Source organism: Vicia villosa, unplaced genomic scaffold, assembly GCF_029867415.1.
Source record: "Vicia villosa cultivar HV-30 ecotype Madison, WI unplaced genomic scaffold, Vvil1.0 ctg.000113F_1_1, whole genome shotgun sequence".
Taxonomy (NCBI): Eukaryota; Viridiplantae; Streptophyta; class Magnoliopsida; order Fabales; family Fabaceae; genus Vicia; species Vicia villosa.
Window position 1 is genome coordinate 29513 of NW_026705021.1, and position 72089 is coordinate 101601.

Consider the following 72089-nt stretch of genomic DNA (forward strand, 5'->3'; position numbering starts at 1 on the left):
CAAATTAATTAAACATAATTTATACACAGTTTTTGAAGTAACATTTTTTTACTCTATTTTTTATTAACTTCTAAAAAGAAATTTAAGTGAATTTGAAATGAGACAGTGAGTTGGAACATAAAAGTGAGGTGGCTTTATTATCAAAAAAAAGTTATTTTTGGATGTTAAAAAATATTAACGATTTTTTTTTTCATTCATAATTTGTATGTTAAAAAAATATTACTAATGAACTTTTTTTCATTCCTAATTTGTAAAAATAAAGACAAAAATCATGTAATAGTCAAACATAATAGTCAAACATAAATATGATAAAATTTCATCCGACATCAAATTTACATTGTCCATCCCACTCCACTAATAAGAGAAAAAAAATCATGTAATAGTCAAACATAAATATGATAAAATAGTATTATTAAATAGAAAAAATATAACATTACTAAAATAATAATGTTACTTTTCTCCTTTATCTATCATATGTTTCGCCAAGTAATGGATTAAATGGTTTGCAAATTCTTCATTCTCTTGAAGCATAGGCAGATACAGTAAAAGCAGTGAAGTAGAGAATTTTCATTTGTTTAAAAGATAGGGAAGAACACACTAATATGATATTATTGAAAGGGTTAACAGGTGTAAAAAAACAATAAAAATCATGAAACATTTTTCTTATATCATATTGAAGCGCTAATATTTTCCTTAATATGGCAGAACAATATAAATCTGTCAGCCAAATCCAGAGTTACCCATTTTCCCCATTCATATGCTTGCTCCAACAGATATGAATACTCCATTTCTTCAAAATACTTTTGCAGGGAGGAGAGAGCCTCACTAAAGTAAACAGACAGGCAAATTTTTGTTAGATATTTCCCTATATTATCCTTGATCATTTACAAAGACTGACACCTTTCTTGACAGGGTCCGACAATTTCTTTGTCCTCGTAGATCACTATGGTCTCTGGATCAACCGTGTTCTTTATAACGTCGAGAATTGTAATCCCTAATCATATCAAGAATTTTCACAAGAATAAGAAGGGTAGATGATAACTATGAGTTATGTTTAAAATTAAATATTTTTAATGATCTAACGAATATGTCTGATTGACATTGTAAAACGTTTTTAGAGTGATCGTACATATCAATCAAAATGAATCATACCTTCAAGAATATCGTTGCCACCGACTCCTTGCCATTCAATGGTCCAACCACCACACTGATATCCTAGATTATTTGCATGGCTTCCGGCCACGGAGTATTTTTGGAACCTTTGTAGTAAGAAGTAGCAAAGGGTTTTTATCAGATTTGCCATTTTTGAGAAGGACCATGGATTTCCTCACAGCTTCTCTAGCAAGTTCTTTATGTTCCTGTTTAGAATTTATAAAACCATAGAAGAGATGATTGTAGGGTGGTCTTTATAAAATTATAAGTTATATCTAATAGTTAACATAATGTAGTTAAAGGAAAACAGCTAACCTTAGCCCCAAGATGATTAACCAAACTATAATCAGAAGGGTTCTCAAAAATTCCCATCATGAATATAACACGCAAAATTCTTCTCACAACATCATCAATTCGACACATAGGAATGACTTCATTTTTCACTGATTTTGTTAGATCGTCAATGAATTCCTTGTAAAAATATCAACAATAACATAATCGTCGGTTGGTGGACAAATTAAATTCCATGGAAAAAACAGGGACGTGTTTTATGAGAGCCTCTTATTCAGTATCCCAGATGTAGTCTTGCACTGACATCTCGACTATCAACTACTAAATTCACTCTGGTCCAGCAGCTAGATTCCAAACTTTTTTGAACCCGACATCCCTGGGTAGGTCACTCACGCGGTCAGTAAAACATTAGAGTCAATAAATTTAAATCCTGATTTTATCAACAGTTTCAATATGTTCATGGTGAGAAATTGCCAATTGTTTAGACAACTTTTGTGACCAAATAAATTGATATATGTGATTCAAGAATTACATGGGTGCTCTAATGCAGAATATAACACTTTCTTAGCCAATCAATAACCAATTAAACTTAACAATTCAATAACAGAAGCTCCACACAAAATAGTTATAAGTACAAATCTATCTTAACTACAACCCTACTAAACCCCATCAAATTACAATTTAATTTACTACTACGACTGATCATTGATGATGAGCTTACCTCATTGTGGGCCAGCACTTGTCCATTGCTTTTCTTGACCTTCTTCAACTTCCTCAAAAAATACCTATAATTATTAACATTATTAAACAAAACAAATAACCCCATTTAACACTAAATCATTATAAAAACAATAAAAAAAACACTCCAATTTGTTAGTGAATTAGATACGTACCAGAATTTGGATTTGGCACGAACCTCATTGGTAGGCCAAAGCTTCATGCAGTAAACCTTCGGGTGCTCATCGGTTTCGGTGGAGACACCCCTTCCGACGACTTGCTATTGGTGAAACTGTTAAACAACAATCAAAACTGAATTAGATTTCAAACAAAAATCACTTCAAAATAGAAGGAATTTAACAATTGATAGTACTATTTTCTATAACCTACCTTTGTATTAACCATTTTTCGGACGAGCACCGATTTCGTTTGTTACTCGCCGCTGATTCAAGTCGTGCTGATTTGTAAAGGATGGACTAATTTATAATAAAAAGTATAAAAAGTAATTGTTCAAATTTATAAAATAAATATAAGTAAATTAAACTAAGATTTTGTCAATTCAAATAATCAAGATTATACCTTCTTTTCCATCTCAGTCCCATCCTCCTCAGATTCTTCATCATTATATTCGTCCCCATTGTTGTCATCTTCATCCATATCATAGTCATCATCGTTATCGTGCCTGTTTGGTTTGGCATTTCAGCCACCAAACACACGTCTAAAGCCCTTCCAAACGCGATTTTGAAGTTTTTACAGTGATTTTATGAAACTCCCGCCAAACCAAACATAGCTATCGTCAGTGTCATCATCAGTTTATTATTCAGAGCATTGAAATCGCTTGAATACTCAAACTCGTTTCCGCCGAAATTGTTAAAATCGCTTGAATACTCAAATTTTTTCATCATTGTTCTCTTACAACATATTCTAGTGTTAGGGTTTTTTAAGAAGAGGTAGAAGGCAGAAGAGAAGAAAGGGAAAGGAATCAGTTGCATAAAAAGATGTGGGAGAGAGAGAAAGAGATACGATTGTGAGAGGGACGATTTTTGAGATGGAAGAGAAATAGTTTTTGAAAAACCGTGGAAATGTTGTGGAATGAAAGAACAGAAGGAGTTGGGATATGAGAAATGGAATGAAAGAATGTGGGTGATGAGTGAGAGGCGGTTGTTGAAGTTTGAAGAGAAACTGCACAAAGGATAATGTGTTACAAGGATTTTGGCAACAATTAAAATTGATTTTTTTTATAATAAAACATGATTAATTGTTAACCTAGCCACGTGGCTTACTTATGGACTAATAAGGGCAATTAGGGGTTTTAATCAACATGTTTTTTTCTTATATGATAGATTGAGAATCTAAAAAGAGTTCTTTGATAAAAGCGTAAAACAATTAAAAATTCATCTTGATCCTTATCTCATTTTTAAAATTTTCTCTCCAAATCATTCTTCAAACCAACTATATAACAACCTTCATTTACTCTTCATTGCATACCAAAAATCACCACCAAAATACCTAAACCTCTGCCACACCTTCACCCTTTAGCCCTAAAAGCTTATGTGCGTAAACTCTCATAGTAGCACACTCGACCAATACAAAACAACAGCAACAACATTTACTCATCTCAGATCGCTGCAGAAAAGAAGAAGAAATAAAAGTTCAGATCCGCAGCCAAAGTCACACTAAGAAGATTCAAAGAAGAAAAAAGAGCACACATACCTTTTACTTTTGTCAGTATTTTTTTTTTGTTTAAGCTTTTGAATTTCTGCATTTCTGCATAATCTTGCATTTGTAACCTTAAACATTTGAGATCTAAATTGGGGCTCAAATGATTGTTTAGGGGTTTGGGTAACTTTTTTGTGTTTGATGTTTGAACATGTGAGTGAGATGAAGAGAGATTGAGAGACATGGTAGAATAGAATAAGAGAGAAAAAGTTTTGGTTCAATCTCCCTTTTTTATTTTATTTAAGTTTTAATCGAGAATATAAGTAATTAATTAAAGGACAAATGACAAAGTTGCTTTATTATATTTAATGATTTTCAAATTACTCAATTATTTTATATATAATAATGTTTTTCTTTATAATATAGATTATATAATTATTGTTATTAAATAGTTAAATTATTTATATGTCTATTAATAATTTATTCACTTATTTTTGTATTATTATTGCTTTAACTATTAATCGTAAGTAATTATAAAATAATTTTTTTATCACATTTATATTTATTTAAATATAATTATTTATTCCCGCTATTTTTGTAAACTTCTATATTTACTTTCTAATAATAATATAACTTTCAAATATTATATATATATATATATATATATATATATATATATATATATATATATATATATATATATATGTATATTATTTTATTTTATAAAGAATATGAAAAATATATATCTCTCTCTCCAAAATATTTGTATTTAATTTAGAATTTATACAAATCTTTTAAAATTTTGTATAATTAATGTCACAAAATTTGAATATATTTTATTTTTTTTGGTGTCACAAATATTACAAAAATCACTTAAATAATATAATTTGTTAAGATTTTATGTTTTTAATGATTTTTTTAGAAATTAATGCTTTTACACCATTTTTATAAACTTCTATATTTACTTCATAATAATAATAATAATAATAATAATAGTAACAATAATAATAATAATAATAATAATAATAATAATAATAATAATAATAATAATAATAATAATAATAATAATAATAATATAACTTTGAAATATTTTTTCATATATTTCTCTAATTTTATGTAATAAGAATGAATTACAGATTTTACAAAGAATTTAAAAACTTTCTCTCTCTTCATTTCAATTTCAAAATATTTAAATTTAATTTAGATTTTTTTTTTAATTTTGTATAATTAATCTCAAATTTATTTGATATATTTTGTTTATTTGGTGTCACAAACATTACACAAATCACTTAAATAATAGAATTTTTAAAGATTTTATGCTTTTAGCTTTTATAACGTGATTAAAATTAACAATATTTTTACAAACTTCTATACTTATTTCATAATGATAAGAATGTAACTTCTAAATACTTTTTCATATAATTAGATGTCTTATTATTTTAAAATTATTAGTAATAGTAATATTACTATAATTATTTAACTAATTATTTTGTGTTTTTCTAACTACTACTTTTTATTGTTTAATATTTATTATTTATTATTCATTAATAATAATTAATTAACTTAGTCTATGAAAACAAACAAAACCTAATCGATTCACATCTAATTTGATTTTCTAATACATAGGCGAATATTTTGGTTCAAGAAAACAAACAAGTCCTTTTTTTTTTTGGTTTTGTTATAGGGTCATAATGTAATGATATTTATGTAAAGTTGAGATAAATATTTGTGTTTACTAGCAGGTAATCTATCGAGCTCTTAGAGACATAAGTTGTTTCAACTTGCTAATAAAGTGTGTATGTAACTACTAATGTTATAATAAATATTATAAAAAAAGAGTATTTTTTTCTTATAAAAGTCTTCATTAAATTAGTTGTGCAACCAACTTTCTTCCTATCTATTTAAGTTTGCTAATAGATTAGGCATTTTAGATTTTTATTTGTCCTCATTTTATTTGCTACTCTTTTTATTTGTCCTCATTTTATTTGCTACTCATTTTTTTGTTATGTGATGAAGTATGTCTTTGGTACGAATTCTCATTTTATTATTATTATTATAATTATTTTGTTGCTAATTATTTTTTATTGAATTTTTTTTAAATATGAAAAAATAATTTTAAGAAATGAATTATAAAGTATTTTTTTTTACATTGAAAATATTATTCCGTGCCACGCACGGGTAGACACACTAGTTCTATTTATGATACCTGAAATTTAATATTATTGGAAAAAAATTGATTACAAGGATCGAACCACCATCCGATTGTTATAAATGTAGGCTTTTATTCGCTACACTACTGATTAAAGTTGGATATATCTTTCATATATAAACCTATATGTTTTTGATTTATAAAAAAAAATGCTTTATAGACGCATGGGGAAAAACCCTGCTGAAAACTCCAAAATACTCTTCGGAGACGCATCTCCGAAAACATAAAAAATTTAGTGTGAGATATTGGATCGAGCTCTAGTATGGTCGAATGGTAGCTTCTTGGTTCGACAGGATTAAGCATGAAGTCGAAGGTTACTCACATGCTTGTGTCGAAGATGTTAGGGTTGTTAGCATGTTAAATTAGGTTTTAGTGTTTAAACCCTAATTTATTAAGTTAGCTTGTTTATTAAGTTGGCTTGTGTAATGGGCCTTGGGGAAAAAGCCCATTAGTTAGTATGTTAGGTTTTATTATAAATAGCATACTAGTCTCTCATCATTGCTAAGCTGCAAATCCTAATTTAGGGTGAGAGAGGTTATTTGTTATTCTTGTAAACTTGTAATCTTGTTTTAAGAGAAAGTAAAAGAATAGCAGTTATAACCAATTCTTGTGTTCTTCTTATCTTCCCTAATTCCTATTATATTTTGTTCTTGACATCCTTTTTCACAACAAATTGGTGCGATGAGCGTGGAACAGATGCCTTCAACAAAGTATGAGATTGAAAAGTTCACCGGAGTGAATGATTTCGGTCTGTGGCGCTTGAAGATGAAAGCCCTACTGGTCCAGCAGGGTTGCTTGGAAGCGTTGAAGGGAGAGGCAACCATGAATGCAGAATTGATGGCAGTGGAGAAGACGAATATGATCGAGAAAGCACACAACGCAATATTGTTGAGCCTTGGTGATAAGGTTCTCCGGCAGGTATCAAAGGAGACGACAACATTAGGGTTATGGGTGAAACTTGAAAGTTTGTACATGACCAAATCGCTGGTAAATCGACTCTTCCTGAAGTAAACTTTGTACTCATTCAAGATGATTGAAGATAAAGTGTTGGCTGAGCAGTTGGATATGTTCAACAAGCTGATTCTTGATCTTGAAAATATTGATGTGGAGATCGATGATAAAGATCAAGCGCTGTTACTATTGTGTTCTTTGCCTCGATCACATGCTCACTTCAAAGAAACTCTCCTGTATGGAAGGGAGTCCCTGACCTTTGAAGAAGTTCAATCAGCCTTGTATTCTAAGGACTTGAACGAACGAAAAGAGCATAAACCTTCGACTATTGGTGAAGGTTTGGCCGTTAAAGGAAAATTCTTGCGAAAGGATGGTAAGTTCGACAAGAAGAAAGACAAAAGCAAGTCGAAGTCTTACAGTGGCAAAGCATCTGACATTCGATGCTATCATTGTAAGAAGGAGGGTCACACAAGAAAGGTGTGCCCTGAACGCCTGAAAGATCATGGAAGTAAGGATAATGGCAATGCAGCCATTGTTCAAGATGATTTTGAATCATCTGATGTTCTTGTGGTTTCAAGCAGTGACTCGAGAAGAGAGTGGATTATGGATTCAGGTTGCACTTGGCACATGACTCTAAACAAAGACTTGTTCGAGGAATTATGTGATCAAGACGGTGGATCAGTATTGCTGGGAAATAACAAAGCTTGCAAGATTGCAGATGTTGGATCTATGAGATTCAAGCTCCATGATGAGTCAATAAGGTTGTTGACTGAAGTCAGGTATGTTCCTGATTTGAAGAGAAATCTACTTTCTCTTGGTGAATTCGACAAGAAAGGATATGTTTTCCAAGGAGAGAAAAGTATCCTAAGAGTCATGAAGGGGTCGAAGGAAGTCTTGAGAGGCGTGAAGAAACAAGGCTTGTATACCCTTGAGGCTGAAGTTGTAAGTGGTTCGACAAATGTTGCATCCACGAAATCTTTATCGAAGACAGAAATCTGGCACATGAGATTAGGCCATGTCAGTAAAGGGGTCTGGTCCAATTAGGGAAACAAAATCTGCTTGGTGGAGACAAAGTCGAAAAGCTGAAGTTTTGTGAACCCTGTGTACTTGGAAAATCTTGCAGAGTGAAGTTCAACAAAGGCAAACAAAGAACACATGGATCCCTTGATTACATCCATGCTGATCTTTGGGGGCCTGCAAGGTGTCCATCACATTCAGGAGCAAGGTATTTTCTATCCATAGTTGATGATTATTCCAGGAAGTTATGGGTATTTATCCAGAAGACTAAGGATGAAAATTTTGAGAATTTCAAAAGTTGGAAGACTCTGGTCGAAAATCAGACTGGCAGGAAGGTCAAGAGGTTGAGAACCGATAATGGCCTTGAATTTTGCAATGAGGCGTTCGACAGTTTTTGTGCTGTCTCTGGTATTTCAAGACATAGAACTACTGCAGGTACTCCACATCAAAATGGTTTGGCTGAAAGGTTTAATCGAACTATTTTGGAGAGAGTCAGATGCATGTTGACTAGTGCTGGATTAAAGAAGGTGTTTTGGGCTGAGGCCGTTTCAACAGCAACATATATGATAAACAGATGTCATTCGACAGCGTTAGATATGAAAACACCTGAAGAAGTTTGGTCGGGACATCCACCAGATCTCGACAAACTGAGAGTATTTGGCTGCGTAGCATATGCTCACATTAGGCAAGACAAGGTCGAACCTAGAGCTCTAAAATGCATGTTCATGGGATACCCCGAAGGAGTCAAAGCTTATAGGCTATGGTGCCTAGAGCCAGGTCACAAGAGGTGTATCACTAGTCGAGATGTAGTTTTCAATGAAACTGAGATGTCTTTCAAGAAAATTGATGATGATGGTGGTCGAAGTGCAGAAGAGCTGGAACAGGTAGAGATTCCTGTTGAGGTGGAGCAAGTTGATGCTGAATTGCATATTCCAGATGAAGTCGAAGAAGAAGCAGAAGATACTGAGGAAGTTGAGGAAACTGCCGATGACTACCTATTGTCGAGAGATAGGTCAAGAAGAGTCATCAAGCCACCTCAGAGACTTGGGTATGCAGATCTTATAGCTTATGCATTAATCTCTGCCAGTGAGGTTCTTGATGATGAACCTAGAGATTATAAGGAAGTTATGAGGAGTCGAAATAAGACTGAATGGCTGAAGGCCATGGATGATGAGATGAAATCTCTTCATGATAACCACACTTGGGAACTGATCAAGAAACCTGCTGGAGCCAGGTTAGTCAGCTGTAAATGGATTTTCAAAGTTAAGGAAGGAATCGAAGGAGTGACGTCGAAAAGATACAGGGCAAGGTTAGTTGCAAGGGGTTTCACTCAGAAAGAAGGTGTGGACTTCAATGATATGTTTTCTCCTGTTGTGAAGCATGGGTCCATTCAAATGTTGCTTGCCATGGTGGCATGGTTCGACCTTGAACTGGAACAAATGGATGTGAAAACTGCGTTCTTGTATGGTGATCTAGAAGAAACAATCCTGATGAGACAACCTGAAGGGTATGTCGAAAAGGGGAAGGAAGAATATGTGTGCAAGCTGAAGAGATCCTTATATGGGCTGAAACAATCTCCTCGGCAGTGGAATAGGAGATTCGACAAATTCATGACACGCGTAAGTTTCATTAGAAGTCAGTTCGACCACTGTGTTTACTTCAGATTTCGACCCGGTAATTCATTTGTTATTTTGTTGCTCTATGTGGATGATATTCTCATAGCAAGCAACAATGTTGAATATGTGATGAGGGTGAAGGCTGAACTCAATAAGGAGTTCGATATGAAGGATCTGGGAGCTGCTTTCAGGATTCTTGGAATTGACATTCAAAGAGATAGAAAGAAGTCGAAGTTATGCTTATCTCAAGAGGCATATCTACGAAAGATTCTCGAAAAGTTTGGTATGTCGAATTCGAAGCCAGTTGTGACTCCAACAAACCCTCAGTTCAAGCTGAGTATAGATCAGTGTCCCAATACTGATGTTGAAAGAGCTTATATGAATAGCATCCCATATGCTAATATAGTTGGTTCTTTGATGTATGTTATGGTCTATACTAGACCTGACATAGCATATGCAGTAAGTCTTGTAAGCAGGTACATGGCGAATCTTGGAAAGGCTCACTGACAAGCATTGAAGTGGATTTTAAGGTACATAAATGGGTCTCTGAACAGAGTCCTAATTTATGGTGGAGCCTTGGGTGAAGATAGTAAAGCAGCAATTGAAGGATATGTCGACTCTGATTATGCAGGTTGTATGGATTCTAGAAAATCTATTTTTGGATATATTTTCACTATGTTTGGCACTGCAATTAGTTGGAAAGCAACACTTCAGAAGGTTGTTTCTCTATCAACCACTGAAGCGGAGTATATTGCCCTAACTGAAGCTGTGAAGGAAGCATTGTGGCTTGAAGGTTTTGCGAAGGAGCTGAAACTTCAAGGTCGAGGTATCACTGTTAAATGTGATAGTGAAAGTGCAATACACCTGTCGAAGAACTCATCATATCATGAGCGATCTAAGCACATCGATGTGAGGTTGCATTTCGTCAGAGGAATAATCGAGCGTGGAGAAGTCCAAGTGCTGAAGGTTTCGACAGATCACAATGCTACTAATATGATTACCAAATCATTGCCAAGTTGCAAGTTTTTCCACTGTATGCAGTTGAAAAAACTGCATGAAGAAAGCTAGTTGTTCCCTTGATGTTGTAGAGTTAGATCCAAGGTGGAGATTTGTGAGATATTGGATCGAACTCTAGTATGGTCGAAGGGTAGCTTCTTGGTTCGACAGGATTAAGCATGAAATCGAAGGTTGCTCACATGCTTGTGTTGAAGATGTTAGGGTTGTTAGCATGTTAAATTAGGTTTTAGTGTTTAAACCCTAATTTGTTAAGTTAGCTTGTTTATTAAGTTGGCTTGTGTATTGGGCCTTGTGGAAAAAGCCCATTAGTTAGTATGTTAGGTTTTATTATAAATAGCATACTAGTCTCTTATCATTGCTAAGCTGCAAATCCTAATTTAGGATAAGAGAGGTTATTTGTTATTCTTGTAAACTTGTAATCTTGTTTTAAGAGAAAGTAAAAGAATAGCAGTTATAACCAATTCTTGTGTTCTTATTATCTTCCCTAATTCTTATTATATTTTGTTCTTGACATCGTTTTTCACAACAATTAGGATTTTGATTAATTCGGAGATGCATCTCCGAAAACACCCCAAAAAATTAGGATTTTGGTTAATTCGGATATGCATGTCTGAAAAAAACCCAAAAAAATTTCAAAAGTTTTTTCAGATATGCATATTGTAACACCCCATTTCTACCCGGCAATTATAATGCGGAAAATATCAGAGTATTTAAAAATTTCTCGAAAAACAAATGAGGTGTCACATATTCACTTCAACAATAAATCACATCATCGCATTTAGCGGATACATAACACTTTCTTTAATCAATCAACAAATACTCAATACATAATACTTCTCAAAACAGAACAACTTCTTTCATTAGAACATGGCGGAATCATAGCTCTCAATCTTTAAATCAAAAACATCTTATTCAGCTAAGATAAAACAATAAACAACAACATCATAAATCGACCTCCCAAGTGCTATGTATCAGAGCGACAACCGACTCAATTAACGGCAACTAAATCTTCATACTCGAACACCTGCACGTTACCAATATAAAGGCAACGGCGAACAAGAGAAAAGGGTGAGATATCAAATCATATAAGTGAGCGCATGATAAATTGTATATTAGGATCCGAACATATATAGTCATCACATCGCAAGTATTAATATTGCTATACACTTCATGCTTTCACTAATTCAGAAATCTCACATGCTGTACATCTCACAACAACTCACAACACTTCATATTCACATAAATTTTATATATATATATATATATATATATATATATATATATATATATATATATATATATATATATATATATATATATATATATACTTCATTTACTTTGCAAGCCAAGTCACAATTCATCATAAGTATAAATCACAATTCTAATCCTAAAACATCACTGCATATAAGTCATACATCTAGCCACAAAAACATCACATATAAGTCACCAAGACATATTCAGTTAATTGCACTCACAGGTATTGATGTCATCATACTATTCATAAACCCATCATTTCATATTTTCACATACTTCCATCATTTAACAAGTCACCAAATACAATCACAATATATTCACAAAACGTCACAACTATGAATCACATAAGACACATGGGACATGACTCATGTATATGCATGTGGTACCAATCGGAGCTTCAGCCCCCGTCACCAATTGCCATTTGGCCCGTCATGTTTGCCATAGTTTTTAGGCCGTCATGTTTGCCATAGTTTTCAGGCCGTCACAGAGTATGCATATGGAATGTGACTCGACAAACAAAACAACAAAACATACTCATCACAATCACACATCATCACTAGGCATATGCCCACGTCACTTATAATTACCAATTACTAGAGGTAATTCAACATCACAATTACTCATTCATCTTCACTTAGTCACAAAATTATCACCACAAATATATAGAACATCACGTATTACCAATCGTCACAAACATCGTCATGTTTCGACACATCGTCGTAAATCATATAACTTCACATATTAACAAAATCATCACAACAAATCGACACATTAAGCCAAGTCAAATTCGTCTTATAATTCTCTATAAAATTAGTCGATTTATTAACTCACTAATCCACTATCAACTGACCAAAATTATTCACCTAATAATCTCTAATTAATCAGATATATCCTACGTCACTACCGGTTATCTAATTTCCGGTTAAATCCTTAATATTCACGACTTTATGAATTTTCGGGTTATACTCCCAAGTCACAAAAACATAGCTCAATCGGTTAGTTCGGATACAATTCTATTCTTTACCGGTTATTCGATTCGTTCGGTTAAATTCTCAAGATACCGTTATTTACCGACAAACCGAATAATTAATCTAAGTCCAAGTGTTTTTTTCCCCAATTAAATAGACTAATTGAGATTAATTCAACCATTAATTTAATCAACCGATTAATATCACAATTTCAACAAAATAACACCACCACATTAATGTACTAATTAAACTTAGCTACAACGTAAATTTTCATCAAATTCCGAACAATTAATTATACCGCTTAATTCGGCTATTTTGATCAAACGGGACTGTCTTCTAAAATTAAGGAGTTAGTTAATTCTACTTGTTTTTATAAAAGGAGTCGTGATAGTTATAGTAATTTATCACATTATTTTTCTCCATATATAACTACATGAGTTCTCAAGTAACCCTGCTGCCTTTTAATTTACATATCAGCACAACAACCACTATTACATTCTAATTTTTTTTTGAAACAGCAAAAAACATTTCCATTACCAAAGGCATGAGACATGCCAATTTCCATACAGCATAAAAGTATGATATCAAGCATGGAATGCAGCCACAGACCAACTACACAATGAAGATATCAGAACCATAATCACCATGAAACAGTATTAAATTACAGCAATTACACATACAAATTGAGGGATCATAACTAAAAAACACCAACACTAAAACAGACTTGCTCCAAAAGCTAGGCTTCTCAAGATTTGATGAGAGTTCAGAGACTCTGGTTCCTTACTCGTATCCCTCTGCCGACACCAAAACACTGAGACTCACTACCAACATAGATGAGCTGGAATTGCTAAACACCCTACCTTGCTTAACACTCCCTCCAAACAGATATAATGCTGCCACACAGAAACCGAGGAGCCTGCCTAACGATATGCTGCCACACAAATTAAACAGACTCCGACACTGGTGCAGCGACTGGATCGCATATGCAATCCTCCAGATTCAACTCAAAGCCCCTAAATCTGACCACCTAAAGCTGAGCAACAATGTATTTTTCCGCCGCGACATAGCAAGCTATGCTAATTAATGAAACAGCTGTGTCAGCCCCGAAACACTGCACTCACTTTGGCGGCAGACACGGTGACACACGGAAAACATCTCCATCCCCGAACCAGTGTTACAAACTCAGCAACAAGCGCATTCAAAGCTCCAGATCAAACACCGACGACCCAACAACCTGCCCTAGGATATGTAACTTCAGTGACAAAAGCCACCATCTAACACCGCCACGTGGTTTCAAAATTCCGGTAGCCTTACAAGAAGAGGAAGGCGAAGCAGCTCCGACTTATGCCCCTGTGATATGAGACAACCATACAGCCCCAAAGACACTGAGGCCAAGGAGGTTGTCCTATAGCTATCATATTTATGTTATGACTCTGAACATCCTAGACAAACCCTGGGATTTACATACCACTGGGCTAAGTTCACTTTCATGTTCATTGATTTTGTGGACAACCATCTGCGTGATTGTTCTTTAACATCCTCGAGTAACTTTCCAGAATTTATCTCCTTATTACGGAACATTTTGTCATTCCTAGCTTTCCATATGTTCCATACGCACGCGAACCAAACCACACTGACTTTGGACACTGTTTCCTTTCCGCCTCCAAGCATTCTAATTATAAGGCCAATGGAGAACATTACATACTAATACCAGCGCCACACGTCACAAGGCAATGGAAAAGGAACAAGTGTATCTCATACCATAAAAAAATTTGATAAAAGAAGCAATCCGCGTTCGACGAGAATTTAAAAGAACAAGGGACTTCATTCATATATGGGGGCGGCATCTCAAGCTTTTATGCTACAGTGTCAAATTGCTATTAACCAAATAAAAAGAAAAAACAATGGAACACACAATATTAATCAATTCCTTTCCAGATTCTGTTTCTATTTCTAACGCGCAATAGCACCACCATAAACAATTTCAATTTCCAGATTAACTAAAACAAATTCCATTTTTTTTATTTTTCCAACAACAATCAACACAAGATAATGCAATAAATCTACGCACCCAATTTTCCACATACAATTGCTCATAGGCCCCATTATAGGAAGAGAATCTCACCCTTACCTTATCAATTGAAGCAATTCAATGGGTCTCCGATTGCACTTCCGACTTGGCACCATGGAAGGAATCTCTAAGCTTTGTTTATCTTCTCCAAAACTTGTCTCTTTCTCTTCTATTCTTGTTTTCTCCAAAATGATAACACTACACTTCATATCTCTAAAACCCTAATTTATCATTTCCAATTGGGCTTAGTTAACACTTCCTCTTCACAACCAATTTTAGGCCCAATAAGATAAATAACACCAATTAAATTAAAATATCACTTTTATTAATATTTCAACAATATGATAAATTTCGACTTGTAAATAATATTATTCTTAATATTATTCTTCGACCGTCCGACTAAAATCTGAATTTTAACTTAATAAATTCAAATACGCTTCTTAAAATAACACCGACAATCCAAATTCGACCAATATATCATATTTCGGGTCTAATCTTAATTACTCAGAAAATTCCCAAAACTTCAAATATTATTCCAATAATATTTCTAATACTGAAAATATCAAAATTCTTGATTAAATATCAATCCGCTATCCCGAACTAATACCGACTAAATCGTCTCAAAATACGAAAACTTCACTAAACACTCCGAACGTCTAGATTAAGCGAATAATCGAATTTTCGGGCGTTACACATATCCGAAAAAATTCCAAAAAATTAAAAAACTTAGGATATTGATTAATTCAGATATCTTAAAATTGATATAATTTATAAGTTATAAATAATAAAAAATAATAATGATAAGTATACTGCTCATATTTCTATTCTAATTCCAATTATAAATTAAAAAATAAAATTCAAATTTTTTTTTCAAAATAATAAATAAAAATCACAAATATAAAAATTATTTTAATAACTAATTATAATAAAAAATGATTTATATATAAAATAATTTTTAACTTTAAAATTGTTTTGGAAATTTTGTTTATAAAATGAATTTTTTTAACTATAAAATTGTTTTTGAAAATTAGTTTATGAAATAATTTTTTTTATGTATCATAAAAAATAATAAATAAATATCTTAATTATTATTTTTAATTTTATATATAAAAATAAGGTGTTGATTTAAATATTTATTAGGTTAATATTATTATTATATCTTGATTATAATGATATATATTTAATAATATATTTTAATTAATACAATTAATTATACTATTAATTGTATTGATTCAGCTTGATTTTAATTTTTTAATAAGTATTGAGTTCTTTCGGATCTTCATATCCAAAAAATCCCAAGACTAAAAATTGAAATATTTCGAATATGAATCTCTGAAGACACCCCTTTATTCGAAATCTTCGAATCACCCCTTTCTAAAAAAAATGTCTTCGAAAGTGCATCTCTGAAGTCATATTTTTTCTATAAAAAAAATGTGTCTTCGAATATGCACTTTCAAAACAAATTTTTTTTTTCAAAATAAAAAAAGCTTTCAGAGAACACTTCCGAAATAGAGTTATTTTTTGAGTTTCCACTACGGGTTACTAAGAAGCCATATTTATAAAAAAAATTGTCAAAAAAAATGACGCCCCATAATTCGAAGGCGTGCAATGGACCTGATTGCACGGGCCCAAAACCGACCATGCGACCAATATCTCTTAAATATTTCTTCTAAGATACAACCAAGTCTTACTTATCATCAATCCATAGTGTAAAGTTGTTTCTAATTCAAAGGTGTTACTTATCATCGATTCAGAGTTTTAGTGGTATTATTAATAAAACTAGTAACAAATGGTACACGATGTTTGTTAACAAATTTAAGACAATGAATTAAAAAAAATTATCAAAATTGATGACATTATTAAAAAAAGACATAAACAATGAAAATCAATTGCATTATATATTTATACATTCTTATGTAGGGATGTCAATAGGGCGGGGACGGGGATACATTCTCATCATAATCTCCGTCTTCGAATCTATTTTTCATTCCCGCTTCGTAGAGGTGTGAATGGTTGGTTATTTTCAAAATTCAAACCATAACCATTTTAAAACCATTTAAATGGTTTGGATCTATAACCATAACCACATTTTAATCAAAACTGGTTATAAAACCGGTTATAAATCTGGTTATGATTATATAACCGATTTTTTTTAAAAAAATCCAGTTTTGAAATATTTTTAAAAAAAAAAAATTGAGAATTAAAATATTTGGATTTGGATAATAACCGGATTATAACCGAATCCAAAATAATTTAACCCGTTAATAACCATTTAATTATATCCGGATTATATGAATGGATAACCAAACCATTAATAACTAAACCGGTTAATAACCATTCAATTATATCCGGATATTTAAAAGTGGTTTAGGTTTGGTTATGAATTTGGACATCACAACCGGATATTTTGCACACCCCTACCGCTTCGGGTCCATGCTACGGGGGATTTTGTCCTCCATCCCTGTCTTCGCGGGTCCCCACGAATCCCCTATATTCATGCGGAGATCTATAGACATGATTTTTTTTTATTTTAAACCAAATTAAGAGTAAAAGTTTCAAAAACTAACCACGAGAAATTTAGAAATTATTCCTTTATGATAAATAGATTATTTTAACAATATTTAATATATAATATCGAGTGTCATGACAACCAAAATTTTAAATTTTTAAAAAATAAAATAATCATTTAGATCTCACTCTCTTATCAACAATGGATATATATTTTAAATTTGTGTATAAGAGAAATAAACTTACATAATAATTTAAAATTATATATATATATATATATATATATATATATATATATATATATATATATAAAAATTAAGCACATTATCCTATTTTAGGTGGGGCGGAGACTCCATGGGGCGGACGTCCCCGAAGTCTTTCGGAGAGACTTTGTTCCCCATCTCCGCAAGGGGGAATTCTCCGTCTTTCATGCCCCAAACAAAAAATCTACACGGAAATCCCCACTAATGGAGCAAGTTGACATCCCTAATTTTATGAATAATTACACTATTAAGTTGTATCAATAGATAAGTAGTTAACATATGAAGAATTATATTTCATTTAAATAAAACTATATGTTAAGAAAACCATTAATTAAACATTATAAATAAAAAAATTGATTGAAAAAGTAATTTAGTAATGAGAAGTCCAAATCTTTGGACCATATTGAAGAATATCCAAATTGGGCTCAATATAGGTCAGCAGCACAAATATAAAAGAGAATTTCTTTTTAGACTCATATGCTTTCTTAGATATCTATTGTGAAATTTCTAAAATACTTCTAAATTTCGGATGTGCATCTCCGAAGGCATATTTTTCTTAAAAAAAATGTGATTTCAGATATGCATATCCGAAAACACTTTTTTTAAAAAAAAAAAATTGTTTTCTGATATGAATATCCAAAATAACCTTATTTTTTTTTAAAAGGGTGTCTTCGGAGATACATCTCCGAAAACTGTTGCGTTTTTTACAAAACCCAAATATAGACCCCTTCATTTTCATTCTCTTCAATACAAACTTTTTTCTGACAAATCCATCTGTGCCAACTTGCATTCAAAGGATTCTTGCTCTACAACTCATTCCAAGCATAGATAAGCATTTAAAGTCTCATTCAACATCAACTCAAAGCTTCAACGAAGTCTAAGTTTCCATAACTTTGAGCTCTAAGTTGGAAATGTTATTAGGGCTGTTAAAAATTAGAAAAATGTTGTAGGGTGTAGTTATTGTAGGTCAATGATAGTGTTTAGTTGGTAAAAATTGGATTTTTATTGAGTTTGGGCAAGATATGGAGGTCTGTCTGCCAAAAATGGTTGTTCACAAGTGTTTTCGGAAGTGCATTTCCGAAATCACCTCTGACCAGTTTTGGAGATGCACTTCCGAGAAATATGGTCTGAACTATTTTTTTTTATTTTCAAATTTGTTTCAAAGTCTTACCGGTTGCAATTTTTTCAGGAAAATGGCAGGCAACCAAGCATCGGCCGCTCGACTTAGATAGGGTAGGGAGACCCAGACAGCCTCAGCTTGGCCCGAGAGAGCTGCACAACAAGCAGTGACTTGGGGACGGGGTCGAGTTCGAGTACCATTCAAGATGGATTACGGTAATGTTGTCGCATTCGATCGCATCATATTGTATTTTGGATGGTTGGTATGTGGGGCCAACACCATGGTCATATATCTGCCGGAGCGGTGCATAAGACAGTTTGGACGTGTGCAGATGATACCGAGGTCTCCGTTTGAGGTTGCTCCTGAAATTGTTACCCGCTGGGAGCTCACTACTATCTTTGAGGATTGGGCGCATCATCTAGACCTAGAGGAGTATCGACATACACGGGCCACCCAAAGCTGACACTGTGTAGATGGGTATGTGAGATGGTTCTAACAGGTGTCACATCCTATCATAACACTCGATGCTCCTTGGCATCCATCTAGGCCAACACATGAGGAGCTCTTGAAGAACCAGCAAGCCGAGGATGAACAATGCACTAATCTCTTTCTGATATGTTAGCGATACACTCGATAGGGCATAAGGCATTGGAGAGAGGGATCATTATGAAGGGCGGTCTAGAGGCAGTTGCCATAGTGCAGAGGATGGTCGGTGAGGCATCCAGTGCGGTGGGGTACAAGAGGCAGAGGCGGTCGCAGGGAGTTCGCATTATGCATACTCTGTAGTAGATGCCTATTTATTTTTTATTTATGACTTTTTATCCGGTCTTGTAATATTTTTACACTGAGTACTTATCTGAACAACTACTTCCATATTATATTATCGATTTTTTGATCTATATTTGCGTATTTTTTATTTTCGTTACATTTTATCAAATAGTAGGAGGTTTTAATTTTAATTGAACTATGTTGTTGTTTTGGAAAAAAATGAATCATTAAAAATCTGCATATTTCGGATATGCATCTCCGAAACAGCTTCTTGGTGAATTTGGATATGCATATCCGAAATCATTAAAATTTGATTAAGGATGATTTCGGAGATACATATCCGAAATCTTTAAAATTAGGATATGGGTGCCTTCAGAGATGCATTTATGAAGGATATTTTGGGGTTTTCAGGGGTGTTTTTCACCCTATATGGATGTATAAAGTAATTCTCATATAAAAAGAGGTAGGGTTTTAGTTTAAGGGTAATTGAACTTCAGCATGAATAGTTCAAACGTTATCAAAGCTTCTCAAAAATCTGGTTTGGCTAGAAGGTTTAAGTTTTTAGGTTTGGGCCTGCGAAATGAGTATTTTGGTTCATCCATGAATATATTTCATATTTTATATTAAGTTAAAAATGAGTATTGTAATACCATTGAAACATGTAAAATGACTTGTTAATTTAAACATAACAGTAATTATATTAAACTACAATAAATTAATTAACATTCTTGACAAGGTGTCAAAGTGTAATACAAAAAACTGAGTGAAAAGTTAACAAGTAGTTTAGAGACAACAAAAATTTATAGCAAAAAAACAAACTTCCACGCAAATAACTCCATCTTTGTAGTATAAATTGAATAGAACTTTTCAACATCGGATATCAATTCCTTCTCAAAGTAACATACATGAATCTTGAAAACCATCAGATTCTAAAAAACAATACATCCCCAATGCAAAGCTTCTTTTTCTTGGCGAACTCATACCAACCCCTTCCAATAAACTTTTCATTTTTGTCAATTTTAGGATTGTTCGTTTTAGCTTTATGAATTATGCAGTTGTAACATTGATCAGTTTCAACATCAATCAGTTTTATCTCATTCAGCCTAGGCTTGGGACATTTCTTAATTACACATTTGGGAAAGTGCTGCAAAACATCCATAAAAACATTTCATTTAGCTATTAACAAATAGATTGACAAACATAAATTGAATCATGTAAGATTGGTTTAAAAATAAGTACCAACATATTTGTTGCGGTTGTTTTTGTTGGAACAAAATTGTTCATATCCCTTAAGTGTTTATGATGATAAAGTACTAAAAGAACAATAGGGTGTAGCAACCTGCCTAAAAATTTAAACTTAGAGAGTCGCCACCTATTCTGAAGGGCGAATAGGAAACCCTACGCAGATAAGAGATTGAGGGTAAGTTATTATAATCAGGCTGAGGGAAGGTACGAGGCACCCTCAGCCCTTTCCTAAAGGCTAACAGTCAAAGATTAGGGTTGCATGGCAGGAATTAGGGAGAAATGTGGCAAACAGAATTTTAGGACATGATTGAGATTTTGAAGAGGGGGACTCGCCTTGTTGCCAAGTGCCTACGTACCTCCTTAGGGAGGATCAGAGTCTACGTAGTTCGGGAAGAGTTGTACGCCATTTAGAGTTTGAATTTGATTTGATATGGTTTTTTAGAGGCTTTTTGGTTAGCCTATCGCAGTTTGTTTTGTCTTTGTAATTTGAATGGAATTTAGAATTATTTGAAAATGTGGGCGTACAACCCTGATTTGGTACTATTAACCGCGATAATCGATTGATTCAATTACCATAGTTAAAAGATTTGAAATTTGCATCACTACCAATTTTAATCGATTGATTCGATTATCACTAATAATGAATTAAGGTATATTTTAGTAATTTTTATAGAATTTTAAATGCATTGTTACCCCTCGCAATCGATTGATTCGATTAAAAAGAATAACAAGTTAAATCGAGGGAAAAACGGTTAATCATCACAACTAATAAAATAGTTGCAACCATTTAACCAAATAATAGAAATCATATTTTATTTAATTAAATAACATTTTAATTAAAAATATTGTTAACCATAGCGATTAATCGATTTAATCGGCACGAATAACAAATTATAATTTTTAATAATAATATCAAATATATTTTTTTATTTACCAAAAATAAATATTAATCACTTAATTAAACATTTAATTATATGAAAGAAATAATTAAAACTAAATATATTAATTAAATTAAATTAGTTATTAGGATTTTTATTCAATGTGGCTGCTGTTATGGTGTATGGTATGGGTGATGAACCAGGAGCGTTGGATCTGATTTGGGGGCAGGATCAGGGGATGAGATCTGAGGGCGCATGGTGGTGGTTAGGCCTTAGGGTGCGCTGGATTATAAGAGAATGTTCAGAAAAATAAACTGGCAAAGGGGAGGCTCGAACCCATGACCTCCCCCTCACCAACACACCACACAACCACTACACCACGTATGCCTCTGCGTTTAAAACACGCTTTGGTTGCAACATATACGAAACGCGCGCCGGTTACAAGAAAACGCGCGCGAGATTTTGAATAAACCAATTACCTGGGGACACGTCTTCATCTCCCCCATCGAACCTGTAAACTTTCAGACAAATAGCTACGAAATAGCTACGTTTTCCTGCGTAGCAAACTGAACCACGAAAATAGCGAATCGAGCATACCCTCACATAAATATTTCGCGATACTTGAAACTGATTCGTCTCAGCCATGCGAATTCGCTCATGCATTTATTTTGACCCAATTTTATCCCCATAAGAAACCCCCAAAACGAACCCTAAAAGCTTGGATCGGCCTTCAATGGCCGATCATCCCAGGACGCATCAAACTTAACCAAATAATCCAGAATCCAGCACAACACTTAGGGAAAGCTAAACATGTAATCAAAATAACAAGAACATGCCTATGTTATGTCAATCGAGCAAGAATCTGAAACGACTTACCTAGGCTTGTTTGGAGAAATTCTGGGGGTGCTGAAGTCGTGTGATGATCCAAACACGTTCCAAATCCCTTGCAGAAGCTTTTGAAACCTTTGATTCTTGTTGAAAGCTTCAAATTCTTCAAAACCGAACTGATGTTCTTGAAGCTTTTTTCGGTTCTTGCACTCTTGCCTCTGATCAGAATTTTTCGACCCCAACCCTTGTGCCTTGTGTTTAGTACTTATAGGAGATGCAATTTAGGTCAAAAAAGAATCAAAAAGGCCTTTGAATCAAATCTTTCCATTGTTGAGAAAATTTGATTTTTCTTGAATAAAAATCTTTCTATTTTGGTCATAATTTGCATTGATCTCTCCATATTGATTATGCACGAAAATTAAACACATTTTGGTCATTAATTGTGATTGGAATTGGCCTTTATGAATATTTTATCATAATATTTGATTTTATACTTAATTAAATCATAAAAATGAAATAAAAATATATTAAATCAATTAATATGATAAATTTCGTGCCCTTTTGTTTTGGACAAGGTAATGGCTTGTGGGTCAAGTTTGTACCATAAAATCATAGGCCCATTTGCAAAATTTCTCTTTTTGAACCCTCCTTTTTTTCACATTTAGTCCCTCAAAATCACCTAACTTTGATCAAGCATATCTCACTCAATTTTTAAGCTATGAGGGAGTTCTAATACTTTTTAGAAACCTCAAGAGGTCCTCTACAAGCCACTTTGGAACATATTTCTCATTTGAAGCTTTTATCTTGATCATATCTCTTTTGGGAAAAAACTACTTTTGACGGATGCCTGAAAATGACCTGTAATCTTTTGCTTTGTATCTCTTAAATGAAGCATTTTTAGCCTTGGCTTGTGAGACACAAAGTTGTAGAGAATTCAATTTCCTTCAAAATAGGCTTTGAGTGGGGAATTTCTGATGTTCCATGTGAAAGTTATGCTCAGTCAAAGTTGGGTTGACTTTCTCCTAAGAAACCCTAATTTGAACCTTTTCATATTTGTTCATCTCTGAGTTTCTATTATTGGAATCATGATCAATTATTGATCAAATGATGGTTATGCACCCCATACTTGATATCTGCCCAATGGTTAAAGTTTGGATCATGCCTTGATTATGATTGACCTTTCAATTTGGATCAGTTGACTGTGAATTATCTAGATTATGTGAATGAGCCATGCCTTGAGATTTGAACCTTGTTTTTGTTGTGAGAAAAGTGTGGGAGGTAAATTTTGGGGTATGACAGCTGCCCCTATTTAATTACCTTGGATTGGGTGACAAGAGGGTGTGTAGACCTCGCGTAGTTCCGATCGAAGAGTTATTAAATACTGGAAGACCCTTAAATTTACCTTGAGTTTGGGTATGGATGAAGAGAAGTCTCCTGCTAAAGCCTGAGCCTTACATAGCGAGGACCTTTTGTTGGTTGCGTAATTGGCTTGCTATGGCCAGCAAGCCTCCGTAGTTTGTGAACCCCCACTTACTATAGTTCTAGTAAGTTTCCGTAGTTTGTGGACCCCCACTTACTATAGTTCTAGTAAGTTTCTGTAGTTTGTGGACCACAATAGGATTGTTTGCTATAATTCTAGTAATTTCACCTGCACTGACAGGGTTATCTGCGAATCTCATCGCAGAATTTACCTGTACCACCAATAGGGTTATTCACGAGTGTCGTCGCGAAATTTACCTATATTATCAGGGTTATCTACGAATGCTATCGCAGACTTTACCTGTACCACCAATAGGGTTATTCACGAATGTTATCGCGAAATTTACCTATATTATCAGGGTTATCTACGAATGCTATCGCAGAATTTACCTGTACCACCAATAGGGTTATTCACGAGTGTTATCGTGAAATTTACCTATATTATCAGGGTTATCTGCGAATGCTATCGCAGAATTTACCTGTACCACCAATAGGGTTATTCACGAGTGTTATCGTGAAATTTACCTATATTATCAGGGTTATCTGCGAATGTCATCGCAGAATTTACCTGTACCACCAATAGGGTTATTCACGAATGTTATCGCGAAATTTACCTATATTATCAGGGTTATCTACGAATGCTATCGCAGAATTTACCTGTACCACCAATAGGGTTATTCACGAGTGTTATCGTGAAATTTACCTATATTATCAGGGTTATCTGCGAATGTCATCGCAGAATTTACCTGTACCACCAATAGGGTTATTCACGAATGTTATCGCGAAATTTACCTATATTATCAGGGTTATCTACGAATGCTATCGCAGAATTTACCTGTACCACCAATAGGGTTATTCACGAATGTTATCGCGAAATTTACCTATATTATCAGGGTTATCTACGAATGCTATCGCAGAATTTACCTGTACCACCAATAGGGTTATTCACGAGTGTCGTCGCGAAATTTACCTATATAGAATTTTGTTTTGTAAATGTGCATGCATCATGCTTATGCGTTATGCACATGCCCCTGTCGATTGTATAATGCGTATGTGTGAATGCTTACACATGTATATGTTGTATGTATACTGACGAATGTGTGCAATGATGTATGTATGATAAACCCCGACACCGCATCTCCTTATCACTCATCTCCTTATCACCCATTGCCTTTTGTTCAACCTCTTTTGAATGGTTTGTGAACTCCGGCTTAGTTCGTAATCGAATGACTTGCCGACCCCCTTTTTGTGAAAGGATCAACCCGGGGTAATACTAGTGCCAGGCGTATGTAGCCTTCCGGAGATTTTGTCTTTTTGCTTTCGTGTTGCAAGTTTGCAAGTTTCTCATGTTAAATCCATGTTAAAGTTTATAAAAATAAATTACCCTTTGCAAATGATTTTGAAATTAGAAATGAAGCACAATATGCGAAAAAAAGGAAATTTTTATTGATATTGCCTTGAATTGGCGAGTGTACAGAAATGCGAAGAAAGCAAATGACAAATAGAAATGATATTAATACTGCCGCTGATCTTTTTGTTATCGAGGGCCCCAATAATCCTTCGACTTCAAAAGCAGATGATTGCACGACCCTTTATCCTTCGTAGTTTGCCTTCGGCTTATGTCCGGTAATCCTGCTTTTGCTAGGCATAGTACTTCTTGACCACGTCTGAGTTGATTGGGTGCGGTAGCTCATCCCCATCCATTGTAGTGAGGACTAATGCCCCTCCCGAGAACACTGTTTTTACAATGTATGGCCCTTCGTAGTTAGGTGTCCATTTTCCACGGGCATCGAGTCGAGGTAACAGTATCTTCTTGAGGACAATATCACCTTCTTTGTAGGTTCGAGGTCGGACTTTCTTGTCAAACGCTTTTTTCATCCTCTTCTGATAGAGTTGTCCATGACACAAAGCTGTCAGTCGCTTTTCTTCAATGAGATTAAGCTGATCAAAACGAGTTTTTACCCATTCCGATTCTTCTAACTTTGTGTCAGTTATGACTCTTAGTGACGGGATCTCCACTTCGATTGGGAGGACGGCTTCCATACCGTAGACTAGAGAGAAGGGGGTTGCCCCTGTAGACGTACGCACTGAGGTTCTGTAACCGTGTAAGGCGAAGGGAAGCATCTCGTGCCAATCCTTGTATGTTTTCACCATCTTTTGTATTATCTTTTTGATATTTTTGTTTGCAGCTTCGACAGCGCCGTTCATTTTAGGCCTGTATGGTGAAGAATTGTGGTGTTCAATCTTGAACTCCTCGCACAGCTCCCTCATCATGTTATTGTTCAGATTCGACCCATTATCGGTGATAATCCTGCTTGGAACCCCATACCGACATATGATATTATGCTTGATGAACCGAGTGACTACTTGTCTTGTTACGTTGGTGTAAGAGGCAGCTTCGACCCATTTGGTGAAGTAGTCTATGGCAACTAATATAAATCGGTGTCCATTCGAAGCTTTAGGTTCTATCATCCCTATCATGTCGATTCCCCACATTGCAAATGGCCATGGTGAACTCAGAACGTTCAACGGGTTTGGTGGTACGTGCACCTTGTCAGCGTAGATTTGGCACTTGTGACAGGTCCTTGCATATTGGAAACAGTCGGCCTCCATTGTTAACCAGTAATACCCTGCTCGCAGTATTTTTCTAGCCATTGAATGTCCGTTTGCATGAGTTCCGAAGGTTCCTTCATGTACCTCCCTGATAATCTCCTTGGCCTCGTTTTTATCTACACACCTCAACAACACTGAATCATAGTTCCTTTTGTATAGGATGCTTCCGCTTAAGAAGAACTTGGATGCAAGTCTCCTCAGCGTCTTTTTATCAATTGTTGAGGCATTCTCCGGGTATTCTTGTTTTTCCAGGTACTTTTTAATGTCGTGGTACCATGGTTTGTTGTCAGACTGCTCCTCAATCGTGAGACAATAGGCAGGCTCGTCGAAGTGTCTAACAGTTATCCGTGGTTCATGGTTTGGCCAGGTCACCTTGAACATAGAGGAGAGTGTTGCTAGTGCGTCGGCTATTTGATTTTCTTCCCTCGGGATATGAGTAAAAGTGATAGTATCAAATTCAGCCGTCAACTCCAGTATAAGGTCTCGGTATGGGATTAGTTTTGCATCTCGAGTGTCCCATTCTTTGTTGACTTGATGGATTACCAATGCTGAGTCTCCGTATACACCAAGGAGTTTGATCCTTAGGTCGATTGCGGCTTCTAACCCCAATATGCATGCTTCGTATTCTGCAATGTTGTTGGTGCAGTCGAAACATAGTCTTGCAGTGAAGGGTAAGTGCCGGTCATCGGGAGATGTCAATACTGCCCCTATGCCATGTCCTAGTGCATTTGAGGCACCGTCGAACATGAGTTTCCATACCAAACCCGGTTCGGGTCCCTCGTCGGGCCCTGGTATTTCATAGTCTCTTACTAGCATAATATCCTCATCGGGGAAGTCGAACTTCATAGATTGGTATTCCTCGAGGGGTTGGTGAGCAAGATGTTCTGCCAATACACTCCCTTTTATTGCTTTTTGAGTTACATATTGTATGTCGTATTCGGACAATAACATTTGCCACCTTGCAATTCTACCCGTGAGAGCCTGTTTTTCGAACACGTATTTCAAAGGATCCATTCTCGATATCAGCCATGTGGAGTGGTTCAGCATATATTGCCTTAGACGTTTGGAGGCCCATGCTAGGGCACAACATGTCTTTTCCAATGGTGAATACCGAGATTCGCAATCCGTGAATTTCTTATTGAGGTAGTAGATAGCGTGTTCTTTCCTGCCTGTTTCATCCTGTTGCCCCAGTACACACCCCATAGACCTTTCGAGTACTGTGAGGTACATGATTAGTGGCCTTCCGGGTGCAGGAGGTAAGAGTATAGGTGGTTCTTGCAAGTAGTTCTTTATGGTTTCGAAGGCTACTTGACAATCATCATTCCACTTGATAGGTTGATCCTTCCTGAGTAGTTTGAATATAGGCTCGCATGTAGCTGTTAGATGTGAAATGAACCTTGAGATGTAATTCAATCGACCCAGGAAACCTCGTACCTCTTTTTCTGTTTTTGGAACGGGCATCGCTTGTATGGCTTTTACTTTGTCAGGATCAACCTCTATACCTTGCTGGCTTACAATGAATCCCAACAGCTTTCCCGATCTTACACCAAACGTACACTTGTTCGGGTTTAACCTTAGCTTGTACTTCTTTAGACGTTCAAACAGCTTATGTAGATTTGTAATATGTTCCTCTTCAGTGCGAGACTTGGCAATCATATCATCTACATATACTTCGACCTCTTTATGGATCATATCATGGAATAATGTGACCATGGCTCTTTGATATGTTGCCCCTGCATTTCTCAACCCGAATGGCATTACTTTGTAGCAAAAAGTGCCCCAAGAGGTCATGAAGGTAGTCTTTTCCATATCCTCGGGAGCCATCTTAATCTGATTATACCCGGAGAAACCATCCATAAAAGAGAACACTGAAGCTTGTGCTGTATTATCCACCAAGATATCTATATGCGGAAGTGGGAAATCATCTTTTGGACTTGCTTTATTTAGATCCCTGTAATCTACACACATGCGCACTTTCCCGTCTTTCTTAGGAACCGGCACTATGTTTGCAATCCATGGTGGGTAGTCTACCACAGCAAGAAACCCGGCATCGAACTGTTTGAGCACCTCTTCCCTAATCTTACTATCCATATCTGGTCGAACCCTTCTGCGTTTTTGCCTGACCGGCGCACATCCTTCTTTGAGAGGTAACCTGTGTACCACGATGTCTGTATCCAAACCCGGCATGTCACGGTATGACCAAGCAAAAATCTCTGCATACTCGTGGAGGAGCTTGATTAGCGTTGCTTTTACGTCCTTACCTAACGTTGCCCCAATCTTAATGTTCTTGGGTTCTTTATCCGTTCCCAAGTTTATGATTTCAATGGCCTCTTGTGGAGGGAGCATGCTTTTGGATTCCTTATCCACTAACCTTGACAACTCTTCCGGAGGTTCATCGTCTTCCTCATCCCCTTCTTCAGCCTGATTAGCGAGAGCCTCGAGTTTGTATAGAGTCTCAGCAGTATTATTATCGGTGGTGTCAGAAAGTGATCTGCACATGTTTTATGTTTGTTTTCTTTTAGTATGCAGATGTGAACGTGCTTTGTTTGTGCAAGAAATTTATTTGTCATTTTCAGAAATGGAAAAGGAATAAATGCGAGAAAAGACAATATTTTCAATACCAAAATGCAAAGACAATTTTATTAATAAACTTCGAACTTGAAAGTAAATGGGGCCCTTACAAACTAGCTCTATGCTTCGGGCGAGGCATGAGCGTTATTGTTTTTCTTTATTTAAAAAAGGGAAATAAAACACACAAAAGCAAATTACTTCGAAATGAAAACTATCTCCGGTATCTCCAGGCTTGTCCAATTCTGAAGCTGTTCTCCTGGCCTGATCTCTCGAATGAAATTGGACGTCCCTTCTCGAGAGTCCTGATTGGACACCATAGCCACATGCTCATAACCGCCAGTCACAAAAGTTTGCATTATTGGGGGAAATGGTCGTTCTTCTTTCTTAATGCTTGTGACCTTGGTGGGTTGGTATCCTAACCCCAGGCGATCCTTCTTCTCCAGAACTTCTGGCAGCTTGCCCCAGCCTTTAGTATCTGCGTCTTGTAGGTCTTTCCATGAGGTTACCGCCCTTCTTATCTTCTCCACTGGTAGTGTGATAGCAGTTGCAATTTCTAGAGCTTGAAATGCGGTACCCAATGCTTCGTCTCCAGCCTCAATATATCTGTATGAGTTTAGATTGCTGACAAATATATCCTCTTCTCCATTGATAGTCACTATGGAGTTCCCATTCACAAACTTTAGTTTCTGATGGAGGGTGGAGGTGACTGCCCCAGCTGCGTGAATCCAAGGACGCCCTAGCAGGCAGGTATAAGCTGGCTCGATTTCCATCACTTGGAAATTGATGCAGAAGGTGTGGGGACCAATTATGACAGGAAGGTCTACTTCTCCAAACACCGGACTCTGTGACCCATCGAAAGCCTTAACCACCAGACGACTAGGTTTAACCACAAGTCCTTCTAAGGCTATCTTGTCAAGTGTTGCTTTTGGCATCACGTTTAAGGATGACCCTGTGTCGATCAAAACTCTAGCCAGATGAGCCTTCCCACACTGCATGGAGATATGCAAGGCTTTGTTGTGTGACTTTCCTTGTAGGGGTAGCTCATTGTCACTGAAACCTAGGCATGCCCCAGCAGTTAGATTGGCCACCATTCCGTCAAATTGATTGACTGTGATGTCCTTAGTTACATGGGCAGCGTTTAGGATCTTCATCAGAGCATCTCGATGTTTCTCAGAGTGTATCAATAGTGATAAGAGCGATATCTTAGACGGTGTCTGTTGCAACTGATCTACCACTCTATAATCACTCTTCTTAATCAGAGCGAGAAACTCCTCAGCATCCTTATTAGAAGTTGCTTTATCCTTAGGTTCAGCCTCGTCAATTGATCTCGTGACAACTTGTTCTCCAGATTGTGTCAAGTTTCCACTAGACGTTGGTTGTACTTGCGCAGTTTTGAATATGCGCCCACTACGGGTCATACCTCCAGGTCCAACGATGCTTGATACTGCAGTATTAGTATCGGTCTCATATTCCCATGGTACCGCTTTCATCTTGTCCAAAGGATATGGTCCTCTGATTGGGATGATCTTGGTACGTTCTTGCGCAGGTATCATCACTGGTGGTCTAGAGTATGGGATAATCAATGGTTTCCTTGCCCCTTGTGCAGGTATCATTAAAGGCTCGTTTCTTTCCACCATCGCCACATATTCCTCTTCAGGGTGTTCCTCCAATTGGATCAATCCTTGATCCATGAGCCTTTGCAAAGTGTCTTTGAAAGCTTCGTTATGTTCTAGGATAAACCCCTTTATAAGAAGATACCTCTTAAGTGCATCTGTGGGGGAGTTCCGTTGTTGAACCAACTCTTGCTCATTGACAACTTCTATTGCATTGACTGCGCCTTCATGGCGTGGCATTGGATTTGTTTTCACATTGGGTTTGTCAAAGGCGATTGCCCCTGACTCAATCAGATCTTGGACTATGTGTCTAAAAGCCCAACATTTCTCCAAGGTGTGTCCAGGAGAATTGGCGTGAAATTCACACCTTTCATTCGGCTTGTAGTTGGGCGTGATCTTGCCCGGAGGAAGAGGTGGCAGTGGCCTAACTTCTACCAAGGATTCATTTATTAAATATTTCAGAATTTCTTTCTTGGAAGTAGGTAGCGGATCGAATCTCCTTTGTCCTCCCGGAAACCGGTTTTGTTGTGGTGGATATGATATGGGGGGTCTGTTCTCCTGATGCCCTACAGCATTAGTCTCTCCTTCCTTCTTCTTTGTGAAGTTGGGGGTAGGCCTCTTTGCCTGATAGGAGTTAGATGATGCTCCTTGTATTTTCCCGCTCTTAATTCCGTCTTCTATTCTTTCACCAATAACCACTAAATCTGAAAACCCTGAGGACACACTCCCTACCATTTTGTCGTAGTATGGCCCTTGTAATGTAGCCATAAACATTTTTACGAGTTCTTTTTCCAACAGGGGAGGTTGGACTCGGGAGGCCATTTCCCTCCATCTCTGTGCATACTCCTTGAACGATTCCTCTTTTTTTTGTGACAAATTTTGGAGTTGCATCCGATCGGGTGCCATGTCCAAATTGTATTTATATTGTTTTAGGAACGTATTAGCAAGGTCGGTCCAGCTTCGGATGTGAGACTTCTCTAATTGCATATACCAGTCAACCGATGCTCCACTCAAGCTATCTTGGAAAAAATGCATCATCAACTTTTGATCATGAGCATAAGCAGCCATTTTTCGCACATACATGCGCAAGTGATTCCTCGGACAAGAGAGTCCCTTGTACTTTTCGAAGTCGGGTATCTTGAATTTATGAGGAATAGTCAAACCCGGCACCAAGCTCATTTCATAGGTATCCACATCGAAGACATCATATCCTTCCATTGCTTTCATCCTTTCTTCCAGCGCCTTGATTTGTCCACTCTCCTTGGAATTCTCCCCAGAATCAGCAGAGGTCAGCTTTGGTTGAGGGACTTGATCTGTGTCATTAGTGTCCCCATACTGTAGATCCAAGTAGTCCTCATCCCTAAGCGGATTGTTGATTGGAATGCGAACTGTGCGAGACGTCCCTTCTTTTGGAGTAGTAGGGATAAATCCTTCTTGAGAGGCCTCTCCCTCTTCATGGGTCTTAGTAACCCTTTTTGAGGAGTGAGCTTTTTCCTTGTGAGGGTCATGACCCTTAACATATCCTAACAATGGGTTTCCATCCTTAGGTATCTCTTCATACTGATCATGAACTTCCTTAGCTTTGTCTTGCTTATCTTTGAGGTCTTTCATGAAGCTCAGCACTTGGGCCATTCCTCCCTGGAGGTCTTCAACAGTACCCTTTAGTTGGGTCATTTCCTCACGAAGGGCGGCTTGGTTCTGTTCCAATTGTTCCATTGCCCTTTTCTTTTGAGATCTTGTCTGAATTAGCGGTTGAGTTGCAATGGTGTGACTGGAGATGAAGATAGTTTTTCTTTAATGCTTGGTAATTAAATATGACATGCATGATATGAATGTTATGCTTATGCTATGTTCATGTCTTATCCACATTATTATAGTAAATATACATTCTTTCTTTTTATTCTTTTTCTTCCTTTTTCTTTTTTTTTTGCATATATTTATTTGGTGAATATTATAGGAACAATAAGTAAATGCGAAAATAACCACACTTTATTAATTGAAAGGAAATACCACTTCAATGTTGGTTTACAAAAGGGAAAGGAAACTGAAATTAAAAATACTCAAAATAAATTGCATTAAAAGTACTTGAAAATAAAAGCAACAAGGAAATATCATAAAGCTAAGAACGCCTTTGGATGTCTTCTTTGAACTTGTCCACCATGCTCCTACAAAGCTCCATAAACTCTTTGACGACTTTAGGAAGGATGATGGGAGGGGATTCTGCTCTTTCCAAACTTTTTGGAATATCCAGGATCAGATCATTACACAAGAAGACTAGCTTATCATGATCCTCACGACATTTTTCATATTCTTCAAGCATCTTAGGAACCATGCTCACATGCTCATTCGCCGTGAAAATAATTGTGTAGAGTTTCTTCCAATAGTCTTTTTCTTCCAGGGCTGCCTCGTATTCTTCCTTTTGTCTTGTGAATACTTCCCTAAGTGATACCATAGCTTGAAATGCTCTTTCATACTCACCAGTGCGCTGTAAAAGTTCTTCTTCCGTGGTTAATCTTCTTGCGTGCTCTTGTTGTCCAGCATTGAGGGCTTCTTGAAGATCATATTTGAGGCCTCTTATTTCATCCTCTTGATCTTTAGTCCTATCAGTTAATTCAAAGATCACAGCTTCCAGATTCTTCTCAGATTCTGTTTTGTCATGGGAAGCCTTTTCGTAACGCCTTCTCCACCTTGCAATTTCCCTATCCGCTTGTTCCAACCTCTCATTATGTGCTTTCAAATTAAAATTAGCACTTAGAACTCCTTCGGTTGCACGTTTCCTCTTACCCTTTTGCCTATCATTCTCTTCCTTCATTGCTGGAAGTTCTTGATTTTTCTCTTTGAGGTCAAAGCGTAGTTGACTTTTTTCGTTGGTAAGTTGATGCAAATCAAGTTCTAGTTTCTCTTTTTCCTTTTGGGATGCCTCTAGGGCAGCCTTGATCCCTTCTATCTCTTCGATGGATAGAGGAACAGGATCGGGAGAATCAGGCTTGTATGCGGGATCCACAACAAAAGGTAGCAAAATCTTTCCAACTCTTTCTTGAACCCATGTGGTGTAAGGTGCTTTTGCAATTGCATTCTTTGGCCCAAAATATTTTCTTTGAACCTGACTCCAAGCTTGAATTACTCTTTTCAATGTTCTTGGTGCACCTTTCCCATTATCATGCAAGATCAATTCTTCTATTTGTTGTTCGGAAGGTTCACCATCCATAGAATGTCCTAATTGACGCAATGCTAACACGGGGTTATAATTAATACAACCAAGAGTCCCCATTAATGGCACATTGTCAAAATCTCCACATTTGTAGATGATCCTATCAGATTTTAATTTTTTTGCATACCATAGGATAGAATCTGCTTTAAGAGCCCTTAGCTTTTGAGACCACTCGTTCCTAGCAAGCTCTTTGATAAAGCAACTAGATTTGTAGAGATGAGAAGTCAACCAAGAATATAGCCAGTGGACACAACAAAATAACATTCCTCTCTTCTTTTCGTACCTCATATGGATAGCATAGTAAATATTAGCGAGGATGGTTGGCGTAGGATCTTTTCCATAAACCTTAAAGGAAGTGAAAGCATGAATGGCAGCGGGATCAACATAATCAACATTTTTTGGCAATAAAACAACTCCAAAAATCAAAAGAGCTAGTAAATGTCCACAAATGTCCCATTGTTTCTTTTGAGCATACATTAAAGCTTGATTTTCTAAGTAAGATCTTTTGATCCCATGCACATCCCCATCAGTTTTATAATTAGTCTTCAATTCCGTAGCAGATAACCCCAAAGCTTTTGCCAAATCTGAAAAGTCAACTTCTTTACCCGCACCAGTATAGAATTCTTTTTTAATTTTTGAGAACCCCAAAGTAGCATCTATCTCTTCCAAAGTTGGAGCCAACTGAAAGTCTTGAAAAGTGAAGCACCTAAGCGGAGGGTCATAAAATTGAACCAAAGCAGTAATTGCTTCTTCTTGTACTCTCACCCTTAGCAAGTCCAAAATATTCCCATAGCGGATTACAAACCTATCCAAAGCACTTGATGGTAATTTTTCCTTGATTATTTTCAGCTTCTTGATATCCGGAGTGGAAACGGAAAGGTGAACAATGGTCTTCTTGGTACTCATCCTTCCTACACATTCACCAAATAGAATATATTTTTTACATTTATATCATATTTTTTATTTTACTATTTTTTTGTGGATAAAACATGATGAGGATGCAAATGAGAGATGATGCATGCAAACACACAAAAAAAGAAAAGAAAATCATAGTAACCAAAAAAAAAATATATATAAAACAAATCAAACATATATAACACAATATTTTAAGAAACCCAAGTTCATAGGTTCGACGTAGGGGGCTCTAGGGAGCCAACCTTTTATGGGGGGTTCTAGAAGGTCTCATGGGGTCATTCGTAGCCTCCGAGACTCTTTGTCTCTTCGGATTTTAAAACGACTCATTTTATCCATGAGGTTCGAATTTTTGGGGTAGGTTCTCGGAGAGATCAGCTAAGTATCCGGTCCACCCCTCCACAAAGTCAAGCTTCGTTTCGGACCTTTCCAAATACCTAACTCACTCCGAGTGGAGTTATCAATGAGATTCGTAGGAGATTCATACTCCCCTAGTGATCTCAAGGTTAACTCCCACATTTAAGGTTTAACTGACATAGAATAGAGCAAAATATACAATAATAAAGCAGATATTTTCAGGCAGATAAACAAACATAAAACAAATAAACAAATAAATAATTTAATATTAAAAGATAAACCTCCCCCAAACCCTAAATGTGGCAATTTGCCAACCCTAAAATGCGCCAAAACCCTAAACCACAAACCACGAACCATAAACCTAAACCCACTCAAGCCTTAGGAGCATAATAATTCACTAAAAGTGTGTCCCCAGCAGAGTCGCCAGCTGTAGCAACCTGCCTAAAAATTTAAACTTAGAGAGTCGCCACCTATTCTGAAGGGCGAATAGGAAACCCTACGCAGATAAGAGATTGAGGGTAAGTTATTATAATCAGGCTGAGGGAAGGTACGAGGCACCCTCAGCCCTTTCCTAAAGGCTAACAGTCAAAGATTAGGGTTGCATGGCAGGAATTAGGGAGAAATGTGGCAAACAGAATTTTAGGACATGATTGAGATTTTGAAGAGGGGGACTCGCCTTGTTGCCAAGTGCCTACGTACCTCCTTAGGGAGGATCAGAGTCTACGTAGTTCGGGAAGAGTTGTACGCCATTTAGAGTTTGAATTTGATTTAATATGGTTTTTTAGAGGCTTTTTGGTTAGCCTATCGCAGTTTGTTTTGTCTTTGTAATTTGAATGGAATTTAGAATTATTTGAAAATGTGGGCGTACAACCCTGATTTGGTACTATTAACCGCGATAATCGATTGATTCAATTACCATAGTTAAAAGATTTGAAATTTGCATCACTACCAATTTTAATCGATTGATTCGATTATCACTAATAATGAATTAAGGTATATTTTAGTAATTTTTATAGAATTTTAAATGCATTGTTACCCCTCGCAATCGATTGATTCGATTAAAAAGAATAACAAGTTAAATCGAGGGAAAAACGGTTAATCATCACAACTAATAAAATAGTTGCAACCATTTAACCAAATAATAGAAATCATATTTTATTTAATTAAATAACATTTTAATTAAAAATATTGTTAACCATAGCGATTAATCGATTTAATCGGCACGAATAACAAATTATAATTTTTAATAATAATATCAAATATATTTTTTTATTTACCAAAAACAAATATTAATCACTTAATTAAACATTTAATTATATGAAAGAAATAATTAAAACTAAATATATTAATTAAATTAAATTAGTTATTAGGATTTTTATTCATTGTGGCTGCTGTTATGGTGTATGGTATGGGTGATGAACCAGGAGCGTTGGATCTGATTTGGGGGCAGGATCAAGGGATGAGATCTGAGGGCGCATGGTGGTGGTTAGGCCTTAGGGTGCGCTGGATTATAAGAGAATGTTCAGAAAAATAAACTGGCAAAGGGGAGGCTCGAACCCATGACCTCCCCCTCACCAACACACCACACAACCACTACACCACGTATGCCTCTGCGTTTAAAACACGCTTTGGTTGCAACATATACGAAACGCGCGCCGGTTACAAGAAAACGCGCGCGAGATTTTGAATAAACCAATTACCTGGGGACACGTCTTCATCTCCCCCATCGAACCTGTAAACTTTCAGACAAATAGCTACGAAATAGCTACGTTTTCCTGCGTAGCAAACTGAACCACGAAAATAGCGAATCGAGCATACCCTCACATAAATATTTCGCGATACTTGAAACTGATTCGTCTCAGCCATGCGAATTCGCTCATGCATTTATTTTGACCCAATTTTATCCCCATAAGAAACCCCCAAAACGAACCCTAAAAGCTTGGATCGGCCTTCAATGGCCGATCATCCCAGGACGCATCAAACTTAACCAAATAATCCAGAATCCAGCACAACACTTAGGGAAAGCTAAACATGTAATCAAAATAACAAGAACATGCCTATGTTATGTCAATCGAGCAAGAATCTGAAACGACTTACCTAGGCTTGTTTGGAGAAATTCTGGGGGTGCTGAAGTCGTGTGATGATCCAAACACGTTCCAAATCCCTTGCAGAAGCTTTTGAAACCTTTGATTCTTGTTGAAAGCTTCAAATTCTTCAAAACCGAACTGATGTTCTTGAAGCTTTTTTCGGTTCTTGCACTCTTGCCTCTGATCAGAATTTTTCGACCCCAACCCTTGTGCCTTGTGTTTAGTACTTATAGGAGATGCAATTTAGGTCAAAAAAGAATCAAAAAGGCCTTTGAATCAAATCTTTCCATTGTTGAGAAAATTTGATTTTTCTTGAATAAAAATCTTTCTATTTTGGTCATAATTTGCATTGATCTCTCCATATTGATTATGCACGAAAATTAAACACATTTTGGTCATTAATTGTGATTGGAATTGGACTTTATGAATATTTTATCATAATATTTGATTTTATACTTAATTAAATCATAAAAATGAAATAAAAATATATTAAATCAATTAATATGATAAATTTCGTGCCCTTTTGTTTTGGACAAGGTAATGGCTTGTGGGTCAAGTTTGTACCATAAAATCATAGGCCCATTTGCAAAATTTCTCTTTTTGAACCCTCCTTTTTTTTCACATTTAGTCCCTCAAAATCACCTAACTTTGATCAAGCATATCTCACTCAATTTTTAAGCTATGAGGGAGTTCTAATACTTTTTAGAAACCTCAAGAGGTCCTCTACAAGCCACTTTGGAACATATTTCTCATTTGAAGCTTTTATCTTGATCATATCTCTTTTGGGAAAAAACTACTTTTGACGGATGCCTGAAAATGACCTGTAATCTTTTGCTTTGTATCTCTTAAATGAAGCATTTTTAGCCTTGGCTTGTGAGACACAAAGTTGTAGAGAATTCAATTTCCTTCAAAATAGGCTTTGAGTGGGGAATTTCTGATGTTCCATGTGAAAGTTATGCTCAGTCAAAGTTGGGTTGACTTTCTCCTAAGAAACCCTAATTTGAACCTTTTCATATTTGTTCATCTCTGAGTTTCTATTATTGGAATCATGATCAATTCTTGATCAAATGATGGTTATGCACCCCATACTTGATATCTGCCCAATGGTTAAAGTTTGGATCATGCCTTGATTATGATTGACCTTTCAATTTGGATCAGTTGACTGTGAATTATCTGGATTATGTGAATGAGCCATGCCTTGAGATTTGAACCTTGTTTTTGTTGTGAGAAAAGTGTGGGAGGTAAATTTTGGGGTATGACATAGGGTATATTAACATATGTTCAAGTGTGCATGATCATAAGCTAAAATTTAACTTGGTTCTGATCCTGAAAGAGCATATGAAGAGAAGCTAAAGACTCCGACTCTGAAGACCAAGACTATGGAACTCACCTTCTTACAACACTCAGACTCTGAAGCAAATCTACTTTGTCAAAGCCATATTTTGAATAATGTCAACTAGGGCTTTATAGAGCAAGGCTCAAGAAGAGTTGATTTATCTCCTTGTATCTGCTCTAACAACTTAGTAGTTACCTAGTATGAAAAAGGTGTTTTGGATAAAGGTGTTTCACAAAAAGGTTGTAACAACTTCCAGCGTATCTTTTGGAAAAGCTTCTAAGCAAAAACCACTTGTGCAAGAAATCTTTCAACGTCTCTTTTTTCCTATATAAAAGGAGATGAATATTTGAAGGAAGAAATCAACACATTATACAATAATATTTAGCTAACGTGAACAGAGTTGATTCTTTGCACAAATTCTTAAGAGTTCTTATCTTTGTATATCTTAGAAGTCTTAAGTGTTAAGAATCTTTGTGTGTGTGTTGTACTATTTTTGTACCTCTGATTGTATATCAAGTGCAGTTGTTATATGTTATTCTAAATTGTTTGTTTAATAGTATAGGAAGTCTCTTATTAGTTTGCTTGAGTAGTTGAAGCCTCTTGCATGTGTGCTTGAGCAGAAGTCTCTTTCTAGTGTGATTGAGCAGTTAGTCTCTTGCTAGTTTTCTTGAGCAAAGTTGTAATCTGTTTGATTATAGTGAAAATATCTTGTAGTACAAGAGGAATGGAATAATACCGATTTTTGAAAGGAACCAGGATAACTCTGTGTGTTATCCTTTATTTTTTGCCTTGCTTCTAAAACTTTATATTCCACTGCTAACATCTCTAAGATCAGATTCTGAACTTGTTCAGATTCTGAAGTTAGTTTTCTGAGAAGTTGAAATAATTATCTATACACAATTCAACCCCCCATACTTGTGTATTTTTCCCACATTCAATTGGCATCAGAGCATGGTATGTGATAAACACTTAACAGTGGTACACAAAAAGATCCTAAACAGAAAAATATAATAAATGGTTGGCAGTGAGCCAAGTAATGTGAATATACCTTATGACTACAGTGCTACTGATAAGAGTCATTACTCAACTTAACCACCTACATTCAGTGGTTACTCCACTGAGCGTATTGGTGAAAAAGCAAGATGTACACATATATCATTAGTCTTTATGAAGATTTGTGGGATATCCTTGAAGATGGCATTGACATCGAAGTAAATAGTGTTGGAATGGCAACTGATAAGAAAACTCTCACATCAACTCAGAAGAAAACTTACACGAAACATCATAGAGTTAGAGGCATTATGGTGGATGCTCTACCTTATTATGAGCACATCAAAATCATTAATAAGTCAAATGCTAAGACTATCTTTAAGTCTCTGTGTTCAACTTATGAAGGAAACAAACAAGTAAAAAAGGCCAAGGCCAACCTTCTAGTATAACACTATGAGATGTTTAGAATGAAGGATGATGAATATATTGAAACTATGTTCTCTAGGTTTTAAGTTCTTATATCAGACCTTCATATTATGAATAAACGTTATACCATATCTGGCAATGTTAAGAAGATCTTAAGAAGTCTCCCTATTATATACAAACCTAAGGTCATAACTATTTAGGAGGCTCAAGACCATAACAAGCTGACTCTTGAAAGTATAATAAGAAACCTTCATAGCCATGAGATGGAGCTGAATAGAGATGAGCATATGAAGAAATATAAATCATTGGCTTTGAAGTTAGTGGTAGAAAAATCTGGTGGTAAAGTTGTCAGATCCTTAAAAATTTGGAAACCAGAAGAAGGTTCTGATGAAGAAGGTTCTGATGGTGACTCTGATGATGAGGAAATGGCCTTTATCATCAAGAGGTTTCAAAAACTAGCTAAAAGGAGCATAATATTCTTTAATAGAAGCAGTGGCTTTAGAGGCTCTAGTCCTAGAGACAAAAAGAATGATCATAAGGGATGTTTCCACTGCAAGAAGCCTGGTCATTTCAAAGCTGATTGTTTTGATCTGCAGAAAAACACACCAAAGAAATGAGGCTTCCAGAAGGACAGTTTCAGAAGTAAATTCAAGAAGAGTTTCACGGTAACATGGGATGAACTTGATAATGAAGACAGTTCAGATAAAGATGAAGGAGAAGCCAATTTGGAACTAATGGCTCTCACATCCTCTAACACATAATATAAAGCAGATTCAAGCTCAGAGTCTAAAGAAGAGGATGAGGTATTTTCTAATCTATCTCGTTCTGATCATATCTCTTGTATTCAAGACCTTATGAGTCATTTCGATGACAAGGCAATACACATGAAAATATTGAAAAAGCAATATGATCTTCTAAAAGAAGAACTAAAGTCTTCTCAAAATAAAATTGAATCTCCAGAAAGAGACCATATTGCTCAATAAAATGTCGATAAACCCTTGAGTGAGCATGAAACGGATCTTCAAGATTTTATTATAACTGGTTTTGAAAGAACAAAACTTGCTTCCATGATCCATGGAGTAAGTAAGAGCAAAGGAGAAGGTCTAGGTTACAATGGTTCTTACCTTAAAAAAAACCTCAAACCCTTCTTCTTCAAGCACTACTCAAAGAGAGTTGGATACTTATTTTATGTATGTTGCTTATAATGGTAAGGTTCTGAACAAATCGAAATCTGAGATGGCTGAGTTACAGGTTCTGAAGAAACCAGAACCTAAGATTCAAAAGTCAAAGGTTCTGAAGAAACCATAACCCAAGACTCTCAAGTCAAAGGTTCTGAACAAACCATAACCCAAGCCTATCAAGACAAAGGTTCTGAACAAACCAGAACCCAAGACTCTCAAGTCAAAGGCTCTGAAGAAACCAAAACCCAAGAATTTTGGACCAAAGGTTCTAAATGGTTCAGAAGTCAAAGTTAAGACTTATCCAAGACAAAAATTTTATAAATAAAAAGTCTGGAATGAGTCTAGACCCTACTATAAGGAAAAGGCTCAAAATAAAATAAAGTGTGTCAGAACTAACATTAAATGACCCATAACATTATGGGTACCTAAGTCTGAAATTGTGTTTGTTACATATATGCTTAAAGGGAGAAACAAAGCAGGAGTCCCGGTATCCAGACAATGGCTGCTCACGACATATGACATGAGAAAAACATGTTTCAAACCCTAATTCTGAAAAAGGAAGGAAGTGTGGGGTTTGGAGGAGATCAAAAAGGGAAGATCATTAGTATGAGTACTATTGGTAATTCCTTAACCTAGTATATTAAGCATTAGTCAATTTCGTGAAAGTAATTATGAAGTTTTGTTTAATAAGAATCTCTATTTAGTCATCAATATGTTTGACAAATCCATAGTTTTCAAAGATAAAAGGAAGGAAATTATTTATAAAATTATTCTTTATCAATTGAATGATTAGAAGGTAGTTTATCTTATATCAGTGAGTAATGAAAAATGTGTCTGATTCAGACGGTTAGGTTATGATAACTCTATACAATTACTTTACATATTTTTAACTATACTACCGTATACAGCAGCTGAGTTACCCACTCACCTTTTTTTTTAAATAAATATTTAATATGAAGGATTATATTAGACCTTTCAAAAGATAAAAATAATTCATGTGAATATTCATTTTCTTAAAATATCCATTAAAGTTGGAAAATTTTAAGAAAATAAATGTACACCACACCAGTTTTGTGGGGTTTTGAGAGTGAGAGAATGTGTGGTAATCTTGTTAAAATGGTGGCTTTTCAATAATTGTTGGGGACAAAATTGGTAAGTTATAGTTTACATATCCATTTTTTTTAAAAAAATTCCAAAAATAACTAGGTTTTCAAAAAAATTACATAAATGTCACTTTTTTGCTAAAAAATACACGTTGTCGCCAGGGGGGGTGGCGACAACAATGGGCCTGGAGAGCTGTCGCCAGTGGGCCTGGCGCCCATGTGTTTTTTTTAGGTGTTGTCGCCACCCCCCCTTGCGACAACACCCCCCCTTTATTTTTTTTTCTTTTTTTTTTTGTTATTTTTTTTCTTTAACATTATTTTCTCTTAAATTTTTTTTATGTTATACTTTTCAATTATTATTTCAAAATGGATTTTTTAAATAATTATTTTTTTCATGGTATTATATTTTCGGTAATTTTTTACTTTCAACATTAATGTTTTCGGTACTATTTTCTCTTAAATCTTTGTAAATTTTATTGGTTCCAAATATTTTTTCCATGGTAATATTTGGTAATTTCTTTCAATATGTATCATGAACTTTTTTTTATTTAGTAATTTTTTTTATTTAGTAATTTTTTCCATGGTTCCAAATTCTATTGGTTCCAAATAGTTCATTTCATTGAAAAAGTAAATTACAAACATCATCGAAACTAATAACTATGTTGTGGAACTAGATCCACGATTGGGACATTTGGTCCTATTATGTCCTACCTCACGACATATACTACACTTCCTCTGCATTTTTTCAGTTACGTCCATCTCGGTTCTAATACGCCTGCTGTTTGGTCGACCGCTTTTATTCCGACGCATTAAATCGTTATGCCAAACTGTTTCCCCCTCGTACACAGGCCAATATGCCTCCATTGCTACCACCGGAAAGTAGTTGTCGTATACGTTGAGCAACGTTGATACTTTATAAATTTCTGATACCAAAGATAATGCATCAAAGTAAGTATGTGAACATGCCGCAAGGACATGGGAGCAAGGCATGCGATATGCTTGAAATTGGCCACAGTCGCACCAACGACCTGGGATATTGACGCGATACTCTTGTCGTGGAAGCCCCTGGTTATGGTCAATTGTTTCTTTGACACTAAAGGTGTGGCCATGACGGTCGAACTCGGTCACTCGATGAGTGTTACCCTTGGCAGATTCCTGTTGTATATATTTCATGCAGACATCGCTATATACCTGTTGTGTTTGTAACACTGAATTCCACCTCTTACCTCGTGTGGCGAACAAAGTTGCCATCCGAAAATACGTAGCACTAACAATGGCAGTTACAGGTAGGTTTCGTATGCCTTTGAAAACCCCGTTCATTGATTCCACAAGATTTGTAGTCATGTGGCCCCACCTAGCCCCATCGTCGTATGACCTAGTCCATCTTGCTCTATCAATGCTGTCAATCCACCTCCCTGCATCTGGATTTGTCAACGCTATTTCTCGGCGGTAGTATTGAAATCCAGGTTGGTTTAAGGCATACCCCGCGTTCACCAAGTGGTTCTTCAAAAATTTATCCTTGATCTCTCTCATAAAATTCTGTGCTATGTGCCTAATACAGTAGACATGCTTAGACGGAGGGTTGTGCCAACCATTTGCCGGATTGTTGTATGCGCTGTCAATAGAAGCGTGCCTGTCAGAAATCAAACAAAGATTAGGTTGTGGAGCGACTCTAGCTCGGAGATTCTTCAGAAAGAAACCCCAAGCAGCAGCTGTTTCTCCTTCTACCAAAGCAAATGCTATTGGAAAAATGTTGCTATTTCCATCCTGTGCGACCGCCATCAACAAAGTTCCCTTGTATTTCCCATACAGCCACGTTCCATCAATTTGAATAATCGGCTTGCAAAAACCAAAACCGACGATGCATGGTCGAAACGCCCAGAATAGTCTATGGAAGATTCCATTACCTTCGAGAGGGGTTCCGTCCTGGGACTGTGCCGGCAGTGTCTCCAATATACTAACAGTCCCAGGTGAATACAATTGCAGTGCAGCCAGGTAGCGAGGAAGTTGTTGGTACGATTCCTCCCAGTTGCCGTAGACTCTTTCAATTGCTTTCTGTTTCGCCAACCAAGCCTTTCTGTACGAAGGTCTGTATTTGAACACAGAAACGCAATGAGAAATAATTGTCTTCACCTTCAGGGATGGGTCAGTTTCGACCAGAGGAATGATGGTATGACATATCATGTCATGACTGAGTTTTCGATGATCTTGCGCCATGTTAGTGGTGACGCAGGTGTGGGCTTGAGATATCGAACGTATCACCCACGCGTTAAACTTCTTTCTGAACGATGCCTTCAGCATGTATCCACATTCCGTGTTTTTGCATGCAATAGTGACTCTCCCTGGATTTGATCGATCGACTTTAAAATCAACACAATTTGCTAAGTGCCAATTTTTTATAGCCAACAGACAATCATCCTTCGAACGAAACGTGTCACCCTCTTTTAACTCCTCGCTTGACCTCATATATGGATTGTAGAACATATCGGACGATGGCTCGTCCTCTCCTAAATTAAGCGTTGTGAAATGTGCCGGAGGTGAATATGCATGTGTATCCGGTACTCGATCCGGTACTGGAACTTCTTCGTCACCTTCATCTTCGGATTCACGATTCACCAACTCATCAACAACATCTTCTATATCAGTTTCTTCGTCAATGACATGCTCGGGTTGTTGTTCGTCATCAACAACAGGATCAATAACTTGTGACTGAATATTTTGCGAAGGAGCATTTTGTTCAACCACTATGTACAGTTCCAGATAATCATAACCAAAATGCTCATGGGTGAGGAACATGTTTTGAACCTCTAAGTCAGTTGTTATCTGTGATTGACAAAATATGACTGAGTTGTTAGGTTGAAGAAGGGGTTGTCGGTAAAATATCTGAGACACTTGTTCTCTTATTTTGGATTCGATTTTCCTTTTTAGATAAGAGAAATCTGATTGTCTATTTAGAGCAAAACGTGTTGAGTTTGTGTTTCTAAATAGAAAACCGTTTGTGTCGCAGTGGTATGTCTCACCATTCATATGAACACGAACTTTGAACTGCGAGGTGGATGCCATAATTTTGATATGTGTTTGTGAAAGAAGAAATGTGAGAACTGTGTTGTGTTGTAAAAGGAAGAAATGTTTGGGAAAGTTGTGATGGTTGTAAAAAATAGTATGTGAAGTAGTTCCTATATATCATGCAAGAAATCTTACACAAGGGTAATGCATGCAAGAAATGAAGCAATAATTCTGCACAAGATAGTAACTTTGACATGACTAATGCATGCCACAAGAGAATCTCGTCCCCACCTCTTACACAAGGGTAATGCATGCAAGAAATGAAGCAATAATTCTGCACAAGATAGTAACTTTGACATGACTAATGCATGCCACAAAAGATAGGGCTGCATGCATGAAGATAGGGGGAATCGTTGCAGGAATCTATCAGGAATCGCTTCAGGAATCATTACAGGCGCATGCTAGGGTACAGGAACTCGTTTCGGACGCATGCTAGGGACAGAAAACAGATGGGGACCATGTGGGTCCCTAATTTTTATTCTTCAAAATTATTGTTTATGTTTTTCCCTTGTAAATGAAACCCTAATTGTCCCTCTATAAATTAGGGTTTCTTGTGTGCATCAGTACACACACGAAAAAATGAGATCTCGAATAAGGCCAGATAGCACGCACCGGACTACTGAGCCTCCACCACCTGTAAGGCGTTTGGACTATCAACCTCCCATTGTTCGAAGGAACGGATACGTTATTTTCTCTGCCGTCAAACCTCCCATGCAGGTAATGTTTTGGAACATTCAATCCATGGACCAGCTTAAGAGAACCCTTCTCAGGTTTTTGGAGGGAGAGTGGAGTCAAGGCGAACAAATCAGATCTATCAAGAGACTTAGAACAAGGGGAGGTGCTTTTCTTGAAAGACAGCGTTGGTGGGAGACAATGGAGGACGACATTCAATGCACTCGAATGATGGAGGACAGAGAAGACATTGTCCTAACCGTTGTAATATCCTAGATGTTGCAGTTTCTTTATCATTTCAGCTACTTCTGTACCGTCCAATTAAATGCTCTGAGCATATATTAATGAAATGTTTTTTTAACATTACAAAGTTTCCAATTAGTATTTAAGTTATTAATAATTAGCAAAATTATTTTCCGCGGTATTTCACCCACTATAAATAAAGGTGTGTGTGTGGAGTTGAAGTACCAACTCTTTCTTCATTCTTACTGCAAACACAAAAAATAAACTCAGTTTGGGCTGTCGTTTTTTTTGAGGAAGGTAGTCACATGCGTGTCTGCCTTAACCCCCATTGGAATTTCCAGAGAATTGTTAGAGCCATCAACACTCGGTTTCGTCAACTAGATGGTCCGACCAGAAAAGTTAAACAGATAGATTACCGTTGTCCATACATTACGTTGACGGATAATAATCCAGAAGGCACCTACATGTATTACTGGGACCGTGTGAAAGACGATGTGGACGTGGATCTAATGTTTTGGACACACAGTGGAGAGGTTAACCGAGGCGTTGAAAATCCACTTGTTCTTGCAGTGATACTCAAGTAGTTTAGATTAAGTGTTGTTGTGTTTGTTGCAATGATCGAGCGTGTACTACAAGTTGTTATGTGTTATTTTCTTAGATGTTTTGGTTTCTGTGTTGGTTATTGTCAATGTACCTTTTTAATTAATGAATGAATTAATGTTTTCCATAATATATATATCTGCGCTAGTTTAATATAAAAGTCTCAAAATCTATTATAATTGTATGTTTTAAATGAATTAAAAATTATGATAATGCATGTCACAAATTATGATAATGAATTAAAATCTATTATAATATAAAATTCTCAACATCTAAATCAAAAATAAAAGTATATGATAAATCGGTGCATGCAATGGTTTAACATAATTTAGCATGACAAGAATGCATGCCTCTATAGCAATCTAGTCCCCCCACCACAGACATGACAAGACAAGACAATGCATGGAATCTCGTCCCCACCACAGACATGACGGGACAAGACACTGCAGGGAATCTCGTCCCCACCACAGACTTGACGGGACAAGACACTGCAGGGAATCTCGTCCCCACCACAGACATGACGGGACAAGACACTGCAGGGAATCTCGTCCCCACCACAGACTTGACGGGACAAGACACTGCAGAGAATCTCGTAATAACCTATGCATTTTGGCTATAAATATGTTCCCAAACTTGTTCATTTTCTTCATCACCTCTTATACTTTCATCAGAGCAACTTATCATCAGAGCAACTTTGTGTTTCATCATCAACAAACATGTCTCTCCTAACTATGGGTCAAGAGCATCGAGGCACCATTGCAAACATTGCCACTTATGTAAGTTTGAGTAAACACTTAATTTTTTTTACTTAAATTTACTAATTTCAAATACTTATGGGAGGTGTTTTTTTTATAGGATGTCACGAGATTTAGGACCCGTGCTGGTAAGATGAATGCTCCTGACCCTTTGATTGTGGACTACGTTAAACGTGCGGGATTTGGTGAGGTAATGAACTTAACACATACCTCAGTTGATATGAAGTTTATATTAGCATTGTGTGAGCGTTGGAGGCCTGAGACTCATACTTTTCACCTTCCAATGGGTGAATATACCGTCACTCTAGAGGACGTGTACATGTTGTTGGGTCTCAAAACAAATGGAAAGGCAGTGTATGGAAATGTCCAACAACCAAATGCCCTATGCGTTGAATTGTTGGGTGTGGATTTAATAGAGGGTGAGGGGCAACAAAGGGGTAGGGGCCAAGGTATAAAGCTTGCTGGCCTTCAGGAAGCTTATGTTGGGCTTCAATTGGATCAGTTTTCTGACGAAGAAACTATACTGCAGAAAACTAGGATGTATATTATGTTGTTGTTTGGTAGGTTTCTATTTCCCGAAGGCACGGGAAATAGTGTTAATTTTATGTACTTGTGTTTACTTGGGGACATTGATGCAATAAAGACATATAGTTGGGGTTCGGCTGTGTTGGCATACCTATATAGTTCCTTGTGCAAATGTGCAAAAAAGGATAGTTGTACATTTAGTGGATGTGCATTCTTGCTACAAGCATGGGCATGGTGGAGGATGCCGGTATTGGCCCCTGCAAATCCAAACAGTTACGCCTTCCCTTACGCTTCAAGGTAACTTTTGGATCTTATTTTAATTATTGCTTTTTATTCTATTATTATTTGTAACTATATTGATTTATATCTTTTAATGTGTTTAGGTTCAATGCACTCGGAATGGATTGGTCCAAAACGCCTGATTCCAAAATCATTTTCTACCGCCAGCTATTAGATCGACTAGGACCCCAAGAAGTAATACCTCTAAAAATGTCCATTTTCTAAATATATTTTTAAAAATAACTATCTTCTATATTCTGAAATTAATATTATTTGCTTTGCAGTTTATTTGGCGTCCTTACTTGGAATTGGACCACGTACCCGACCTTGACGAGGCGGCTATTTGGACAGCAAAATCACCCATCATACGGTTCACCACTGTGGAGATGCACCCGAGTGACCGTGTGAAGCTCCAATTCGGCATGCATCAAGGTATCCCTGACCCACCTGAGCCTGACTGTTTGGGACGTTGGCATCTTGCGAAGGTTAGCGAACAGTGGTACGTAAAAAATTACAAGTGCTTTGCCATAGATCAGCGTAAAATATGGGCTCGTCGATCAAAAACGGTTCTAGAATTTCCTGTGGCGCCGGGAGAAATGAAGCCAACTGTTGACTATGTAAACTGGTATAGATCCGTCACAAATCCTGAAATGATTGTGTCTGCCCCTTTCTATTTAGCTGACCCGCGAGCACAACCTCCATATTTTGGAGGACAACAACAACCACCACCAAATTACCACCAACAACAACAACAACCACCGCCACCAAATTACCAACAACAACAACAACCACCACCAAATTACCAACAACAACATTACCCACAACAACACCAACAACAACAACAACAAAGTTACCACCAACAACCAATGCAACCACAAACACCTTTTTACCAACAACATTCCCAACAACTCCACCAGTTTTTTCCATCCCAAACTCAACCACAAAATCAAGAATTCCATGCAGGGAGCTCTTCTAGATCATATTTCCAGGAATTCCATGCGGGGGGCTCTTCAAGATCACCACCAATGACCCCCGACATGGGCATAGAAGAAGAATACCCGCAATACACCACATTCGACCAACACACATCACAGTACCCCAGCCAACAATTTGACTTCAACACACCGCCACAACCATTGTATTTTAACCAAACCGGATCCACCACCAACTTCCAAAACTTCCAGGCTGCACCCACTAGGAGAAATTTTAACCCGCCTAGACACAGCTTCGACAGCGCCGCGGGCACCCGCCTATCCTATGGAGGGAATTCTATAGGTCAAGATGTTGAAGACCCAGGTTTCATTCAGGGACCGTCGACTATGGCACAAGACGAACCAAATAGAGGGGGGCGTCGTCGCGGAAATAGGGGGGCATTACCAACTCGTGACCCGTCTACACGACCCATTCGGCAACCTCAATGTGGATCGTACCATGGTCCACGTGGCGCGCAATAAGATTTTTATTTGTATCGTGAATGTTTTTTGTAATGTTTTTAATTATAATGTATTTGTATCGTTAATGTATTTTAATGTCTTTAATTTTAATGTATTTGTATTTTAATATATAAATATTTTAAAGAATGCTCAACTTTCAAAATAATGAATCCACCACCAACTTCCAAAAATAATTTTAACAAGATAGATAAAATAAAACAATATAAGAGAAATTATTGTTAAAAATTGTAGTTATTAAAAAAATTGTAGCTATTAAAAAAATTGTTGTTAAAAATTGTAGTTATTAAAAAAACAATATAAGAGAAATTATTGTTAAAAATTGTTGTTAAAAAAAAATACTAAAAAAAATACGAAAAAATAATATTAAAAAAATGTAGTTATTAAAAAAAAATACTGAAAATATTTTAAGAGAAATTATGTTAAAGAAAAAATAACAAAAAAAAAAAGAAAAAAAAAAAATAAGGGGGGGTGTTGTCGCCAGGGGGGTGGCGACAACACCTAAATATTGGATGTAGGCGCCAATGGGCCTGGCGACGACGTTATGGGCCAAGTGTTGTCGCCACCCCCCCTGGCGACAACGTGTTGCAGATAGCAAAAAAGTGACATTTGGGGAATTATTTTGAAAAGTTGGTTATTTCTGAAATTTTTTTTAAAAAACTTGTTATTCAAAAAAAAAATTCACAAAATTGAGTAATTGTGAAAATATAACTTCTTGGACTATAGTAGCTATTTTATTTATCATCCTAGACTATAGGGGCAATTATTCACTTATAAGCTTCCAAATCACAATTATAACTTCTTGGACCTCCTTAAGTAAAATATTCTTTATTTTAACGTTTATATTAGCTACTAGTTAGAACTTAGACTGCTGAATTTCTTTGTTGAACTAATTAATCATAAATTATAGTACTGATTTGAAGAGCTTTGATGAAGACTATTATTATATTAATTTATGTAAGCAATTGCGTATGATATATGTTACATTTAAAACACGTTATAATTAATTTAACCTACTAAAAACTTAATGGTTTGTTTCAAACTTAATGGTGAGAAATGTCAATGACCATTTCATCATCTTCTAATTATGATTGCTATGAATGATTGATATATAAAATTAATTTGTGGGACAGTTCGTTCGTCATGCAGAATGATTTGCTAATAAGTTACTCACATATGGATTGCTCATTCATAGAATTATATATGATGATGTTTGCATGACTTATTTGAACTCGAAACAATAAGTTTTAAAGAAAACAATAGATATGATTAGTGAAATCAGGGACCAACCCATAACTTTAATATTTGTGGAAGTAATTATTATTATAAATTAAAATAATAAAATTAATATTTTTTTATTATTTTCAATATAATATTAAAATGTAAAATTTAAAATTAAAACTATAAAAAGATAATGTTATTTTTTAAAATAAATTTTCATGATATGAAAATTCACTAGAAGAAAGTTGTTCTCCTGCGACATATATTAGCGGCGTGTATTTCACGTGAATAAATATTTAAAAAAGAAAAAATGTAAATAAATTTATATGTACAACAATTTTTTTATATATAATTGTCTTTGTCTAAAAACAAACATTTTTTATTAATTCTTCCGTATAAACAACCCAACTAATAATTTATAGAAAAAATTTGAATTTAGTTTTATTATGTTAAATGTATATGGTTAGTCTTTTCTAGTGTATATAATAATACTTTTTTTATAAGCAAAGTTGTATTAAAATTGAGTATTAGGGATAGTTAATCCAAATACAAAAAGAGAGTGAGATAAATAGGATTAGGGTTTGCGGAAATATTAAAAGAGAAGGAGAAAGTATTTTCTGTAGAGTTTCTCTCTGCCCACAAACTGTGGAAATTCTATTATTCACTTGCAACTGCAACTTCTGTGAATACAGGTTAATGACTTGATTACAAACTAATGAGGGTTACTCCCTATTTATAGATTTAGGTTAGCTTTCTCCCTAAGCCAAAGCCCAAAACTATAAAAGCCCAAAATACCTATTTTGGAGCTAAATCAAATCTAATCTATTTTAAATCTAAATCAAATCTATCTAGATTTAAAAACAAACTTATGTGTAACAAACTGTTACACACTTCGACACACCTTGTGTTCGAGTAACAACTTCGACACAAGGAATTACAAATTAACACACCACCTAATTCATTGTGTCTAAGCTATCTACATTCATCATAGCTCTTAGTCTTCTGAATATTTCAACCAGCACTCCCTTTGTCATGATATCTGCAATCTGATTCTCAGTTCTGCAGTGTTCCAAATTCATCTTCCCTTTAGCTACCTGCTCTCGAAGATAGTGGAACCTCATTTCAATGTGCTTGCTTCGACCATGTGCTATCGGGTTCTTCGCCAGATTGATAGCTGACATGCTGTCGATCTTCATGGTAATTGCTCCATGATCTTTACCTGTTATTTCTTCGACCAAGTTCACCATCCACGTTGCTTGACATGCACAAAGAGAAGCAGCTATGTACTCTGCTTCGCATGATGATAGTGCCACTACTGGTTCCTTTCTCGAACTCCAAGCAACTAGTGCACCACCTAGCGTAAACACATAACCAGCTATGAATTTTCGATCCTCAGCATCACTACACCAACTCGAGTCGGTGTAACCCACTAATTTGCATTCTTTTCCCTCATCAGCTGCAGGAAATAGAATGCCATAGTCGAGAGTTCCTTTCAGATACCTCAGTATCCTCTTTGCCGCTGCTAGGTGTGATACCTTTGGCTTCTGCATGAATATACTTATCATACCTACACTGTATGCTAAGTCAGGCCTTGTGTGACAAAGGTATCTCAGTGACCCAATAAGTCTTCTGTATTGGGTTGGGTCGACATCCTCTTCATCTGGGTTCTTCGACAGTTGCAATCTTGTTTCAGCAGGTGTCGAAGTCGAATTGCATTCTTCCATCTCAAATCTCTTGAGAATTTCACTTGCATATCTTCTTTGATGCATCATCAAGCCTCTACTATCCTTGTAGAATTCGATACCAAGGAAGTATGAAATTTCGCCCAAATTTGACATTTCAAATTCCTTGCTAAGATCACCTTTGAAGCCTTCGATCTCTTTCTTGCAGTTACCTGTTATTAACAAGTCATCGACATAGAGACATAGTATAAGCAATTCACTCTTGCTTCTTCTTACATATACCCCTTGTTCAGTTGTGCACTTCACAAAGGATTTCTCCCTTAGGAAACTGTCGATCTTCTTATTCCAAGCTCTTGGAGCTTGCTTCAGTCCATACAGGGCTTTATGCAGTCTGTACACTTTTCTCTCTTCGCCGTGTTTCACAAACCCAACTGGTTGTGTAACATAGACTTCTTCGTCCAAGGGTCCATTCAGGAATGCACATTTAACGTCCATCTGACACATGTGCCAATGGTTCATGTTCGCCAGACCAACAACCAACCTGATAGTTTCGATCCTAGCAACAGGTGCAAAGACCTCATCGAAGTCAATTCCTTCCTTCTGAAGAAATCCTTTCGCCACAAGCCTTGCCTTGTGTCGAGTCACTTCACCTTTGGGATTACACTTCACCTTGTATACCCACTTCACATCAATTGCCTTCTTGCCTTGAGGCAATTCGACAAGTGACCAAGTATTGTTGTCTTCGATGGACTTCAATTCTTCATTCATAGCTTTCACCCACTTCGAATCCTTCAATGCCTCAGTTGCATTAACAGGTTCGACATCTGCATAGAAAGCATAATGTACCAGCTCACCTTCATCATTGACTACATCATCTGATGTAATTACACATTCTTGCAACCTTGCAGGCATGTGTCTTGTTCTCTGAGGTCTGCCTGGGCCTGCATCACCTCTGACTTCTTCTTGTCGAACTTCTTCTCTTTCGAATTCAGTAGCTAGTTCGTCATAAAGAATTCTCACTGAATCCTTCTTGACATTTTCAGTCCAATCCCATTCTTTAAGCTCATCTATGATCACGTCCCTGCTGATCACTACTTGCTTGTTCACTGGGTCGAACAACTTGTATCCTCCAGTCGAATGATATCCTATAAGAATCATTTGACTCGAATTGTCATCAAGTTTTCTTCTTAACTGATCTGGCACATGTCTATGTGCTGTAGATCCAAATACCTTCAGATGACTCAAGCTAGGCTTCACACCAGACCAACATTCTTCTGGAGTAATTCCTTCTAGCTTCTTCGTTGGACATCTGTTTAGAATGTATGTTGCAGTCGACACTGCTTCTCCCCAAAATTCTTTAGGTAAATGCTTGCCTTTCAACATACTTCTCACCATATTCATGATGGTTCGATTCTTCCTTTCTGCAGTTCCATTCTGCTGTGGAGTGTAGGGTGGCACCACCTCATGCATAATCCCTTCTTTCTCACATAACATGTCGAAGTCTTTCGACACATATTCTCCACCACCATCAGTTCTCAAAACCTTGAGCTTTCGACCACTTTGTCTTTCGACCATAGATTTGAACTTGACAAATACCTCGATCACTTCACTTTTCTTCTTGATCAGGTAAGTCCATAGTTTTCGACTGAAATCATCTATGAATGTAACAAAGTATTTGTTACCTCCATTCGAATCCACCTGGATTGGTCCACATACATCAGAGTATATGACATCAAGGATTGCCTTCGACTTGCTTCCTGCATCCTTGCTGAAGCTATTCTTGTGCTGCTTCGCTTGCACACATTCCTCACATACCTCGTTTGGAATGTCGATTTCTGGCAGTCCTGAAACCATATTCTTTCTTTTCAAGTCTCTGATGTCATTGAAGTTGAGATGGCCTAGTCGATAGTGCCATATCCATTCATCTCTGCTAGCTGCAGTTGCAAGGCACTCGTGCTCCATCACATTGAGTTCGATCTTGAAGGTTCTATTCTGTGACATAGGAGCCTTCAAGATTAACCTCCCATTTGCGTCGACAACTCTCATCATCTTGTCTTCGATCGAAACTTTGTAATTCTTTTCGACCAACTGCCCAATGCTGAGTAAGTTGCTCTTCATGCCTGGTATGTATAACACATTGGAAATTACTGACCTCTTTCCATCTTTCCTCGTAATCATTACATCACCAATACCTTCAGCTGCTAGAGTATTGTCATTTGCAAATTTCACCATATTCTTTATTGAGGGTTTTATGTTGACAAACCAATCTTTTCTTCCAGACATATGTGATGAGCATCCTGAATCCAAGTACCATTGGTCCTTGAATTTATCTTCATCTTTTGTTGTGACCATCAACAACATCTCTTCTTCTTCTTGTTTTGCAAGTTTTGCATCACTTTCTTGACTTTTATTCTTTTCTGGACAAACTGTCGAATAGTGACCGTACTTCTGACAGTTGAAACATTGAATGTGACTCTTGTCAGGCTTTCGACCACCACCTCTTCCTCTACCTGCAGCACCACATCTTTGGTTGCCTTGGTAAGAGGGCTTTCTTTGATTCGACCAATTTCCTTCTTGCTGATTTCGACCAATCGAATTGTTGTAGCCACCTCTACCTTTATTTCCAGTCCAGCTTCCTTTACCTTTCTTTTCGTTTGCTGACTGAGCCTGCAAAGCCACATCGCTCTTCGACTTGCCTGCAGCTCTTTCAGCCATTCTTTGTTCATGAGATTCAAGCGTCCCTTGAAGCTCTTCTTTTGTTAACTTTGACAAGTCCTTCGACTCTTCTATGGCTACCACGATGTGATCGAACTTAGGGGCCAAAGATCTCCAAATCTTTGAGACAACAGCTCTTGTTGTTAATACTTCTCCACATATCTTGATTTGATTCACTAGTTTCGTAATCCTAGTGAAGAAATCAGTTATGCTTTCGCTATCTTCCATCTGAAGCAGTTCATACGTTCTCTTGTGAGTTTGTAACCTCACCTCTTTCACCTTTTCTGCACCTCCAAAAGACTTTTCAAGAATCTCCCAAGCTTCTTTTGAAGATTCTATATCACTAACCTTTTCAAAATTATCTGGACTCAGACATTGATGGATTATAAAGAGAGCTTTATAATCTTTCTTCTTCAATTCTTTATAAGCAGCCTTTTCTTCCTCCTTCGCACCTTCTGCAAGCGGTTCTATCCCTTCTTTTACAAGATCCCAAAGATCTTGACAACAGAATACAACCTTCATCTGCTTGCACCAATTCTCATAGTTATCTCCTTTCAGAATTGGTAGTGTTGCTGGAAAATGCCCATTCGGATGATTCATTGCCATCGCCATTCTTCTTGCCTTGAATCGATTAACCGGAGCTCTAGATACCAGATGTTGGAATTAGACTCTCAAACCTTTGAGTAATTCCTTATCGTTAAAGATGACAATGAAGAAAAATAGGATTAGGGTTTGCGGAAATATTAAAAGAGAAGGAGAAAGTATTTTCTGCAGAGTTTCTCTCTGCCCACAAACTGTGGAAATTCTATTATTCACTTGCAATTGCAACTTCTGTGAATACAGGTTAATGACTTGATTACAAACTAATGAGGGTTACTCCCTATTTATAGATTTAGGTTAGCTTTCTCCCTAAGCCAAAGCCCAAAACTATAAAAGTCCAAAATACCTATTTTGGAGCTAAATCAAATCTAATCTATTTTAAATCTAAATCAAATCTATCTAGATTTAAAAACAAACTTATGTGTAACAAACTGTTACACACTTCGACACACCTTGTGTTCGAGTAACAGCTTCGACACAAGGAATTACAAATTAACATAAAAAGATAATGTTATTTTTTAAAATAATTTTTCATGATATGAAAATTCACTAGAAGAAAGTTGTTCTCCTGCGACATATATTAGCGGCGTGTATTTCACGTGAATAAATATTTAAAAAAGAAAAAATGTAAATAAATTTATATGTACAACAATTTTTTTATATATAATTGTCTTTGTCTAAAAACAAACATTTTTTATTAATTCTTCCGTATAAACAACCCAACTAATAATTTATTGAAAAATTTGAATTTAGTTTTATTATGTTAAATGTATATGATTAGTCTTTTCTAGTGTATATAATAATACTTTTTTTATAAGCAAAGTTGTATTAAAATTGAGTATTAGGGATAGTTAATCCAAATACAAAAAGAGAGTGAGATAAACCAACATAATTATGTAAAACAATTAATTGGATTCTGAATCCAATTTTCTAAGACAAAACCAACATTCCCCAATTGACTTGCTCGCCGCCAATCTCCAACCAAAATTTTAGTTAACTCAAAAATATGAGAAGGCCCTTGGCCACCCTCTTGAAGAGAGTGGGGGCAGCACTCATCTTACCCATTGCAATAGATATGTAATGAGGTGCTAATATCACTACTAAAAAAAAAGCTATATTTTATGACGAATGATTTCAACTCACATATTAAAAATTGAAATATAATTTTTAGACTATCATTTTTTTTCTTTAAAAAGTATATAATCTATTCCATCGATTAGTTGAAAATTGAAAGGTAAACTAATTATAATTACATGATTCAAATTCCATCGACTTCAATTTATGTTTTTATTTCGTTTAAAGTGGCAACTTCCTAAATATTTTATTTTTAATCTAAAAATAAGCCACTTTTCACTTCAATTTTGTTTCCCAAAGTGAGTTTATATATATATATATATATATATATATATATATTTATTTATATATATATATATATATATATATATATATATATATATATATATATATATATATATTGAAACAACACAGACATAATTCTAACGAAGAGCCCTAAACAAGAGAGCTCTAAACACATATCATCCTCAATACGAAGATGATATGTGTCTAGGACTCTTGTTCGATACTGGCACAAATGAAAGACCAAAATAATTTTCTTTCACTTCTTCTTCACAAATTTGGTACGTCAAACATCAATGCTCATATTACATTAATATTGTTGTTGTTGTTATTGTTGTTTTTGTTATTGATGTTGTTGTTGAGACCTGAAACCCTAGAGATTTAATTTTATTAATTGTTGTTGTTGTTGTTGTTGTCGTATTTAAACAAATTTATTTTACAGGTTTATTGATGATGTTTTTGTAGTTTTATTGAGAGAATATTTTTTTGAGTTATTGTATAAGTTGTTATTTTTTAGTTGTTGATGTTATTGTTGTTGTTTAGTGTTCTACTACCCAAAATTATGAAAATAAATATGTTGTAGTTTAGTTGTTATTATTGAGTTTGAGTTTGAGATTGATATTGATATTGAGATTATATTTGTGATTTTTTGGGCAACTCTCATCTTGTTCCGTCGAGTTGAGTTTATTATATCTAACATCGATTGTTTGTTTCATTAGCCCCTCTTTGAACATATAATCTTAGGGGTGTGCAGAATATCCGGTAGTAAGGTCCAAATCCACAACTAAATCCAAATCCCTTTTAAATATCCGGATATAATTGAATGGTTATTAACTGGTTTAAATATTAACGTTTGGTTATCCATTAATATAATTCAGATATAATTAAATGGTTATTAACCGGTTAAATTATATTTGGATTCGGTTATATCCGATTATTATCTAAAATCCAAATGTTTAATTCATTTATACATTTTTTATTTTTAAAATTAATTATTTTTCAAAAAAAAAATTAATTTTGAAAAAAAAAATTTCCAGAAAAATAATTTTATAAATTTATTATTATTTTTTTTTTTTGGAAAAGATAAAAAATTTCCAGAAAATAAAAACAATTAGTTAACAATACTTGCGAGTCAATGTGTGGAAAGGTCGAATAATAATGACGAAAGCTTCAGCGAGGGTCTGCCCCTCGGTATTTAAACGGTCAAAACAGGCGTGGGGGGACCCCTCGCTAATTGTCACCTTGAAAATAGGGACTGCACGCGCAATCTGCCTGCACTAGTTGATAAGACAATACTGTCTTTTTTTCGAGGGGCTGCCCCTCGCTAAAATCAGTGTCAAACTTTCCTTGGGGACACCCCTCGCTAAATGTTGCATTAACTGTCAAATAAACTTTCTTTTTAGCGCCACTTTCCTTTATTTGCGGTAGCCCCTCGCAATGCAAATTTTCAAAAATCAAAATTTACCTCTTTTTCTATTTGCGAGGGGTGTCCCCTAGGTATGTGAATTTTGTTTTTTTTTAATTGTATGTTGCGAGGGGCTTAACCCCAAGCAACCTCATTTATTTATGTGAAGTTTTACCCCTGGCTATTCAGAGGATTTCTTATCGTGTCGAACATTTTCATTTGAAAAGATTAGTAGAGATATTTTAAAGAGTTCTTAATATCATCAAATAACAATAACAGTTACTCACATAAATAAGATAAGGAACTTTATCAGTTTTATCATAAATGTTCAAATAGAAACTTTTCAAAAATATTTTTATTTTGTTTATTACAAAAACAATCATACATAGATAATATGGACACGAGTTTTTTTTTTAAAGTTTCAGAAAAAACAAAAAGAGTTTTTAGGAAAAAAATATTTAGTTTTTTTTAAATTTCAAAAAAGAAAACTTTTACCAAATTATTATTTTTTAAAATTTGTTTTTTTTATTTATAAAAATCGGTTATATAATCTTTGTAACACCCTTCTAAACCCCGCGGAAAATTTAACAAAAAATCAGAGTAAAACATGAAGAAGGGTATTACAACTCCAACAAAATAAACAAAGATTCATGTCATGCCATAAAGGAACGATAAACCAAAAATTATTCAGATATCATGTTAACACAGCGGAATATTCTTAACAACTGAATAATTAAACATCCAGAGTCGGAGACTCATGATCCAACCATAAACCATAAACAAAACAAGGATTTATCAACCAATCCTAAAATAACGTTCCCAGTGTTACACGACCAGAGCATGACACAGACCCAACTGACTCTAACGAATTACTTGACGAGCTAATCCTCACCAAGTACACAAGCTACTCCTTAATCTAAAAAAAATAACAACAGTAAGGGTGAGTTTCATTCGCATTAACAAATGTTATAGGAATATAAACAATACAACTTCATTCATACATTATTCACCCAAATTCAATCATATTCAGATAATATAGCAACATTCATCAGATACAATCATCCATACCAAATACACACAAATTATAACATTGGACTACTTCCATTCATGTTACAATTATACACAATAACCTAATGCAATGCAACTAAATGCATGTGGTACCAAACATGGGATAACCCATCTCACCGATCCACCACCATAAAGATTCGGCTACTTCTCTCACCAATTCCACACAATGGGAATTAGCTACCGCTGTCCCACCACCATAAGGGATACAGCCCACAACATGATTACGAAATGCATGCATCACATACCGCATGCTAATCACCAATACCAAACAACTGAATAATCATAATCATCAACTGATGCAATAACAATAGCCACACAATAGTTATGCTATTTTTTTCCAACCATCTCAAATATACATTTTACATCAGCAACACATGTATATTAATCATCAATCACAACCAAGACGAGTTAATAGTCAAAACATTCACCAGTGCATTTGTACGCATAAACCACCACAACCAATTAAATCAAGTGTTTTAAAATAAAATCGAGTCACAACTCAAACACTATTTTATTGCATAAATTGCTTAATTAGCTTCACTATGCTCGAAACGGCACATCAAACGGACTAACAGTTAAAAAGTTATGCATCGTTAAACTTTTAAAAAAAATCCCAAACATCAACAGCACGCGGCGCCAACTGAGCGTTCCAAAAATCCTTGGCTCTCTGCCAATCTATTCGCGGCGCAAACACCTGTACGCGACGCGAAACGAGAAAAAGTTACGCCTTCGCGGCGCCAACACAGGTACACGGCGCGACCTATGCGTATCACAACATCCTGGCATTCTGCCCACCTGTTCGCGGCGCCAACCCTGTGCACGCGGCGCGAACCGGCGATTTCAGAAACCCCAACCTGCCGAAAACAGCATTCTATACATCCCAAATGCCCTCAAAATCGTACCAGTACGAATTTCAGAAAATAAACCACACATACAACATAATTTGCACATTTACACATACTTCTAATCAAGCTTAACATCATTATTCAACAGCAATCATCATTCACAACATAAATTGAACCAAAGTTCTATAAACCCCAAAACCCCAAAACCCCAAAACCCCAAACCCGACATACAATCCAATTCAGAATCCTAACATACAAACTCTATTGAATCATTCATACAACCCATAATAGAGGTTAATGAGAAGAATCCCCCCTTACCTCGTGTTAGCTGAAGATTTCGTTTTGCAAATATGATCCTTCGAAGGGTGAAGACTCGAAAGAGGATGGTTGCTGATGACCGTCTTTGAAGATAAAATGGCTCCTGATGGCCATGTTTCGAGGATGAAGAATTTTAAGTCATAACCAAGATAGTGAATGCTGAAGCTAGTAGGAGTGTATATCTTCGAGACTTAGACAAATTTTACGAAATATGTTAAGTACTGATGCTTAGCGTGTTTTCGTGGTATTTTAATGTTAAGTTATATTGCCACGCGTCGAAGGAGGATTCAGGCGGGAGGATTTGAAATTCGAAGAAGTTTGCATAACTGTCCAGAGACAGATGGCTTTCCGGGGATTCTCATGAGAAACGTGGCATTAGATTAGCGTAGGACCGTTAGGGTCGAAACTAGTATAAATAAGGGTTCTAATGTTAGGATTCACTGTGTTCATTTTGTACAAATCACTCACATATTACTCAAGTATCAAGTGTTAAGAGAAAGAGTTCGTTGAGAAATGTACGTATGACACCACCACCATTTTAATACATGTGTATTTTCCTTTATTTTCAAGTATCTTTCGATATTATTGCATTTCGTTTACTTCTTGCCATTTACATTCCTGCACTCTTTATTTTCATGTTATTTATCTTTGAAGTATTTAACATTTTTGCACTTTAAGATTCTTGCACTTTTACAGTTTTTGTCTTATGTTTTATCTTGACTTACCTTTCGCTGAAGTTATATTTACGTGTATAACCAAGTGATTACTAACCTTTATTATTTCGATTGAGTAATTCTTATTTTCAAGGCAAATCATAAACATGGTTCGAATCATCATAAACAACAATCTTTTTGACTATGTCCTAGGATCAATCTAGTCGATCCTGCGAGTAACCAAATCATATTTATTATAGTTTGCAAGACTAGCGGTTGTTTACCGGAAATCACCGTAAACAAATTGGCACGCCCAGTGGGACAGTGTCAAGCAGATTGTTTTTAATCAATTGTTTTATTTTGTCTAGACAATATCAAGACCTTGTATGAACCTTAGGAACGGTAAATTAACAAACAGTGCACAACCGATTCCCAAACGAAGGTACAACAAGAAAATGGTCGTCACGACCAGTGCAGGGGGAGATCAAGATCCCCCACAAGACTCAGGATCAGGAGCGGCAAATTCTACGCATGTTTCGACTTCTACTCAAGAAGCACGGGATACACCGGGTCCAAATGGATCGAGACCCATGGATAGTTCTCAGGATATACATGAAAATAATACATCAACGACAGGGACTATTCCAGTTTCAGTGTCAACTACCGCACCTTCATCCACAAGCGCAAACGAGATACCACTTTTCTCGACAAATGCTGCAAATAACTTATTCAACCCAGGGTCGAACTCTGCGTTTGAATGGAGGCCAAACTACCCATACGGAATGCCATATCCATATGGAACAGGCGTACGAGGGGCAGGACCTACATATGCTACAACTAACAATGCGACGTTTTCGCCAAATGTTGGTTCAGTGGGTCGAAGTGCACAAAATACTGGCTTCTCTGCCCAAATACCCAATTTTACCACAAGTAATCAAGCATCATTCCGACAGGAAATGGATGCAAGCAACCATGATATGTTAGGGGTCCTGGCCAAGGAACTGGCTTCAATTTTGAATCCACTAGCGACAAATATTACTAGTACGAATCGAGAGAATGTGGAGATTTTCCAAAAGATATCATCTCAAATGAATCGAATGGCAGATTTCATGGGAGTTCCATACCCTAAACGAAATGACAAGCAGCCCTTGTATCGAGAAGAAGGACCTATTATGGAACGTATTCAAGATGTGGACCCTCCGTCTAGGACAACCACTAATAATGTAGTTGCCCCATAAAGAACAACGGCAATCGATGGGAACCAAGTAATAGATTTGGAGGCTTCGAATCAAAGAGCTGTTCCCGTTCAACAGGAGATGGAGGAAGTAAGACCCAGATTAAGGATAGTGGGTAGGAACGAACATCCAAATGAAATTGTTCAGAGAGTTAGAAGAGAAAATCTGGCTACAGAGAATAACTTAACTGCCATGATAGAAAGGGTTATGGCCAATAACGGCCTTAGTACTGGACTTCGACGTCCAAATTATTCATCCCCCATATCAGATTATGTCATGCAGACAGAGTTGCCTAGAGGCACTAAAGTGCCCAAGTTCACAAAGTTTTTAGGCGAAACTAGCGAGTCAACTGTGGAACATATTGCCAGATACCTGATAGAAGCAGGAGACTTAGCAGGGAACGAGGATTTAAGGATCAAATATTTCCCTAGTTTGTTAACAAAGAATGCTTTTATTTGGTTCACTACTTTACCACCAAATTCGATAGATGCTTGGGCACACTTAGAAAGGTTGTTCCATGAACAGTTCTACATGGGCCAAACCAAGATAAGTCTGAAAGAATTGGCCAGCATTAAGAGGAAGTTTACAGAACCAATTGATGATTACCTGAATAGGTTCCGACTGTTGAAATCAAGGTGTTTCACAACAGTCCCAGAGCATGAATTGGTCGAAATGGCTGCCGGGGGTCTAGATTATTCAATTAGAAAGAAACTAGATACTCAGTACCTTAGGGATATGGCCCAGTTGGCAGATAGGGTTCGACAAGCCGAACGTTTAAAAGCCGAAAAAGCTAGGGCAAACAAGGGATATTGTAATACGGTGAACTGACTTTTATAATCGAAAATGTTGCGGTTAAGCATGAGTCGCCACCGACTTTTATTTTATCCAAACAAATTCGGAAAGGCTAAAAGAAACAGAAAAAAACCTTTTTAAAGAAATCCAAGTTCGGGGGGTAATTTATGCAAAGGGAAGGTGTAAGGCACCCTTTGCATCCATGGTTTTCCATGGGCTCTTAATTGCTTTGCTTGCTCGTTTGTTTTTTAGAAAAAGGTAGATGAAAGAAAAAGTGGACTTTAGCTCGTAAATGAGCGTAGCCAGTTTTCGAAGAATTGTGAGAAAGAATATTAAAGATGAGCATTGCAAGGCAATTAGGGGCGATTACCTTAAACTTAGATGATAGGTCTCTTTTTAGCCTTTCAGAATGAAAGGGTCTATCCTTGCCATAAGAGAGCAGGAAGCCTTTCATTTGGAGGTTGAAGGGTCGTCGAAGCATCCTTTGCCATAAGACTGTCCCATGCCATAGAAGGGCAGGTAGTCTAAGGCAAGGATCAGAATAAGCCTTATTCGTAGGCAACCAGAGGATACCTCAGCCTTTTCCGTAGGCAACTTCCGAGGGTCGAGGTCATGTTAGTGTATCGAAGGCAGCATCATTAGGGACCATGACCTTTAATCGAGGCAACATGGCTGAGGTATCCTCGTATTCGAGGGACTGGCTATTCTGCAAAAACACAAGGCAACAGGCAACAAGGCAACAGGCAACAAGGCAACAGAGAGGTTACCCCAAAAGTGTGTGTGTGTGCAACAATCACGTGGTTAATTCAATCAAATTATCTTGTAATTAGTTATTCTAACTCAATTAACAGGCTTGCACTCCCTAGAATTACTAACCACGTAATATAACAAATACGGGGAAGGGAAATTGCAACCAGCGGAGGAGAGGGGAATTGAAACCAGCGGGATATAAAAATAAAAGGAAAAAGGTTTAACACAAGTAATAATTGAAAATAGGGTTTAGGGTTACCAATACTCGTAGCTTTGGCAGTTGACAAACCCTGAAAATTGGAAAAGAAAGAATAAACAGAGGGGTGAGTGCATTATCGGTTCAGAGGCAAATGAGGTTAACCCTAAAAAACAAAAGAATAAAGAATTTAAAAGTAAATGAATGAAGAGTACTTAGCTTGGCATTTCCCCGAACAGGTTTGCCTGAAGCATTGACTCTGACCATTAAGAACTGAAAGAAGAAACATCAAGGCGTGAGTGTATAGGCAGTTCATTGGTATTTAAAAATAAACCCTAATTTTAAAATAGGGAAAATAAACAAAAGGAGAGAATAATTTTGCGTTAAATATATAAAATAAATAAATAACGAGAGTTGAATCGGAACTTAGCTTTTGGTTCGATCAGGTGCATTGTCGGAAGATGCTTTGAATAGTAACCCTGAAAAGGCATAAGAAGAAAAACATTCAGTGTAGGGCATGGTCTTCGTAAACCCTGATTGGGGTACGAATTTAAATAAGAAAATAAAATATATAATTAAATATTAAACGTATAAATATAATTACGAAAATAAAATTATTATAAATAATAAAAATAAATATGTATATTAGTTAAATAAGTAATAAAATAAATAAATAAATATTTATTATAAAAAAGTTTTTTAAAAATAAAAGATATAATATTTTTTTTTATATATAATAATAAAGAAAAGATATGAAATATAATATAAAAATAAACAAAAAAAGAAATGCTATGCAATTAGAAATAAAAAGAAATTGCAAAACTTAGCTGTTTGATTCTGTGTGGTATAGCTGAGAAGGTACACCATGGGCTTGCCAGTTTGTAGGCGTTGGATTTGAATCTTGGAACATTGAATGGCTGAGAGGCGACGGTGCATCATGAGCCCTCATCGCGCGTGTGTACCTGATCCTTGAACAAGAAAATATGAAAAAATATGGTGATATGCCTGGGTTCGAACCCAGGTTTGTGTGATAGCAGGTCTTGTGCTATTGCCATATGGGATGCGCGCGCTTGACGATAACAATCTCAAACAGATAATTAAATATTAAAAACACGTTAAAAGGGGAAATTCAAACTCAAGTCAAACCCGGTCCCCCATGCCAATCACTCAGACCAATCAACACGCTCCCAGCCGCCACACGTGCAAGTCAATAAGTCTTTTTCACTATTCATCTTCTTCTCCAATCTTGGCCAAAATTAGCTACGGTTTTGTCTTAGTTTGCTTCCACTTTGGCTACGAAAATTCGTAGCGAATCCTGAACGAAAAACAAATCTAGAAAATACATGTTAAACGAATTCAAAGACTACCCAGTCCCACTAAGAAGCGTATTGCGAGTTCAATGGTGATGTTTTTATGGTCTAAAACGGTCCGCATATGGAGAACGAAGAGACGTCCTCGTTATGCCCTAGCCATGGTAGAACTTGATTCGTGCGTCAAAGCTTCTGTTCAACGGTTCTAAAAGCTTCTAAATGTCATCACAAACTTAAAAATCTCATCAAATCACATTAAAATGCAACCATATATGAAATACGAATTTCAAAACCATGAATGAATATGTGAAAATTGATGCGCGTATTATAGGTGTTATAGAAGCTTAGAAACCATGTATACCTGCTCAATATTACCTCATAAGTTGAATAGTATGGTTGTTTGGCTTTGAAACTCCTTGAATGGAGAACACGATTGTTGCACCTTGAAATTTTCAAACCTCAAACCCTAGTCTCCTCCTTTATTTTTTCGTCCTCCCCTACTTGTAGGATGTTTAGGTATATATAATGCTTGGAATTTAGGTCAAAGAGAGCCCAAGATTAGATGAGAAAATATTTGATTAAAAAATCATGCAAATCATGCTATTTTAGTTCCAATCATATCTCCTTCTCTCTCCACGAAATTCTCTTGCTTTTATGTCAAAATATTCCTCAATATTTGATAGAAATTAAATCTCAATCAAATCTTTGATTATTTTTATTATTTCATTACATTTAATTTGAATTTAAGTGATTAAATTCAAATAAAAATAAATAAAAATAATAAAAAATGAATATGAGAACCAATGGGTCGTGGATGACCTTAATATAGAGATTAGATGAAAATAAAATAGGCCCATTTGGAAATATTTGGAGTTTTGGACCCTTTCTCTTTATACACACCCTTGAAAATAGGTGAACTTGTACACCTTGTCATTTCCTCATACTTCAACATTTTTCTAAGTTCTTGAATTTTTTAGAAACCTTGAAGAGTTCTCTAACCAATGTTTTTGGTCTCATGTCAAAATAATTTTCCATTCTCCTTATATGCTCTTTTGAAAAAAATGACTTTTGGTTGACTTTTGAAAAGGACCTATAATGTTTTGATCCATATCTCCCAAATGAAGCATTTTTAGACTTGGCATGTGAAAGACAAAATTGTATAGAATTTAATTTCCTTCAAATTGAGCTTTGGATGGAAAATTTCTGATGTTCCATGTGGAAGTTATGGCTGGTCAAAGTTCAGTTGACTTTCTCCTATGAAAACCCTAATTTAGAAACTTTAGGTTTTGTTGACTTCTGAACTTTTCTTGATGAATCATGATCAATACTTTATCAAATGGTGAATGATACTTCAATATTAGGATCTTGACAAAAAATCAGGAGTTTTGACTTTACTTTGACCACAGTTGACTTTTAGGTTAACTTAGTCGACTGTTGACTTTTTGAACAATTGAATGACCAATCTTTTGAATTGAGACTTGATACTTGTCATGAGGGTGATGTGAGATATATTGAGCCATACGAGATGTCTTGGAGCCATTGATCCACTGATTTTCCTTTGAGTGAGCCAAACCCTAGTTTTAGAGCCTTGTATAGGAGAGTGTGTCTTGGAGCTTTGTGTATTGATTTGTATTTGTATAAGAGAAATAGTGTGGGCAAATTTTGGGGTATGACAGCTGCCCCTGTTCAATTTTCTTAAACCTGAAGATGTAGAGTGGTTTGTATGCCAATCGGAATCTGAGGGTAGAAGAGGATTGAACACTAGAATGCCCAGAAATTTGCCCTTGCTGAAGTAGGGAAAAGATGCCATTCAGGCCTTGAGAAAAAAGGTTTATTGGAGATGGGATTAAAGATGCCATCTAGGTGTTTGGAGAAGATGTATGATTGAGATGGGCTTGAAGATGCCATCAGACTTGATATACTTGAGAGTCAGAATGTGTCGTACGTTAGACTGTTTATGAGGAAAAGACTTAGGTTGAGTCGAACGTTAGACTGGGTCTAGTTTGCATCAGCATATGTCTAGAAAACAGTGCGTTAGGCTGAAGGATATGTCGTATGTTAGACCAGATCCAAATTGCATCCTCAGATGTCTGGAAAACCGTGCGTTAGGTCGAAGAATAAACCGTGCGTTGGACTATTCTCAATTGCATCCTCAGATGTCTGGAAAACTGTGCGTTAGGTCGAAGAATAAATCGTGCGTTAGATTATTCTCAATTGCATCCTCAGATGTCTGGAAAACCGTGCGTTAGGTCGAAGAATAGATCGTGCGTTAGATTATTCTCAATTGCATCCTCAGATGTCTGGAAAACCGTGCGTTAGGTCGAAGAATAGATCGTGCGTTAGATTATTCTCAATTGCATCCTCAGATGTCTGGAAAACCGTGCGTTAGGTTGATGGATAAGTCGTGCGTTAGACTAATCCAATTTGCATCCTTAGATGTCTGGAAAACTGTGCGTTAGGTCGAGGAATGAGTCGTGCGTTAGACTAATCCCGATTGCATCCTCAGATGTCTGGAAGACCGTGCGTTAGGTCGGTGGATGAGTCGTGTGTTAGACTTATCCAAATTGCATCCGTAGATGTCTGGAATGCCATGCGTCAGGCGTTTGCTTTGAATAAGATTCGAATCTTTGTAATGTACCTGTCAAACATTGTTTAGTTTTTTATGCAATGCCATGATGCGTGAGTTATATGCTTCTCAAAATAAATGAGGAATATGTATGTGATGTATGAATGTGTTTATGACTTATGATATTTGTTTATGTATGTTTATGACTTGTGATATATGTTTTATGACTTGTGTGGCTAGAATCGTCTGATTTGAGAAGATACATTTCTATGTCATTGAGAGCTTGATGTTTTGATCTCTTCTTGAAGATGCTTAGCTGGGGATTTATGATTTCTGCTTCGGGATGATCAGAATCTTGATGTACCCTGACTGAGGATGAGAGATATTAGTAACCCATGTTGGAGAAGAGCAAAGTATTGGAGAACTAGCAGTGTTGAAGATGTAAACTTTGTTGGGGAGCCATGTCTTTGTCGAGAGCGTTTGAAAATATCTTCTTAATGATTACTCTGTGGGGAGACATGGGTGAAAGTTGCCCCCAGTATTATAGTAACTACCATTCCTGGATTTGATTAGGACACACCACTAAGTATTGATCAAGATGTCAAACTGGACTTTCATAGATTTGCCCCAGTTAGCAGGAACTTTTGGAAAGATTCGCCTCGCAAGGACTTTATGAGATGTGCACTTTGGGCGACATGCCCCTAGTAATCATAGGCCCAATACAATGTCCTATGTTGGTTGAGAAGTAGCTTCAGATCTTCTTGGATGCATTCCCCTGATTGTTTTGGCATCCTTGAGATATTCTTGAAATCTTGACTTGATTGCCCCAGATTGATCGTGGGAATAATTTGAAACCCACTTGGGATATATGCCTTTGACTGTTTGTCATTTGAGAGATTCTTGGAATCTTGACCTGGTTGCCCCAGATTGATTGGGCAAAACGTGCCATGCCCCTTGTATACGTAGGAGACATTGCTTCTTTGGTGTAATCTTGTCTGTCGGAATAACTTTCAATCATTAGTTGTACCCTGTGCAAGTTCTTTCTGATGCTAACGTTTGAAATTATGTAGCAGAATATGTTTAATAATGAATTCATGAGATGCAATGCATACGTTTGTCTTGAGTTTTTGAAAAACCTTTAACACATGAGATGTAAAAACACGACACTTGTAAAAAAATGATATTTGTAATAATGTGATGTTTGTAAAAACAGGATATCAACTTAACATTTGTAGTAAACCTTAAGGAATCGGGATACCCTTTTTTGGTGACAGTATGCTTTCGAACTAACCATGCTTCAATTAGGACTTTCAAGGGTTGTAACGTGGCTTGGTTCGCGGTTTAAGAAACAAAGGATAAAGGCTCAAAGTTTATTTGTACCCACCCCTCTTCGTGATGATCTTCAGTCCTAGGCCCAGTTAATTCAACTTGTGCATTCAGGTTCCAAGAGACTTTTGGATTTGCACTTTTGATAATAACGATGGTTCCCAAGCAAAGAGAACTTTTGAGATGGCAGTCACTTCTTCCTTTTGGTAGTCACAACTTTGAGTTGTTCAAGAATTTATTGACTCTTTTTTTTTCCATCTTTTGATATCCCTAACTTTTGCCTGAACTGTTTATTTTTGAGATTACAGTCAGCGGGATGCCTTGATTTTTTGCCTAAGTCACCCTTTTTTGATTTTTGACTTAGCAGGCTTTTCTTTGTATATATGTTTTTTCATTCGTTCATTTTTTGGAAGATATTGACTGCCTTGCTTAATGATTGATGAACCATCATTGTCTTTTGATTGACATCTCCAACACTTCTTTGATGTGTATGGTTGAACGTTTATGATTGAAACCTTTGTTAAAAGGTGTACTGAATGATTCTCTTAAAATAGAATGCACAGCCAAATTAACTGAGAACTACCCTGCCCCAGGTTATGATTAAGGTTTTGAAATTTCAAGAAATAAAACTCCTACGCCTTAGGCTCAAAGGGGTTGACGAGGGATTATCATCCTTATATCTCCACTGTTTAGGAATCGAACAAATGCCTGTACATCGTCAGCATAGTCCGCTCGAAAGCATACTGTATGAGGTTGCGGTATCGTTTTCGTCATCCTCCCTTAAAAGGCTTACAACTTAGCAGGAGTTGAATATCACAAAACACCTGCAAAGTAAAGACATAATTTAAAATGAGTGATAGCGAAATAATTTATTCAAGACAACCATATGCAATGCTCTGATGATGATTATTAAAACAAACAATGTCTATCATAATTTGAGTGTTTAAACAGAATAGAAATTGCAAGAGAAAGTAAATCTAATGATCTAAAGAGTTCATCCTTCTAGCCATTCATAGTATTAGCAATCTTGTTGTGATTAGGCATGGGAGCAGTGATCACATTAGGAGTTGCAGGAGCTTCGAACTCGATCTCCCCAGCATCTATCATATCTTGAATTTTGTTTCTCAGGGCCCAACAACTATCAGCATCATGCCCAGCAGCATTGGAGTGGTAAGCACATGTAGCTTTGGGATCGTAAGACGGGCTTGCAGTGTTGGGAAATTTCGGAGGATCCTTTACGGCGATCAGATTGGCTTTCAGCAGATGTTGTAGGGCTTGAGATAAGGGAATGTTGATCTTAGTGAATTGTCTCCTTGGTTTATCAATCTTGCGTTGGTAATCTTGTCTAGGAGCTTGTTGAGATATTGGTGCAGAGATGAGGACGGCACCAACAGACTGATTCTGATCATTCTTACCACGGCCCTTTTGACTATGAATAGCATTAGACTCATTTCTCCCTTGATATGGCTTCCTTGTAGTACCAGAGGATGAACCCATTTGGATTTTTCCACTTCGAATACCATTCTCCACACGTTCTCCAGTTAAGATGAGATCAGTAAATCCAGATGAAGAACTTCCCAGTAAGTGACTATAGAACGGCCCAGTTAGCGTGCCCATGAACATGTCCACCAATTCCCTATCAGTCAAGGAAGGTTGGACTCTCCCAGCTAGATCTCTCCATTTTTGAGCATACTCCTTGAAACTTTCTTTAGGACCCATGGACATGCTTTGTAGTTGCATGCGAGTCGGTGCGAGATCGGAATTATATTGGTATTGCTTATAGAAGGCAACAACTAAATCTTCCCAAGTATGGATGTTGGTACTTTCCAGTTGATAGTACCATTCGAGTTGAGTTCCAGATAAGCTTTCTTGAAAGAAATGGATCCAGAGCCTCTTATCAGCAGTGTGAGGTTGAATCTTCCTTACATAAGACCTCAAGTGTAGTTTAGGACAAGAGACTCCATCATACTTAGCAAAGGCGGGAGTTTTGAATTTTGGAGGAATAACGACCCCAGGCACAAGTCCAAGCTCTTCAAAATCCAGCCCAGG